This window comes from Haliotis asinina, chromosome 9 (genome assembly GCF_037392515.1).
Source record: "Haliotis asinina isolate JCU_RB_2024 chromosome 9, JCU_Hal_asi_v2, whole genome shotgun sequence".
Classification (NCBI taxonomy): domain Eukaryota; kingdom Metazoa; phylum Mollusca; class Gastropoda; order Lepetellida; family Haliotidae; genus Haliotis; species Haliotis asinina.
Genome location: NC_090288.1, coordinates 19,287,464 through 19,359,552, shown reverse-complemented (window position 1 = coordinate 19,359,552; position 72,089 = coordinate 19,287,464). Strand labels below are relative to the sequence as shown.

Sequence of the window (72,089 nt, the reverse complement as noted above, 5' to 3'; positions counted from 1 at the left end):
TGAGCTACTGTGAGACAAACTAGATAAATGCATAAAAACCATTCAAAAACACATCTTTATTGCTTGTCAGTCCCTGAGAAATATTCTTTGAGGTTTCCACTTTTTGTCTATCCTTCTTTCTTCAACAGGAAGACTGGTTTGTCAATCATTTTAATCCAACTCTATACAAAGAAACACTGATCTCAAAGATTCATATTCTGTTCTGGTTAGATGTCATGTTTTCATGCAACAAGGACAAAATAGACAAACCTACTGCCTTCCACTATGGCAGTCATGCACAGGCAAACAAAGAAACAGCTGTTAATTTTTTAACAAGTTTAGTTTCAGTGATATGAAAGAATATCTTAATTTCTGATTTGAACAACAATGTATGAAGAGGTCCATACTGGGCTTGTGTCACATAAATAGATACAATTGGAATATATTCTCTTAGGATCATCATATTTAGATGAACCACATTAGTTATGAAATTTTGAAATACGATAAATTTAATTTAGACACATACTCACACTTGCCTGTTGTTGTTATCCTGATGTTGACTATGTCTCCCTACAGACAGACTAGTACTGTTCTGATAACTTTGGTAGCTAGCACACCTCAATAATTGATGCATTGAAATGTAAACAAGCATTGTTGATTCACCTACTTCAAATCTCAAGAGATTTCACTTGAGAAGCCAGATATCGAGTTCTTTATGTATACTACTGTCAATATATAATCAATTATTCAATGTTTTAGGTCCAGAGTTTTCAGTGAAACTTAACTTATCATCATAGGTGGCTGGTGATCTGCATGTCCCTTGGACTGCTGCCAAAGAAGGAGTCAATGTCTTCCTCCTTCACACATTGAAAAACATAAAAACTGTGTAAACAAATTTCAGAAAAATATTTTCAAATTCACTCTAAAGTTTTAGATTCAGCATAAAGCATTAGTACTGTGAATGTAAAGTATTCACCTGTGTGTATTGGGCCTGTGGTTATCTAAACATTTGTGTATCATTTGAGGAAAGAGGAACATCAGACTGCAATATTGCAAAACATGTCTTCCATGAGTGGGTGTTTACCTACAACACCCACTGAGTAATAGCAGTGTGATGCCAGATGGCATGTTAGGAACATTGGCTCAACATCAGATGTTGGATCTGTAAAGGTGTGATAAGGGCAACTTCAGCTCAACATCAGATGTTGGATCTGTAAAGGTGTGATAAGGGCAACTTCAGCTCAACATCAGATGTTGGATCTGTAAAGGTGTGATAAGGGCAACTTCAGCTCAACATCAAGTGTTGGATCTGTAAAGGTGTGATAAGGGCAACTTCAGCTCAACATCAGGTGTTGGATCTGTAAAGGTGTGATAAGGGCAACTTCAGCTCAACATCAAGTGTTGGATCTGTAAAGGTGTGATAAGGGCAACTTCAGCTCAACATCAGGTGTTGGATCTGTAAAGGTGTGATAAGGGCAACTTCAGCTCAACATCAAGTGTTAGACATGTATTAACAAAGTAAGGCTGACAGACACCCACAGTCAGTTTGTTTGTCTTCATAAGGTGGACAGTACTTCAGGTGTTTTCATGGGTGACTGTATTGTGGTTGTCAGTTGCAGCACTGAGGACTGACACAACACACTCCCAGGAGCCTGGTAAAATACTGACTGAGACATGTGTAATCCGTGAACAAGTGTTCATACATGGTATCTGGACTGATCACTGCAACATTGTCTGGTGTAAGCAACACCAGATGTGGCTTCACATAAAGTTACATAACAGCAACAAATTCAGCTTGGATGAGAAATGCAGCTAAACACAGTATTACAAGATACTGTCCCTTGTCACTGGGTAAAATGATAACTGATGGCTTGGCGCCTTCTAATTTCTTCAAACTGTGTCTAGATCTGTTTTGACACAGTTCAATACCTCATTCTCAAATCAAGGAACATTATTAGTATCATTAAAACATATTATATTAAATATCTGCCATGTAGTCATGGACACCTACATACACATAGCATTGTTTGAAGTCAGTTCATGCAATAATAATATGACGGACTTTAAAATATGTGGATTCGAATGAAAGTTTACACAAAGTCTGCTCTATGTCAACAGAAAGACCCAGTTTGATTAACTTTGAGAAAAGGTTAAACATTTTATTTTCCACTGAATGTGTAGAATCCATAAATAAATGTAACAATAGGAGGTAGATTGATGAATGTCAGTTGTTACACTGGTGGGTAAATAAACCTGTAAGCCAGCTGACAACAGTTGCAACTTAGTGAATAAGTTCTGCTTCATTCCTAACTCAGTGACCCATGGTGACTTACCTACAATATAAGTTTTCCCCTATCACACAGTGGAGAAACACAAGACAAATGTTGTGTTGACAAAGTTCTTGTTGATCAATTTCCAGAAGTTCTGATTACACCTTACCCACAGAAGTCTGCGCATGCCACACTAAGGTAATCTGACTTTTGTAATGACTGAGGGTTATCCTCCAACTTGGATCAGTGAGGTAAGCTTCTAGAGGACAATAGGGCTCATTTGCCTGTCTCTCTCACTGGATTGTACCACTGGCAAACAATCAACATGTAATAATACAGCCACTGGTCTTGTTGGAAAGTGAAATGGACCAGTAACAGGACTGCCTATGGATGAAGTCAGATAATTAGGTGAGGAGTGTGTGGAATTCCTTACTTTGCAAACAAAGCAGTTTGGGTAGATTTGTTTTGTCAACAAAACACATTGATTGCATTCTGCATTCTGAAACCACCCGCTCCTATGTGCAAAGCTTCTTTGAGTCAGCCATTTCCAACACAGCCAGCTACAGAAAGAGGGGACAAGCATCTATAATGCATCACTATCCAGCTAGTGTTATATGGCACACTGATCTCAAGGGAACCTCAACAAATGAAACATACTGGCTTATATGTCGATCATTAAGTTCAGTGAGGCAGGTAGAGTTAACTAGCATGATGGAGATGATAATCCTACCTGACAGAGCCTCTCATTGCAAGATGGGGACGCAGTCAGCTTCTATTACCTGATAGATCATAAAGAACTTTCAGTAATCTCCTGTTTGTTATTTACACCATAACTGCAAAGCCTTTACAGTCACTCCTTTATGCATGATGCTGTCAGAAGTTTACATTCAGCATCTTACAATGACTAGCCATTACTGAGTCTATGATTCATTATCATTGCACATACTGGGTTACAGTCATCGATTGAATACTTACTATGTCCACATTCTGACCTGTTGTCTCAGCACTGATGTCAGAATCTACATAACACATCGGTGGTAAATGTACATTCTAACAAACAGACTCCAGAGGAACTTGGAAAGTTAATCGTAATTTGGAGGCATGCCAAAGCAATGTCTGATTATTTCCCCCATTCATCGGCTGTGATATTCAATGCTGGTGTGTAGGTGTGCATGCTGAATGTGACACCCCTGATCACATTCACTGTACACATTCCAAGTGTACAACTTCATTAACAAAAGTGGACTAACAGAGGTAAAGTTGTGTGAGGACATCATATGTCAGAATCTTGTTCTCCCCTCCCAATGGTACACAAGGACAGGGAGGATTACTACTACCACCCCCACACTGTACACAGGAAGGATTACTACTACCACCCCCACACTGTACACAGGGAGGATTACTACCACCACCCCTGCACTGTACACAGGGAGGATTACTACCACCACCCCTGCACTGTACACAGGGAGGATTACTACCACCACCCCTGCACTGTACACAGGGAGGACTACTACCACCACCCCTGCACTGTACACAGGGAGGATTACTACCACCACCCCTGCACTGTACACAGGGAGGACTACTACCACCACCCCTGCACTGTACACAGGGAGGATTACTACCACCACCCCTGCACTGTACACAGGGAGGATTACTACCACCACCCCCGCACTGTACACAGGGAGGATTACTACCACCACCCCTGCACTGTACACAGGGAGGATTACTACTACCACCACCCTCGCACTGTACTCAGGGAGGATTACTACCACCACCCCCGCACTGTACACAGGGAGAATTACTACCACCCCAGCACTGTACACAGGGAGGACTACCACCACCCCTGCACTGTACACAGGGAGGATTACTACTACCACCACCCCCGCACTGTACACAGGGAGAATTACTACCACCACCCCCGCACTGTACACAGGGAGAATTACTACCACCACCCCTGCACTGTACACAGGGAGGATTACTACCACCTCTCCCGCACTGTACACAGGGAGGACTACTACCATCACCCCTGCACTGTACACAAGGAGGATTACTACCACCACCCCTGCACTGTACACAGGGAGGACTACTACCACCACCCCTGCACTGTACACAGGGAGGACTACTACCACCACCCCTGCACTGTACACAGGATGGACTACTACCACCTCTCCCGCACTGTACACAGGGAGGATTACTACCACCCCAGCACTGTACACAGGGAGGATTACTACTACCCCAGCACTGTACACAGGGAGGATTACTACTACCACCACCCCCGCACTGTACACAGGGAGGATTACTACTACCACCCCCGCACTGTACACAGGGAGGATTACTACTACCACCACCCCCGCACTGTACACAGGGAGGATTACTACTACCACCCCCGCACTGTACACAGGGAGGATTACTACCACCACCCTCGCACTGTACACAGGGAGGATTACTACCACCACCCCCGCACTGTACACAGGGAGAATTACTACCACCCCAGCACTGTACACAGGGAGGACTACCACCACCCCTGCACTGTACACAGGGAGGATTACTACTACCACCACCCCCGCACTGTACACAGGGAGAATTACTACCACCACCCCCGCACTGTACACAGGGAGAATTACTACCACCACCCCTGCACTGTACACAGGGAGGATTACTACCACCTCTCCCGCACTGTACACAGGGAGGACTACTACCATCACCCCTGCACTGTACACAAGGAGGATTACTACCACCACCCCTGCACTGTACACAGGGAGGACTACTACCACCACCCCTGCACTGTACACAGGGAGGACTACTACCACCACCCCTGCACTGTACACAGGATGGACTACTACCACCTCTCCCGCACTGTACACAGGGAGGATTACTACCACCCCAGCACTGTACACAGGGAGGATTACTACTACCCCAGCACTGTACACAGGGAGGATTACTACTACCACCACCCCCGCACTGTACACAGGGAGGATTACTACTACCACCCCCGCACTGTACACAGGGAGGATTACTACTACCACCACCCCCGCACTGTACACAGGGAGGATTACTACTACCACCCCCGCACTGTACACAGGGAGGATTACTACCACCACCCTCGCACTGTACACAGGGAGGATTACTACCACCACCCCCACACTGTACACAGGGAGAATTACTACCACCCCAGCACTGTACACAGGGAGGATTACTACTACCCCAGCACTGTACACAGGGAGGATTACTACTACCACCACCCCCGCACTGTACACAGGGAGGATTACTACTACCACCCCCGCACTGTACACAGGGAGGATTACTACGACTACCCCCGCACTGTCACAGGGAGGATTACTATCCCTCACACCCCCACCTACATTACTACCACCACCCCCACTCCATACACAGGGAGGATTACTTTCCCTTCCCCCACCCCATACACAGGGAGGCTAAGACTTCAATTACCCCCACCATCCCTGCACTGTACACAGGATAACTTCCCCTACCGCCACACCGTACACAGGGAGGATTACTTTCCCCACTCTGTCATCATACACAGGGAGGATTACTTCCCCTGCTTCATCACAGTACACAGGGAGGATTACAGTATCCCTCACACCCCCACCTACATTACTACCACCACCCCCACTCCATACACAGGGAGGCTTACTTCAATTACCCCCACCCTGTACACAGGGAGGGATGCTTCCCATACCCCCTTACTGTACACAGGGAGGATTACTTCCACTACCCACATACCGTACACAGGGAGGATTGCTTCCTCCATCCATCCCACTGTTCATAGGGAGAATTATTTCCTCCACCTCCTCCCCTATCTTCCTACACTTCAACGGGTATTGTCTTCAAACAGGCCTTACCACCTCATCAGTCAAGATGATCCCTCCTGACACAGAGAGAGTATAATTAGGCTTCACTGAGGATTCCTTCAGCATTCATACCATTTCAGTGATGATCCTGATGCTGGAGTCCACACAATACCAACAACACTTGCTGGAATGATGCTCCACATGTTATTATCATACTATATAATTATAGACATTTCACGAGGTCAGCAGCTGTTTTTATGGGCATGAGAAGAGAATAATAACCAAGGACAGAGACTAAGACACACATATGTAATGTATAATTTCATGGACAAAAGAGTTAAACAAGGACATAAACATATATTCAAACTCCATTCAAGTATAAATGAGATGTTCATGTTCCTCTGTACGACCAAGGTCAGTGACTGAGTCCCTTGACCCAAAACGGTGACAACATACATATACACATTCAATCAACTGACAAAGTTGGTATCTTCATTGTATTATCTTGAGTGGATTTAACAATTAGCATCATATAACTTCAGATATACCATTGGAATCTGATAAATAAAACATGTAGTACTTTTTCATAGGCATTCTTGCAATAGCACGGTCTAATGTCTTACTAATATTCTGTGTACAGCTGTCCTGATATTTTAGTTTTGAATGCCCAAGGTGTAACTGATTTACATGTCAAAAGTCCACAAGAGTAATGATCACCTTTCTGAGTTCTCCCTCATTCAGAAATTTGCCAGTCTTCTGTTGACTTATCAGTTCTTTTCATTTCAGTTCAATCCCTTGATTGAAACAGGTTCCTTCTTACTGTTGTTCAACAAATAGAGGTATATGAAACAGTTATAGAATAGACAGATGAACGAAACAGTTCAGTAATCTTAACCAATCTTGATCAAGGGACATCTTAGTCTGGTGTTTTCAGATGTATTAAAAGAGATTTTGTTCCCAGTACAGACACGAGAAAAAACAAAAGTGTAAGATATTACCACACAACTAGATATATACATGCTCTCAAAGAAACATGTATGAGAACACATGAAAGGTTCCTTTATCTATTTCCAGAATTTCACCCACAGTGGAGAAACCTGGAAAAGAATAAAGGAACACTTATCCTTTTATGTTTTCCTTTATTTGTAACAATGACAACATATCTGCACTGATTAAATAGTACTGAAGAAAAGTCCTTCCATTTTTGGCCACCATTACACCTGTTGTTAAGCTGTGAAAATGTTCCCCGGTAACAGCAGTAGTCATACAGGTATAAACCTAAAACAGTAATGTCCAAGCAGTTAGAATATCTCCATCAGGCTCGCTGACTCTTTTGACACATGTCATTGGTTGTGATTGTTTGTGCACTCCTAAAGTGCCAGTCAGCATTAGTGTGTACTGCACATTCTCTATCACTGCACTGGGCGAACAGTCTTAATGGGATATTGCACTGATCATAATCAATAGCATATTCATCTGCAGCTATGCATTATTCAGTCCTTTTGTAGTTATTTTCACCTGATCATATTATTTTCATTTCCTTCCCCAGAAATGCCAACTATTATAATTAAGTCAAAAGACAAAACCAAACCTAAAACTGGCACTATTGTAATGTCATAGATAGGCTATGTAACACAAAGCAATCCCCCAGGAGTATAATACTCCAAGATAATATTGATGCTTGGGTAAAATGCATGTTTTTATTACTGGTGTATAATGAAGGTGTAAAATGGAGGTGTTCGCAGGTGTATCATCCTCGATATCTCCAGGGTATACGTTCCGATAAGTCTCCACTATACCCTGGACGCATCAACGGCTCTGCCCGATAAATTTATTAACTCCCTTTCCTGGCTCCGCCTTCTCACAGTAGCCAATCAGCTAGGCCGTCGTTACAACCGATAGCCAGTGTCAACAAAGGTAGCAGTCGCAACTGCGAAGGTTTAGATAATTCAAAAAACGAAAGTGAGTTGTGATTGGTTCGCTCAACTTCCCAGCATAGACACCTGATTGGATCAAAAGACAGTCAAGGGAGGTAATAAATTTATCGGGCAGAGCCGTAGATGCGTCCAGGGTATAGTGGAGACTTATCGGAACGTATATCCTGGAGATATTGAGGATGCAGGTGTATATCACAGGTGCATAAAGCATGTGTATAACAAGGGTACATTGTCCTTTCACATATTTTCATCAAAAACAGAGCTGTGGTTCATTATGATGATTACCAGATACAAAAATTGGGAGATCAATGTGGCCAGTAAAAAATTAAATGTTGTGTTTTTGCCTTTAATGAGCATGTACTATACTACTCCAAATACAAAGTAGTCCAACACACAGAAAGCTAGTCCCACAATGATTTTTCAGTAGGCACTGAGAGTTGGACTGTACTGATAGGGCACGACATGGGGGTTTGTAGCAGGAACCCCATCATGCATACTACTGTGTGTGTCAGACTAGTTTTTGCCTTTGTTGCAGCTGGCTGAGTGTTGCCGTATGATGATGTATTTTTCTGTGTATGGAGAATGGAGGACAAAGAGCAGTCCAATGCACAGAAACGTAGTCCACCATGATTATGTAGCAGGCACCTGGAGCTGAATTGGAACAAAAGGGCATGATGAGGGGGGTTTATCCGTACAGTGTTTGCAATACTATAATTTACCAGTTGACCATCAGGGCCTGCTGCTGCCTGCAGGCTATAAAATCTAACAACCCTGAATGAAATCTGCAGGCCCATTTTCTTTAAGTCAAACCAATTAAATCAAAACTGACTATACTGTTACACACTGTTTCCAAAAATCAGTTAGAGAAGTCTATGGCACAGAGAGTTTTTTATTCCTTGAAAACTGGTGTTGACATTCCTATGCGCATAATGCAGAAATGCAAGTGGAACTGTCAAAATATTTTAACATGATTCCTGAACAAGAATAAAGAAAGCAATCATCCGAAAGATTCCAGATGATACCCAAACTGACAGATAATTTACTGAAGGCCACAAGGGCCAGCAAATACACAAAACTGCTGGCCCGATTCAATATCTAGTGGGCCTCTGGGCTGATGATTATTTTGAACACTGAGTGAATACGTACTACTGTGTGTGTCAGACTACTTTTTGTCTTTTGTTGCCTTCAGCTGTCTGCTGCCATATGTTGTTGTATTTTTCTGGGTATGGAGAATGGAGGACAAAAAATACAGAAGTCGTTCAATACATGGAAAAGTAGTCAAGGGCTTCCACGGGGTTTTTTACCAACTGCTTTAACATTATCTTCAGTCAGTAGTCAGAAGCCAGCACCAGCACAATGTCCTCAGTCAGTCACCTGACTCACCAGCACGAGGACTGTCTTCAATCAGTAGCCAGACTCACCAGCATGAGGACTGTCTTCAGTCAGTAGCAAGACCCACTTGCACGAGGACTATCTTCAGTGCCAGACTCACCAGCACAAGGACTGTCTTCAGTCTTCAGCTAGACTCACCAGCACAAGGACTGTCTCTAGTGCCTGACTCATCAGCACAATGTCTTCAGTCAACAGCCAGACTAAACAGCACAAGGACTGTCTTCAATCAGTAGCCAGACTCACCAGCACAAGGACTGTCTTCATTTCCTGACTCACCAGCACAATGTCTTCAGTCAGCAGCCAGACTAACCAGAACAAGGACTGTCTTCATTCAGTAGCCAGACCCACCAGAACAAGGACTGTCTTCAGTGCCTGACTCACCAGCACAATGTCTTAAGTCAGCAGCCAGACTCACCAGCACGAGGACTGTCTTCAGTCAGTAGCCACTCACCAGCATGAGAACTGTCTTCAGTCAGTAGCCAGACTCACCAGAACAAGGACTGTCTTCAGTCAGCAGCCAGACTCACCAGAACAAGGACTGTCTTCAGTCAGTAGCCAGACTCACCAGAACAAAGACTGTCTTCAGTCAGCAGCCAGACTTCCCAGCACAATTATATTCTTATAATTTCTACTTTCAACATACTGATCACACACTGTGCATCTCCTCTCACACAACATCACCTACAATGCATGTCTTGTGTTAAAGTCCTAAATAGTTCTATGTATGAATTCAGTATGGGTATTTCCAGCATCAACATGAAAGCTGGCATGCATGCTTGGTAAATCCAACAACAATAATAACTTCACTGAAAACATGTGTAATTGTCAACACCCTAAGTCAATGCCCTAACACAAGATGTACAGACAGGCATGTACAAAATGTAATTATGGAAAATAAATGCAGGACAATTTCTAAGGCACAATTATTCTAATTGTTACCTTATGCAAATTTATGATTTGGGTAATGTTCATACAACACACTGAAATCTTCATTTGAAAATTTTTGCATTACCCAATGCATTCAAAGTGCAATAGGCAGAGACAGGTATGCATTTTGAGTATGAGTATGAGCTGTACAAGACAAATAAAATACAGTACAAAAATAATATGTCTGAGCAATAAATGATGATCTTTGCTGAACGAGAGCTACTCACAAAATTGTGTTTCCATCAAGTGTAACATACATGGTATGATTACCGTATACTCGCAAGTTATCAATGTGTTTTATAGCCTGTAAATGTCACAAATAGTCTTGGTTTGATATTGTTATGTTGAACTAGCGTACCATACCACATGATATTTGCAGCAATTATTGCATGCTTGTGAAAATATTCAAGTATTGTGATTTCAATCCAGTTTGTAATTATCTTACTTTGTCAAGGCTATTGTGACTGCATTTGGCATAACAATCGTGAAACCTACGCAACTGCTACTGCTGTGGGTTGATCTTATGACATCAGCGATAGATACACACCTTGCTCCTTGAAGACAGTAGCCCAACATTCCATGGTGGGTGAATGTGGTGACTGTAGATTTTATCCCTCATTATAAACCATCTGTCTGTGTTTAATCCATGTACTTCAGGCCAAGCCTATACTGACACATCAGTAGGGAATCTGTGTGTTCCATCCACACAGTTCCAGTATAACCAGATACAAGCATTTGGTAGTTAACCAACTTGTTGTCATAACAACTTGGAATAAAGGTGTTCCATATTTGAACTTCATTACAGTGTTGGCATGTGAGGATGGATACAGCACATAATGTAAACATGGCACGTCAGTCATTCTTACAGCACTTACTCACCCCCTTACTTACAAAAGAATAAACCCTGTTTTGTTGGAAAGAGCTGTCCGCTGACACACCTTCAATATCAGCAAATGCATTCACACTAGAAGTCTGCTCTCATCTGCCTAAATATATTTCAGTTTGATTAAGAAATGTTTTGTTTTTCTTTTGTGTTCACCTTGCTCACACTGCAATGAATTCACACATGCATACAACCAACCAAACACACATGCATACAAACAACCAAACACACATCCATACAACAAACTAAACACACATGCATACAGCAAACCAAACACACGTGTCAGTGTGTATGCTGTTGTGGCTGGGTTTTGTTTTGACCTGTGTCATCACTCTTCAAGAAAACTGTCCGCAATCAGATGATTGATGATACATTGTAAACCAAAAGTCACTGTGTTCTGTAATCCGATTGGTTGAAAAACATGATCAAATGGTATTAGATTCCCGGAAACTGCAAGACTTTTCACTGTGTATTGACACATAGAAACCACGCAAACAATTGTTTTGTTGTGTCATCAACAGTGGTGACATCATTCAAATCATACTGTGACGTAAAGTATGAATGACATCACAAATGAGCAACTCCAGATGCTGCCATGTTATCCAGCTGAAACAGCCAGCTGTTGACACTTCACTGCTGAACCTGTACTCGATGTGAACGAGTGCAGATAGTAAAACCCTTTGGCTTACTTTTGTGTTTACAATGTCGATAAACATCATGTGTTGGCCAATTTCCGGGAATATTTAATTTGACACCTCGGGCTGATGCAGTCAGTTCCAAATGCATTCCCGTGCTTCAAATACTCAATAACGCCTCAGCATCAAACTGAGTCAATATATATGTACATGATTTCTACAAATACAGGTAGCATGGGCATGTTGTTGACTGAAAAGTCAATGCTTATAGACACAATCATGTTCTCCCTTTCCGGTGTTTATCACATTACCCCTGCCTTCCTTCTGAATTCTCTGTCCTGAACACTGAATTATGAACAAACCATAAGTTTGTAAAATTGTTGATAATACACAATAGGCGGCACATCGTTCATTAAAACTGAAAATATTCAAGTCTGAAGGAAGTCACAGGAATAGGGATATAAGATTTATCTCCCCTTAAGATCCATGCAGGAAATGTCCTGTTTGCCACCCTGTCATAATGTGTTTCCGTAAGATGTACATCCATGTTCAGTCAAGCGACAATATTGACTAAACTGTACTTGTAAATATTTCCCATGAATCCAGCTCTTCGGAGTGTAACAGCACATGACCAGGAATCAATACAATATAGTGCAGGGTAATTGGTTCATCTTTAGAAATAGATTGTTTGAGTATGTTCGTACATCTTTTCCTAACTAAACAAATCAATGAATATTCTGGTAACATTCCATACAGTACAAAGTCTTCCCAAGTCACTGAAATAGTAACACAAAGAGACAAAAAGAAGCACCAAACAATCTATTACTCATTACCCTATTTCTGTGTGTAAAATACACTCATCCGGGCTGGGTTCCTTTGGAAGAGGGATGCTTTTTTTTTTTATGCAAATGAACATTTTTAAATAAAGGATGAATTTTCATTGGTTTTTAGTTACAGAATTTTAGTGTGTTTTTAAATGGGGCCCGAGCAGTGATTTACAAGACATTATTACAGCGTACCTCTCACTAATTTAGTATGCAGTTGTCACTTTAATTTGGTGACAGATCATGCAGCAATTTACAGGAAGCTGTCAAAGTATCAGGAACAGCAACCACATGTAATGACTTGTAGCTGGTTCAAGATCAAAGCTGATGGAATGTTTTGAGTATCTTCACAGAATGATGATGTCAGGAATGTAACTGCAACCACCACAGAGCTCACTTGGGACGTACACATCTTGAGTGAGGTGCTTGAAACAAGTCCACTGGTAGATGATCAGATAGTGGAAACATACATCCACAGACTTAAAAGACAAGTGTCAAAATGGGTGGTGTCCGACTGGGCAAGTGACTGAGTTCAACGTGCCTGTTTTAACCCAGCAAGCAGTAGACACCAAATATGGACTATGGATGTGAAAATGTTTAATGCTCTGTAGGCAGCTTGGGCTGTATACTCCCCGTCAAGTTGAGGATGATAAAACTGGAGTTCCCAGGTATCATGTTTCCTTTACACTTTTCAATATGCCAGCCTAATAGACATGTCCAATGATTTGAACTACCAACATTATTTTGAACAACTGCAACAAAAGCAAAAACACAGTGTGGGAGGTATTTCTGTCTAAGGTGTGAAATATAATATTGTGCCTTTAACTCAACAAAGAACCTAATCAAATACACTTGTATAAGACACCGAATGTAGATTGTACTGTAAATACACATACGTATATTGCAGTAAGGCTTGGAATATCAACCAACTGCCAGTGAACACAGACTGAGAGAGAAATTACACAACAAATCTTGTCAAATTTCTACTTTGATACATATATTTTCCTATTAGTGTAGTTAAAAAGACTCTTAATCTGCATAATTTGAATTTATTTTTAATACATGTTGAGCAGAAAAGGATGAAAAAGTACCTTTTCTTTTTTCTGGCGATGTTTCCTTATAAAGAGTCTCCAACCTGGCATCATGACAAGTGGAAGTATAGAGCGCTGTGTGGGGATCTGCAGCCATGCAGCTGTCGGATGCAGTCCACCCCACGCTGGTGACACCAACCATGTATTGATCCAGGAAAACACTGTAAAACAATGGCTATGATTGAAGCATAACACAGGAGTATACAGCTGATGTTTGGGTTACCATGGAAACATATTCAACACATCTTGAAGGAAGTCATATAAAATTCAGAAAGCTGCGGCAACTGTAAAGGGACACCAGTCTAGATAACATAAGTGTTCGGGCAACTCACATTACTTTCCTCAGGACACCAAGCTTCAGAGACAGTCAGTATATCATCAGTAATAGTAAACAGACAAATGTACTTGTTGTAGAGGAAATAGTTATCAGTTCTTAACAAGAGTCATCAAAAGATGACATATCCCCCCCACCTCCCCCCACATATTTGAATGCACAAATCATCTGACAGTCACTTGATATTTTTTTTTAGGCTAAGTTTGAATCATTTCCATGGAAATCATGAAAAATATAAATGCCATATATCTGTAAAGGCACCACTCCATGATCTGTCTCATATATATGCCATGATCTGTTGAAAGGTATGAAATGGCTTTTGAGTTGTGCTCCAGAAACGAAATGGCAAAAAGCTGTAAATAGCAAAAGGCACCACTTTATAGTCTACCTCACATATCTACCAAGTTTTGCTGAAAGATATTAAATAGTTTTCAAGTTGTGCTCCAGAAATGAAGCCCATCCCTCCATTTTGAGCTCAAGTCAGAATCGTTTCTGTAGAAACTGGGAAAATGATAACTTACAAAAATATGCAAATAGCCAAAGGCACCACTACAGGGTCTTCCTCACATATCTGGCATGTTTTGCTGAAAGATATTAAGAAGATTTTGAGTTGTGCTCCAGAAACAAAGCCCATCCCTCCCTATTTAGACTAGGTCAGAATTGCTTCCATGGAAAATGGCTGGGAAAATGATAAATTACAAACATCTGTAAATACCAAAAGGCACCACTTTAGGGTCTGTCGCACACATTTGTCAAGTTTTTAAGAAATACAATAAGAAGTTTTTGACTTCTGCTCCAGAAACAAAGCCCATCCCTCCATTTGAGACAGTCCAAATAGTTTCCATGGAACCCAGAAAATGATAAATCACAAAAACATGTAAATAGCAAAAAACACCACTCTGGGGTCTGCCACACATATCTACCAAGTTTTGCTTGCAGATATTTACAAGTTTTTTAGTTGTACTCCTGAAATGAAACCATAAATAGCGAAAGGCACCACCTTAGGTTCTGAATGGTTCATCTAACAAATTTTGCAGAAAAATATTGAACGTTTTTTTCAGTTCTGCTCCAGAAATGAGATCCATCCCACCAACATGTTCCACGGAAAAACAAAAAAGATAAAAATGCCGAAAATCTGTAAATAGCAAAAGGCATAACCGTTGGTTCAGATTATAATATGTTTCTATCCCTCACATTACATGCTGGGGGTATAATAATGGTCAGAGTAGAGCAGGAGAGCAGTTTGGGGATTTTACAATTACCTGTGTTGGGAGAGGAGTAGTGAGCAGTGAACAATGACTGTCAAATGATTGTACATACATCTGGATGTAAGGGCGCATCAGATAAATGGACACACAGTATTCGCAGAAATAACTGAGAAGGTTTTTCAGCAAATATCTAATACATGTGTATGTTAAAGTCAAACTGTAATGATCAGTTATTTGGCCCATAGACTAAAATTCCCAGTCATCTGAACAAATGACAAAAATTTTCGACCAGTCATTTGACTAAGTGACTAAATTATTTAAGCTAAAAAAAGAAACATAATAAAATGAAGTAAACATTTTATTTATTCAGTTCAACATAGAGTTTTGCATATCATGTACATTACTTGTTTTGACAAGTGAGATTTATTTTTAAAGTATTCTTGGTCCCATATCTCTTGCTACAAGCACATTTACACTATAAGAAACCCAGGCCTCCTGATGAAGACTTGGCTCCAACAGCAGTACAAACGGATACTGAAGTTTCAGTGATGACTTCTGATAAAGTTAAGAATATTCCTGAGCACAAATCCAACTGGTTCCTCAAGAACTTGTCTTGAAGGACATCAGCAGGGCAGGTGATTGTACACTGTCCACTGGCATGACAGTCCCTGAACCACATTAGTTTCCCTACTGCCAAACCCCAGAGATTTACAGGGTACAAATTCCTGCATCCTACACATGTAAACTGACAAGGGATGTTACCAAATGGATTAGCGCGCCCACAGGAATGCAGAAAAAGCCCAAATACTTTTGAAAAAATGTTGATCAAGTGACAATAAGTTATCACTGAGTCTGCTACCAGCCGGGTTATGATATCATTTGCAGTTTAATTACTGTGATGTTTGTGATACACAATACAATAACAGTAATTGAATTGCAACAATAGTATAACATGGTATAGTAGTCAGACACTGGGAGTTCTGGACCTTAAGGGCTTATTTAGGTGTATTTCAGTCCCATACCCCAGTACACTCATGGAGGGTCTGGCTCGAGCTATCCTTCGATGTGCCACCTACATTTTTTGGTACTCTAATCTATACTGACATCTACAAAGCAGTTTAATGTTAATCTTTTATGAGATCTTTGTTCTTGGCCTGGAAGGCTCAAGTGATCTGTTGTTGGGCTTGTTCTATGAGCTTTTTTTCTCATCTTTGTGGTGGACGAGTTGGCTAAAGCACCAGGCTAGCGATCCAGCGAGGTTGAGGTGTTGGGCCCACCTGTGACTGGGTGTAAAAACCTTGGAGTCAACATTGTGTCCAGACTCTTTCCATGTTATCACAATCACTAGTGTGCAGGACACAACTCTGTCCACTTAAAAGAACCCACAAATCCATTGTTTTATGACCAGATGGTGGGCACATGAATACGTGCAAACACCTAGTTGCGGGTACAGCAACGAGCAGTGAACTTGGACAAAGTACTGTGACTATGTGTCCCAGTCCACCCAGCTGTGAATGGGTACCTTGTTAGGATGAGAGAGCCTAAATGCAGTGCACCAAGTGGCAGCAAGAGTTGTATACTCCCCAGGGAGTTGAGATTGAAATATGATGTGCTGTTGCGATTGACATCCAGTGATCAAGGGAAAGATACCAGCGCCTTAAGCACGCACTAGTGCATGGATATGTGTGCTATATAAATATCCTATATCTATTTTAAATTTTATAAATCTTGGTTCAAGTCTCTTCCTTCATATCATTGAACTTAATGAGTTTGGCTAAAATCAGACAGAACTCTTATTCAGAGAGTTTACTGTCCATGAGTGGTGATGACATGTGATCGTGGATCGTGTTCAGTTTGGCTTCAGATGGCACTCAGATCTGGTTGTGGTTTAAGGCTTTACGCTGCAGCCAACGTGAAAAAAATTTAAGAGCGACTTCTGCCAGTCCTGATACCCTGGCAGCTATTTCTAACCTGAGGATGACAAGTGAGGCCACATTGGCTACTAACAAGCCGATGCCAGCTCCCCTGAGTCCCATGCTGGCGACCATGAGCAGTGTCTATCCCACTGATGGCATTGAAGTCCCAATGGTACTTTTTATGTAAGCTGAGTTCACTTCGCTTTCCGGTTGGTGTCAGATGTCACTGATCTGTCTCAAATGAAATCCATCCACAGTTTCGAGTTGATGAGCCATGTCATCCATGGCTGGATACAAACCCATCTTGCAATATATATATATATATATATATAGTTTAAGAAATAATATTTAATTGGTACGCCAACAATTATTGATGAATACATTTTAAACTGATGAAGTTCAATCGTCTGCTTAGATAAATACTTGAGAGTTTAAGTCTATTTTCCTTTGACACCATGACTCCTTTAAAGGCTTGTGGTGGGGACTGTTCCTGGTTGTACAACAATACAGCAATGTTGATTTTGATGGTGTTCATGCCAGCGCATTTTTAACCCAAAAAGAAGACATCTTCTCAGGATCATCTCTAAGAAAGACATCAATAGTAAGTGTAGAACCTTGTATCATACTGATCCACGAGGGTGGGAGTAGAAACAGTTTGAAGAGACAAACCTGAAAGACTGACTTCCAAGCGACTGACTAACATATTACCTGTTTGATCTGGTAATGGTGATACGCACACCATTTTTTTACCCCTTTGAGTGAAACTCGTCAGTAGAAGCCCACTGTATTTTAGTTCGATGATTTTACTATCCACATCCGTGACGGGATAGGTGTACATCAGGACCATATAAATAATCCAACGAAATTGAGATTTGATGATGCCTTCTCAGCATTGGTACTCTTGTTTATGCTTGTTTATTGGATACTGTTTATGCTGCATACGTTGAAAGGGTTCACTCGTGTGGGCACCGTACGGTTGAATGATTTGATTTGAATGTACGCTTGGCGTGCAGTCTCAAACATGTGGCATTGTGGGTCTAGGGATGGCTTATGACGTGTAGAACCAGTTTGTGTTGAATGTCCAGGATGCCAGACCGGTGGATTTACCAAGTGTCATCCAAAGATACCAGGATATTGTTGAGCCTGGTCCTGATGTTTTCCAGATCTTGGACAGTCTTGGGTGGAAGTTTGGGTCATGTACCACCGTAATCTTGCTCGTTGAGTTTGTCACGAAGGCGCTGAAAGCTGTGTTATCCAGCCAGAGTCGACAGAGTCAGAGGTTTTTTCATGTGTCTGTTCATCAGATTGACCTTCGGATCCGATGTTAATCGCAGTGCAAACTTCCTATCGATGAAAATTTCGGTGACTTGTTTTAAATCATCGTAATAATCGGTGATGGTCTGTTTTAAGTGTTGATCAGTCTTACAATCACTCGTGAATGAAGAGTCCTTGACATCATCATTGTCAAGCAAGGGGGTGTCGTCCATGGGAATTTTGTTGTGACCACCTTCCACCATGATCATCTATTTATTGAACACATATTATATATTTTTAACATAAAAAATGACGCCGCAATACGGACACAAACTAAACCCTTACTGACGACTGAGAAAACCCCTGGCGGTCAAAGCTGTGTCTCAACTGGTGACGCTCACCAACTATCCAAGCAAGATTAATGAGAACCAAATACTGGGAGCGGATGATGTCATCGTTCCATGGACAGCTTGTCTGTCCTTCCAGATCAGTTTGAATCCAAAGACGCTAAACGAGAAGTCATGGGAAACCTGGGTCACACTATCATGAAGAAAATGTGAACCTTGAGTGAATGGGAAAACAGGAAGTACCAGGGGATTTGTCCATCTGAGTTGCCATTGACTCAGTTGTGCATGGGGTATGGTTCCGAACAAGCCAAACTCACTTGATTAAAAAAAATACTGACAGGTCACATGCAACCAAAAAATCAAACATAATTAAAACACATTGATCACTCATTCATGACATATAATATATATTGCTACTTTTAAAAAACAAATAAACAAAATTATAAGCGTACAATCGCGATTCAAAAGTGCAATATTTTGTACTTCGGCTTACTTCCCCCGAAACGAAGCCCTCGGGAGACCGAGCTCAGTCGTAGCAGGTGGATCTGCACTCAAGTGTAACGACAGATTTCGATTGGCTGTTTCATTCAGTGGAGCCGCCTCGGGTGCAGATCTTGGTGGTAGTAGCATGAGGGTTCATTGAAAGATGATCTGTTAGATGGGCATTTTAGAAGTATGGCCAGTCACAAGAAAGTAAGATTCTTTATGGATAACAACTTCTTTTTGTGTACTTGATGCGTCGTTTCAGTATGGATTCATATACTGTTGTCAAACAAAAAATCATATACACTAAAAGAAGTTGTTATCCATGAAGAATGTATATAGAGATGTTAGGTTTTGAAAATACATGTTCTTTGAATTTGCGCTCGAACCAATCAAAAATCATGTCAGTAGAGATGGTAAACTACTGCTTGGCTGGAATCTGTCATTCGTCCAAGTACAAAGCAGGACTTGAAACTGACAAGAGTTTGCACCAGTTTCCGTCAGATCCACATTTCCCCCCAAAAAATGAATGTAGTTTGTTTGCAACCCACAGACATAAAAACATGTCATGTGTATCACACCTGCCTAATTACATAATGTGGCAGAGACGGGACTCAGGTGCACGAGTCATAAATCAATTTATTTTCTTTATGTCGTATAGTCTGATAGGTGTTAAGTTGAAATTGCACGCGGTCAATGATTGAAGCTGTGTACTGCATGTTGTCTTTAGCAGACAGGCAGGCAGTCATATAGGTTTCTCTGAGACAGAGACTGCTTACCACAATCAACAAGGTTTTTTTACATAACGAGTAGATTATTTACTTGTTTGTGTACACAGCCAAGATTAGACTACTGCTCACAACCCCAGACTCCGGGCATACTGTTTCAAACTCTGCGAACCTATTCACTGTGCATGCGTTAAGGATGCAGTGCAGCACAGCTGTTGAAACCAATTTTCCCCCCAACGCTGGGGGAAATTTAGTAAAACGTTTGAACTCTTTGGCCTTTTTTTCATCGCGTTTTTTTCAACTTTATAGGTTGAATTGGCATTTTTTATGATTTGTTTCGGTAAGTGCATACCGAAAGGTACCAGAATCTGCAAAGTTGTGTTTTGCGTTGCATGTGACCTTGAAGCATTTGTAAACCAATTTTTCATCCCGCTTGACTCTGAGTTGCTGTGTAGTCACATAACATTTTATCAAGCAGCGCTGGGCAACTGGCTGGAGTATGAACTCATGTTTAATGATTATAGCCAGGTGATTATGAATGGCAAGAGTAGCAGCTACAACATCGACAATATTTTGCTGGAGTTCAACAAGGTGATGAATCAGGTATTGGAATCCAACATATTCGCAACAAGTATTTGGGTATGTTAGCCACATGTACAATCACGTGCTGCATCACTGCAACATCATTGCAAACAAGAGAGAACATCAGTCTGAACGTCCACGTATGATCGATGAAGGGCATTTGGATCCTTGGAAGAATTTAAGCCGTTTCAAAGGGTCAGTGAAAAGTATTGAACCCCGAAATTGTCAATGTTGAGGTGACTGTCGAGGGCATGCTGAACCATCTATTTAGCCAAGGCATGCAATCCTTCCATCATTGGGATGAGATCCAAAAGTTACCGGCAATCAAGCACAAGCCTGAAATCAACACAATGGTCAAGGATGGATACACAGCTTAATATTGAAAATGGGCAATTCATGCAAGCCATCTATTGAAAGTTTGAATGTTCAACTACCCCTGGATCCAGGCTGCACCAGTGTGTGTGGCCAGACAGGCTGCAGTTAAATGGCTTTTGTGCTGGACCTGCTGGAAGGATGCGTTCAATCAGGATGCATTCGATCACATCGTCATTCTCCGCCCGACGTTGCAGATGAACAAGACATACATACAGAGAGCACTGGTGATGATGGACACGGTCACGGACATGCACACAGTGGATCCAGGAACACTTCTGCAGGACTGGCTGACCGCTTATCACGACAATTCAAAGGGGAATCAATGCAGTTTGTCCCAGATGACTGAAGCATCAAACTCCTATTGAAAACAGACCAACCTGTAATGTATAAAGTTCCCAAGCATAAAGCAAATTCAAGCAACATTTGGGCAACGTTCAAGCAAACTTAAGCAATATTCAAGCAAAAAGACATTAAACCACATTATAGCTCGCATGTTGGAAATTTTCATGGCATGTAACCTGACTTTTCTATCACTGTGCTTTGCGTGTGCAGGATATTATTTTGTTAGATTTTTAAAAAAAATTGTGCATTGTGCTTATGCATGATTCAAATACTACATATAAAAATGGATGCAATCACAATTATGGTCGGCGGGGCTATCATCAACACTCTGGTCTTTTCCAGCAGCCATTACCTCTTTTCCAAATTAAGATCTAACAATGATGCTGAGGTCGAAACAGAATGGGAACATCACATTTTGTCCATGGAGCTGATGCAGGCCACTCAAGGTGAGTATACGAAAAATGCATTCAGAGAATTGATTTCATCAATCCACAACTCATGCATGAAAACTACACCTTTTGAAGGTTCAAGGATGTTGACAACGTCATGCAATAATAACCCCTACTCACCACCAAACAGCTCAACCTCCTAGGCGATGAACCCACTTTCTCTCAGTATTACACCCCTTCCAAGGGTCAGCAAGATTGGGAGCTGAACTTTATTGCCCTCGACCATATTGACTGCCAAGAAATTAGACTGAAATATTTATTTATGTGTATAAAATATATTTACATGTGTACAGAGATGAGACAACACACACCTTTTTAGTGTCTTTAGTGCTTCTTGGAAAAATCAAAACCTGTGGCCGGAAATGCACCATGGACTATTGTGTCATCCACATGATGTCCATTCAATGAGGTTTCATCAACTTCATGTACAAAGTATGCGGAATTGGTGTGAAATGTCATTATCACCGTTGTAAAGCCCACAGAGCAGACATGGTCCTAGGTCATCTTATTGAGCCAGTTGAGTTGAGATTCATCCCGATGGACCACGTTGAATAATGGTGCAATACTGATAAACTCAAGCCCTTAATTGACAGTAAACTTCACAAAGAGTTGGACGATTTGAAAAGTATCAAAGACCCACTGACAATGAAAATGATGCTTGAAAAATTGCAGACTGACGGCAGTTCTGAGTCCACTATGCCTGATTGAGTTAGCAGGAAGTCCTAACTCAACCAAAATCAAGCATTTTCTGGATAAAAAGGCCATCATTAACCGCAAAAATATAGGTGATGATTATTTATCTGTAGAGATCATAGCTGGCTTGAATCTGGCGATTCTTCATCCCAGTCAACTTTCCAGCTATCCCTCGATCAAGAAATCCAGGCTCGATTTTACGGGGATAGACATGCCAACAAATAGTGGAAAAACAGAACCCCTTGGCTATTAACGTCTTCAGTCACATGGGGAAGAGGGTTATTGTACATAAGATAAGTCATGTCCTATATAAAACCATTCCTAGAATCAATTTATATCTGATCAAGACAGATGACCATTATCACTACGCTATGGTTAAAAAGTCTGACTCTGTAGTTTTATGATCAATCGATGCACAAAGAAAAGAAACATTTCTGTGAATGATAGTGGCATTCTGATTATTTGATTTGATTGATGATGACTGATAGGGAGAAAACAGTAATCAAGGAATCGATCATAATATCTGTGATCGAACATTATTGGTTATTATCTGTCTACACATCTGTATAATGCAACCAGGTTGTATTTATACTGTTTTCAAAGTGAATTTCACGCCTTTAACACTTATATCACGGTATGTGTATCCATCTCGGGTCATACAAGTTGATATCTTTTAATATAAGCAAGCGTATATGCATACAAAAAGGAGTTCCCTGATTGGCTTATGTGTCTGCATGTGACAGAGAATAGTCTTGCATCATATAGCCTGGACTAACCCTATGATCAATCATTAATTGATGATTGGTTGTTTTGATATCCAATCACTGATCGTGAAATTCAACCAATTCCCAACGCTAGAAAACGATGTGTGCATGGTTTCATGTGAGCCGACCTGCTAGAGTCACACACTCAGGATTGGTGTGATAGGGAAATGAAACTCCCGTCATCTATTGTGGCTAAAATGTTCCTCACATCCGCACAACACGAAGAGAGAAACCTCTGGGAAGTGCTGACAGATCCTGCTAACATGAGCGATAAACTCACTCACAATCATACTAAGCATTGCCATGCATAAGTCACCAACCCCTGAACGGGGATGTTGTTCAAGATCATTGTCAAGTCACCAGTCAATACCGAGGTGCCGCTCACAATGCATATAACTTGAAACTGAGAATCAGTCCACAAACCATCCCCATTCCTGAGGTATTTCACAATTTATGAGGGTATGATGCTTACTTGATCATGCAGGCCATTTTGATGGTCACTGGTGATATCAAATTCACCCCCAACACCATGGAAAAATACATCTCATCCTTGCTCAACGGTCTTAGATTCATTAAGAGTGCTCAGTATCTCCTGTTGTCACTCGATAGTTTGGTCAAGGACTTTTGCCATCAACAAGTGACTCTGTCTCTGCTGCTCAAAGAGGGCGAGTATACATACAACTACATGGACGATCAGTCTAAGTTTGACGAGACAAGAACTACTTTACATTAATTGCTTTACATTATCTTAACTGACTTCCCCATCTCCCTGGATGATTACGACCATGCTCAGAACATGTGGGAAAAACTGGGCTGTCACACCTTAGGCAGTTATCATGACCTGTACTTAAAAACGGACATGCTCCTCCTGGCCAATATGTCAGATTGAAACAGTACCAACTCGACACCATGTGGTACTACACCAGCCCCGGTCTCTCATGGGATGCTCTGCTTAAGAAAATGGGCATCAAACTGGAATTGTTCGCCGATTATGACATGCAGCTGTTTGTTGAGAAAGACATGCATGGTGGGATTTCCATAGTCTCCAAATGATACATGAAAACTAACAACAAATACGTGGAAGGCTACAATTCAAGCAAGCCAGTCAACCACCTCCTCTATCTCACCACCAACAACCTGTATGGCTGGGCAATGAGCCAATGTCTACCTATAGGTGGGTTCAAATGGCCAGATTCGAATAAAGGCTATATCATCGAAGTGGATTTGGAGTATCTCGCGGGACTCAATGCCATTCACAACAGTTAATTGCTGGCTCCTGAAAGTTGATGGTGAACCGAGACTGGATGTAGGATTATCAATACATGTTGCTCGGTAAAAATATGCTTGCCAACATGGAAAAACTTGTTCCACAGTTGATGCACAAGACCAAGTATGTCATGCATTATCACAACCTGCAGGTGTACTTGTCACTTGGCATCAAGCTGACTAAAATATGCCGGGTGCTGCAATTCGATCAAAGTCCCTGGATGGAACCTTACATTCGGTTGAACACAGATTTGACAAACGAGCCACCTGCAAAATAACCTTTACAAACTCATGAACAATTCCGTGTTTGGCAAAACCATGGAAAACTTGAGAAAAAGGGGACAACATCAAGGTCGGAGGATTCGACATGGATTTGGAGTATCCCAAGAAATACACGATTTGCACAACAGTTATCTGCTGGCTCCTGAACGGTTGACAGTGAACCGAGATTGGATATTGGAGTATCAGCAAATGTTACTTGAAAAAACAAAGCTGGCCAATGTGTAAAACTTGTCTCCAACTTGATGCATAATATTAAAGTGTCTGAGACCCCCAGTCAAGAAACCCTGGAAATTAAGAGGATGAGTCCCAGGGACCCTCAAATACAGGACTCAAGGTAAACCCCTGAAGTCCTCTCTGCATGGCAATAGCCTTAAGTGAAGCAAGTCTAGATTTCCTCAGGTTCAGCATCTGTGGTCTCTCTGGGGCTCCTTTTAGAATTCATATGGGTTAGTTTGCTACTATCAAAGTTATATATATTCAGAGACTAAGCATTAGTTTATATGACAGTTATCTTTCGAGATAAGCTCAAACAATAGAAAGCATGTGCACTGATCTATCAGCATGTGTTTGGTACACCTTTGTCTATACTTTCTTTGATTACTACAGAGTGTTTGTTTAAGAGCAACCATGTGCACCATGTATTTTCATTTAAAACCCCTTTGATAAGATAATATTCAAAACAAATACACTGCATTTGATGGATTGACTAAAACTGTTTAGACAATCAGTCTAAAGTAACTAGAACTGTTATTTTTCAGTCATGTACCTAAATGACGATGACGTCATAGCATTATCTGGACATTGTACAAAATCTACTGTCAAAACGATATCATAGTGTAACAAAATTTCAAATCTGATCTTGGCTTCAAGTACCGAGACAATAAATTTCTCTGCCATCGCAGTGATTCCAGCCAAGATACCAGCCTTATGCTGCATTTAATTAAGATGACCTACCTTTTGTGCAGTCAGCTTTCAAGCTACAGTATCAGGTATAACAGTAAATTAACGTCAAGTCATGTTTGCAGTCGCCATCTTGAATTCCCTGACGTCACGTTTGCGTGTAATGTGACCTTAAGTCACCTATAAAAAGAGCTGTCAAGGTTAAAGTCGGGGCGGCAAATTTGACTTCTCAAGCAAGGTAAGGTTCCAGGGTTACGTCACAGCTTAATTCTCATACGTTATTCAATGCAAGTTACAAGAGGGATTTAGCTTTATTCATGCACGTATCACACTTTGACAGCTGTTGGAGGTGTGGCCTCCTTGTCATTCATTCCGGATCGTGTGACTTCCGGAATACGTTGTTTACGTTATCTGGATCCAGTTCCGGTTGCTGTAAGTTCATTCGCTTTCCAGTTTCAAAGTTAATTTTACAGTTTAATTCATTTAACAGCCACGAGTCTCAGCCAAGACTGCCATACAGCAATGCAAGACTTCTACAACCACGAAGATACGGGTTGACAACAGGGGTCTGTGTCAAACCGTAACACGCGTTTAATTAAATAGATGCGTTAACAATATTCATAATGTTTGATAAACGAATAATTAACAAACATTGCAGTTGATAACAACATCCGATTGGTAGATAGTTTTAACACTTGCTGCTCATAACAACATACTCCAGAATCATGATTCCAGGTACCAGTGTGGGCTGAAAAATATTCTCTTGTGGTTTATACAGACGTGGTTTATGGTACTGATCTCTTCAGTATTGATATATAATATTTTGTCGTGACTTTTACATGCGACTTTAACTTGTTAAGTACAACTATCGGGACAAAATAACCCATTTTTTCAGAACCTTTAAAGCTTTATTCTGTCAGTATGAAGATTTTTCACATGACATCAAGCGTTCACTCGTCACGCCGAAGAGATTCGATTCCCCACATGGGTACAATGTGTGAGGCCCATTTTCTGGTGTCCCCCGCCATGATATTGCTGGAGTATTGCTAAAAGCGGAGTAAAACCAAACTCACTCACTCACTCACTCATGACATCACCAGTTACTGATTGTAAAGTTAACGAGCATAATCTATGAATACCAGCGTATTTGGAACTTGGAACAGGTTCTCCAGCTGGCTCAACACACTGCCACTTACATCAAGAATTTGCCTCAATGACCCTGCAAGTCTGCTTGGCACTTGCAGTGAATCGTACCATGCTAAAATGCACCAAATTATTAAAAAACAAGAATAATATGACTTGAAAAGAAACAAAACAAATTCAATCCCAAATCATTGTCAAGTTGGTTATTTCTTGACAGACTTGTTCTGTACCGCAAATTACGTTTTGGTGAAATGAAGACCAAAACGTTTTATGTATCTACTTTGAGCAAAGAACATCAAAGACAGAGTAGTAACGTCCCTTGACCCTTGAGTGAGTATATATTTTAAATAAAGGGAATCGAAACGACATCGCGGAACTTTATTTCAGCAGTAATTAACATTTTTCGGCGGTTGACAGTTTTTGAGGATCCCTATTTTCTGGTGATCCGGAACTGACTTAACCATGTGGTTCCATAAATTGCTCATTTCTCCAACAATATGTTAGATGTAGAGAAGATTTTTGTTGCTTTTTACAGGTGAAAAGTATATGCATGCAATGGGTTGGTAACATGAAGCAACTTGATTCTATTCTTATTTGAGACGGACCGTTCGGAATGAGTTACCTTTTCCTGACGTGCCAACGATAAATTACGCGATGATAGGTATCTTCGTTACAAGGCGCGCAAGTAAACTTCTGGTTCAGATCAAGCAAAACAAAATATACCACTTTAAAGAGCACTGTCTCGGCTTTAAAATGAGAGATTGAGTGAAGAAGTCCATCAAGATTTACAGTTTCTAGGGGTTAATGTATGCGGCAGTGATCCGGAATAGCCATGATCTGGAATAGCCTTACCCACTGTATTTTCAGTTTAGTGCTCATTAGATAAAATCGTTATTGGAACTTTATCTACTTGTGTGATCCTTCTGCATATCGCCAGTTTCTTCATTCTTTGTATGTTAGGTCCTTGTGATATATTTTCACTGATCTTCGTCTCTGAACTCTGGTATTTATTTTGTCACACCTTGTGACTGGTGGCAGCATCCATTATATTTGTGTAGTTTGTCTACTAGTATTTTGACTAGTCCTTAGCCCTTCCGTTACAATATCATATGATCTTACACATGCGATATATCCTGTGGAGCTCAGTTTTGGATGATAAAATAATATAAATACAAAGCCAATGAGGAAACAATGTAGTATAATGACCGAGTCAAGAGCGGGGATGGGGTGTCAGCAAGAATGTACAAAGATAATATAATTATGAGAATGTACAATTATGAAGCCAATGAGATTGGATTAAAGTACAAAGAAAACCAAGTGTTGGAATGACAAAGCCAAAAGCAGGGGTGGAGCATGTTGATGGACAAAAGAGAACAACATAATGGAAGTAAATTAGATAGGATTAATGTACAAAGAGGCCAACGTAATGCAAGAGAAAGCTGGCAATTATATGGCAATAGAGTATTGGGAAAGTAAACACATGCATGGTAAATGCCTCTATTCCAGTTCATGGTTGGCTTCTTTCTCTGGATCTCAATGCTCTCTTGAAGTTTTCTCTTTTTCCAGTGATTGATGTTGGTGTTTAGAATCTTTTTTTGTTGCCAGGTAAGATGGTGGTCAGGAGTTTTCATGAGGTGTTCTGAAAGAGCAGATTTCATGTCAGATTTTTTTGGTCTAGTGTTCTTTTGTTCCTATGTACTTGTCTCCACAGTTGCATGTTATCTCGTACAAACATCTTCATTGGCTTCATAATTATATTGTTATCTTTGCACAATCTCTTAATGATATTGTTATCTTTCTACATCAATGTATGTATGTATGTATGTATGTATGTATGTATGTATGTATGTATGTATGTATGTATGTATGTATGTATGTATGTATGTATGTATGTATGTATGTATGTATGTATCTATGTATGTATGTATGTGTGTATGGATGGATGGGTGCAATGGATGGGTGCAATGGATGGGTGCATGCATGCATGCATGTATGTCCACTCTTTGTACTGACTCAGCATTCCCCTGATGAAGGAGCATGGATGGGTGCATGCATGCATGCATGCATGTCCACTCTTTGTACTGACTCAGCATTCCCCTGATGAAGGAGCAAGAATATGTATTCATGTTCGTTCAACTTCTAAATGCCTTTCAAAAACTTTGTTAGTCTACTTTTTTTCTCGTTTTTTTTGTCATTAATCATCCTATTTCTGATGTGCTCACGATGCTTTTCAGTTTTACCCGGAAAGAGTTCTGTCGGTACCCACTCACCCCGATCTCCACCCCCACCCCACTTTTTGTATTAATGACCCATCAAAAGCTTAGACTTACTTAAAGTACTCACTATATGATATGTATCTATATATGGTTACATCGATAATGAATTTCTCCTCTAACTTGGGGGAACCAACTTATATATATATATACGACTACCATGTTCAGTATTTAGAAATGGCTGGCAAATTTAATGTTTGGCAAAAAGACATTTGCTAAAACCTTTTAGTCTATTGAGATGCATTTATATTTATATATTTAGAAGAGTTAAGTACACAATGAGGATAAGAAGGTCTGTGTAAGGGTACTTAATTCTTTTAACTAGACTATACAAAATGCTAGTTACTCCTCAAAAAGTGCAATTACTCATACATAAACAGACATGGGAGTAAATACCCAATTGCTTGAAAAATTATCTGGAGCCCTGTGTTGACTGAAGGAAGTGGCTACATTGACACAAGTGAGTATGCATTTTTTATGGTAAATTTGATCCAGGAGAGTCCTTCCATGGTGTAACATTCCACTATTGAGATACAATTGCATTGATTGTTGTTTATACCTGTTCTTTTTTATTGAATGTAACCTCATATTTAGGGTGAGGTATGCATGTCAGTTTTCAATTTTGGTTTATGAAGGGGATGGGGTGGGTGGGTGGGGGGTCACAGGCAGAACTCTTAGCTTTTTCCCAACTCACAATCTGACCAAGTCACCAGGGATCCGTAGCACTGAACGTCTTTGGCCTCTTTGCAGCCCTTTTCTTGTGCTCAGTCCAAAATGAATCCCTCAGTGCTGACTTAATATTCTTCAAAGTTCTGTATATTTTTGACAGAAGGATGCTATGTATACCAGGTAAATGGTCTAGAACGATGTTTTTTTCTCTTCTGTTGTCAAATGAGACATGTTAACAAAGGGAGCTACCTGCTACACCAGGGGAGATAACACTTGATGTACTAACGTTCATTTTAAGCCTACAAGAGTTACCTCCCATACTGAGTACTCAACTACCTAATGTAAGCCCTTTTATAAGTTTCAGTTACCACGAATTACAAAACAAAGATTTTCTCAATAATTTCATGGAATATGACAGGGCATACACCTGTGTCTGTGGGTGAGACAGATGACAGGACATACATCTGTGATGGAGAGACAGATTACAGGTCGTACACCTGTGTCTGGGTGAGTCAGATGACAGGTCATACACCTGTGTCTGTGGGTGAGTCAGATAACAGGACATATATCTGTGATGGAGAGACAGATGACAGGTCGTACACCTGTGATGGAGAGACAGGTGACAGGACATACATCTGTGATGGAGAGACAGATGACAGGTCGTACACCTGTGATGGAGAGACAGATGACAGGACATACATCTGTGATGGAGAGACAGATGACAGGACATACATCTGTGATGGAGAGACAGATGACAGGACATACATCGGTGATGGAGAGACAGATGACAGGACATACATCTGTGATGGAGAGACAGATGACAGGTCGTACACCTGTGTCTGGGTGAGTCAGATGACAGGTCATACACCTGTGTCTGTGGGTGAGACAGATGACAGGACATACATCTGTGATGGAGAGACAGATGACAGGTCGTACACCTGTGTCTGTGGGTGAGACAGATGACAGGACATACATCTGTGATGGAGAGACAGATGACAGGACATACACCTGTGTCTGTGGGTGAGACAGATGACAGGACATACATCTGTGATGGAGAGACAGATGACAGGACATACATCTGTGATGGAGAGTCTCCAGGGAGAGTCAGATGGCAGACATACACATTTAAGTGTAACAGACAGCCAGATGATTATGTTTTGTATATTCTTAACAGTGTGTGCCTGCATGTCTTTGTATTGTATGTGCCATTGTGTACTTAAAGTGTGTTTCTCGATCAAATTTTCTTCAAAGGCATTTAGAAGTTGGTGAGGCAATACAAGACACTATTATGGATGACAACTTCTTTAATTCTTTTAACACGACGTTTCAAGGTTAATTCTTGCCCCTTCGTCAGGTGGATCATTATCCATCATCCACCTGACGAAGGGGCAAGAATTAGCCTTGAAACGTTGTGTTAAAAGAATTAAAGAAGTTGTCATCCATAATAATGTCTTGTATTATGTTTCTGGATCCTTGTATATTCTACAGTATCTCTGGATCCTTGTTTACTCTACGCAGTGTGTGTCTCTAGATGCACCAGTCTAAGTAAACTTAGTCTCAGTGTATTTCGTTACACTCCACCACTGAGTCTAACAAAACCTAGTAGAAGGTCGCGTCAGGTAACCTTTGAGCGACTAATGACCGTCCAATCAAACCCGAGACGGTTAAATAGATTTAACCTACTGCTACTATGTAGGGATCAGAGGGACTTAATATTCAAGTCACTCACACCGATCTCTCCACAAACAAAAATCCGCATATAACAGTTATTTGACCTGCAGTATATACGTTTTGGGGTTTCTGTTGACATGGTTACCATTAGTTAATATTTCCGCAAGATGAGATCCTTCAATATTTTCAGCGACTGTTCACTCACCGTTGTCATGGTTGTACGTATACCATGTGCATCACTCAGAAGCGATGCTAAATAGCATTCGGAATCGTTCGGGCACAAACCTTTTCGAGATAAAAAGGTGTGTGCACTTTCGCGAGTTGGTAAGCTGTGTTCTGATTGGTCAGTCTCAAAGGTTACCTGACACGACCTCCCATAAGGTTTTGTTAGACTCAATAGTGGTGTGTAACGAAAAGTACTGAGGATAAGTTTACTTAGACTGCTAGATGCACATACATAGATATTTACTTGATCCTTGTTTACTCTATGCAGTGTGTGTCTCTAGATGCTGGTATATTCTACAGTGTGTGTCTCTAGATGCTGGTATATTCTACAGTGTGTGTCTCTAGATGCTGGTATATTCTACAGTGTGTGTCTCTAGATGCTGGTATATTCTACAATGTGTGTCTCTAGATGCTGGTATATTCTACAATGTGTGTCTCTAGATGCTGGTATATTCTACAATGTGTGTCTCTAGATGCTGGTATATTCTACAATGTGTGTCTCTAGATGCTGGTATATTCTACAGTGTGTGTCTCTAGATGCTGGTATATTCTACAGTGTGTGTCTCTAGATGCTGGTATATTCTACAGTGTGTGTCTCTAGATGCTGGTATATTCTACAATGTGTGTCTCTAGATGCTGGTATATTCTACAGTGTGTGTCTCTAGATGCTGGTATATTCTACAGTGTGTGTCTCTAGATGCTGGTATATTCTACAATGTGTGTCTCTAGATGCTGGTATATTCTACAGTGTGTGTCTCTAGATGCTGGTATATTCTACAGTGTGTGTCTCTAGATGCTGGTATATTCTACAGTGTGTGTCTCTAGATGCTGGTATATTCTACAGTGTGTGTCTCTAGATGCTGGTATATTCTACAGTGTGTGTCTCTAGATGCTGGTATATTCTACAGTGTGTGTCTCTAGATGCTGGTATATTCTACAGTGTGTGTCTCTAGATGCTGGTATATTCTACAGTGTGTGTCTCTAGATGCTGGTATATTCTACAGTGTGTGTCTCTAGATGCTGGTATATTCTACAGTGTGTGTCTCTAGATGCTGGTATATTCTACAGTGTGTGTCTCTAGATGCTGGTATATTCTACAGTGTGTGTCTCTAGATGCTGGTATATTCTACAGTGTGTGTCTCTAGATGCTGGTATATTCTACAGTGTGTGTCTCTAGATGCTGGTATATTCTACAGTGTGTGTCTCTAGATGCTGGTATATTCTACAGTGTGTGTCTCTAGATGCTGGTATATTCTACAGTGTGTGTCTCTAGATGCTGGTATATTCTACAGTGTGTGTCTCTAGATGCTGGTATATTCTACAATGTGTGTCTCTAGATGCTGGTATATTCTACAGTGTGTGTCTCTAGATGCTGGTATATTCTACAGTGTGTGTCTCTAGATGCTGGTATATTCTACAGTGTGTGTCTCTAGATGCTGGTATATTCTACAGTGTGTGTCTCTAGATGCTGGTATATTCTACAGTGTGTGTCTCTAGATGCTGGTATATTCTACAGTGTGTGTCTCTAGATGCTGGTATATTCTACAGTGTGTGTCTCTAGATGCTGGTATATTCTACAGTGTGTGTCTCTAGATGCTGGTATATTCTACAATGTGTGTCTCTAGATGCTGGTATATTCTACAGTGTGTGTCTCTAGATGCTGGTATATTCTACAGTGTGTGTCTCTAGATGCTGGTATATTCTACAGTGTGTGTCTCTAGATGCTGGTATATTCTACAGTGTGTGTCTCTAGATGCTGGTATATTCTACAGTGTGTGTCTCTAGATGCTGGTATATTCTACAATGTGTGTCTCTAGATGCTGGTATATTCTACAATGTGTGTCTCTAGATGCTGGTATATTCTACAATGTGTGTCTCTAGATGCTGGTATATTCTACAATGTGTGTCTCCAGATCCTTGTGTATTCTACAGGGTCTTGGTATCCTGGTATATTCTATAGTGTGTTTCTAGATCCTGATATATTCTATGGTGTGTCTCTCCAGATCCTTGTATATTCTACAGTGTGTGTCTCCAGGTCCTGGCATATTCTACAGTGTGTGTCTCTAGATCCTTGTATATTCTACAGTATCTCTGGATCCTTGTCTCCTATCACCCTTGAAGATGGTTGTCATAAGAGGCAACAAATGGAATAGGATGGTCAGGCTTGCTGACATGGTTGACATGTCCTCTTGTCCTTTTTGTATAGATCAATGCTCATGCTGTTGATCACTGGATTGTCAGGTCCAGATTTGATTGCTTACAGACTGCCGAGATATAGCTGGAATATTGGTGAGTGCGGCATAAACCCAACCTCAGTAACTCACTCTGTGGATCTGGATAAGACATGCAGGGAAGAACTCCATGGATATGCTTCAATTGCTGAAAATAATCTCGACTCCTTGTAATTACTTTATTCATGCATTGCAAATGATGAGGTCTGTTTCTTGGTCATAAACCTGACAATATTTACTGATGAAACCCATGGTCTCTGGGGATCAGAGAAATGGTTTAAATGGTTTAGATACAAAAATCAAGTATGAGACATCTGTTATTCAACACATCCAGTTTCAACCATTGGAATCAAAATGATGAAAATTGAAGGAAGGAGTCTCGTGGGACCAAACTGCGTGTTCAATATAACTGGGGATATGACACATTCAAGATGAAGACAACAAAGTTGTTTTCCATAAATTGTGACTAATCTGTCATGCATGACATGCCATTCACACAAGAATGGCCATTGTTGGTGAAAAATTCCCAGACATGTGTAATCATGTTTTATTCGCAAGTTCTTGCTCCTTGATATGGTGTATGTAAGCTCCTCCACCAGAAACAATAGCTACATAAACAAAACTAAATAAATAAATGTGTAAACAACTCACTGAATATGAGAAGCTATCCACTCAGTATAAACTCAACAAATATTATGCAAGTGGTTTGAGGGGTATGTATTTAACCACAATGGACAACACAAGTAAGCTTGGTATGCAAAAAAAATATCTCTTCTGTCTACTCTGAGGCACTCAGAGTTCTAACAGTAATGAAACACAGTCTTCCTTGGGCTAATCTCTCTGCAAATCACAGCCATCACACATTTTCTCTATGCAAGGGAATTAACTAACTACAAAAGTCCAAATTCTACCTTTGCCAAACAAAGCTGGAATTATCGATTTATAAAGTGGTTGGACTTGTCTGTACATTGTCCAGTCATCAAGACTGACATTCAGTTGATAAACTTGGGGAGTAATGTGCAGATTTCAGTCAGTTGCAGAATGTGCTACATGTATGAACCACCAACTAGATATCAACAGATATTTTCTAAATCTTTTCACTTTCAATCAAAGTTGCTCAAGTGACGTAATGAATCAGTGGTTAGACCTGTTGTGTAGTTCTAGAGATTTCCTGACATCTTCACTATTTTATTTGCATCAAATGGTAACGATATGAGACATGGAATCTAATTGGACAATAAGAAGGAAATATACAGTACATAAATTGTAATAGCCATTATGGTGCTAAAAGTCACAGACTTCCAGCCCTGTCTATCAATGGTGGAAACATTTACAGCTGTCTACCGTGGGGTTCACTCCCTCTGGACTTAGCAATGTACTGTTATATCCCTATCTATGTGCTGTTAAACATATTCGCTTACAACAAACTTCTCAAACCTCCATTACAGAATGTTTGGTTTTCTCTCAATCTCTCACATCAACTTCTCTCCACAAGAAAGTCGTTACCATGAGCAGGCATGATATAATCATGTAAAAGCCTAATAAGTGACTGCCTCAGTTTAGACAAATTATTATGACAAACAAACATTTGAAAAATGAATGTAAACAAAACAAATAAAACAAAAAATACAATAAAGAAATTGCACATCGCTGGTATCACAACCAATGGACTAAACAATAAATACTTATAGAGCTGCTAACTAGCTTTTGACAGAGATCTATCATATCTCACTGTGGCTGGAACACTCGCTCATGACTTCTCTATCCAAATATGCAAATATTTGCATCACAAAATGTAGATTCACAATGGCAGATATATTCAAATAGTGTCATAGCACTGTAGCTCCCTCAGATGTTTTGTACAAAATGTGGTCCAAAAAGTCAACCAAGTTATTATCTGCATAAATAATAATGAATAAATATGTAGGTATAGATATGAAATATGTAACTACATATGAACAAGAACATCTTAATCTAGAAACGAAACACATTTATCAATTTCATTAATAAATAAACATGATATTATACTTAAACATTCATATACTTCAGCTTCTCTCTAAACACAATGTTATGGCTTTTTGTGGAATTTGCTTTTTTTCACACAGTGCACTTCTTCTAAACGTTTTTTAGTAGCGACATTGGAAAGTATATGAGAACTTGTTCATCTAGTAAGCACTCACACTCCACCTTCACCACAGCAACGTGGTGAGCGGTGGAGTAACGACAAACAGCCCATGACATATGCACTGTAGATTTCCAAAATGGGAGCTGTAAACATACACAAACTGCAGGTGGTCAGATGTTTGGTCTATGTTTCCCTAAATACATGTGTAGATGAAGACTTGAGAACCTGTTATTGATCTGCATGAAATTAAGAAAGAATTGTAGTTTTTAGCTCAATTTCCTATTACAATTCTACAGAAGCCATGATGAAAAATTGTTTGGGAGTCATTATCTCCTACGTAGGACATACTATCTTCTAAGTAGTACTTTGTATCTCCTTCATAGGACTTCATATCTCCTACGTAGGACTTCATATCACCTACGTTGGAATTAGTATCCCCTACATAGGACATACTATCTGCCATGTATTACTTAACATACCCTTTTAAAGGTTCGGATTAAGAAGTGTGGTTATCACTTTGAGAAATGTTTGGTTATGCAGGACGTTAGCAGTGTGAAATGCACGTCAGTGCATATTAATGTCACAAACACAGTGTTATTGTGTGTGTGTGTGTGTGTGAGTGAGTGAGCAAGCGAGCGACAGAGTGAGAGAGAGAGAGTGTGTGTGTGTGTGTGTGTGTGTGTTACATTTGGGTGATGTGGACCTTGATCTAATTGCTGTCATGGGTATTCTCTCTTTCTCACACACATGCACTCATGCATGCATGCACACACACAGACGGATGGAGGGCAAGAAGTTTCTGATATGAAATTCTTGTTATGACATCCTCTGAAAGTTTTGCTTGTCTTCATATGAGGCTAGGTTGAATCAGATATAATGCTCATTTGCAGGGTTTTTTTTGTGATTGTTTATAACTTGACTTGACTTGGGTGGAAAAGTGTAAAGCAATACGGAAATAAAAAGATTGTCATTATAGTGGTTTGTATAAGTATGAGGGAACAAGTATGCACAAAATGCTGACAGTCCGACAAGTCTGTGCACACAGATTAATCTACAACGACCTCTGAAATATCCAGCGCATAATAGGAAAATGTAACAAAGTGCAACATGTAACAGTGAACTAACTGTAACGCGTAACAACAGAGCAAACTGAACACGAGGTCCAACACTTGAAAGTAATATTCAACAATCATACTACCCATCAAAAGTCTAGACTCACTTAAAACCCTCACTATGTTATATATGTATGCATGGTTACAATGAGGATGAACTTTGCAACTGCAAACCTCGTGCAGATTAATTGCATGAAGATGACTCACCAAATTGCTGACAAGTATGTGCAAATATCATGCATTTGAACTGCTGTGTTTTGGTGTAAAGTTTTGATAAGAATTTGCCATTTCTCACCGAGATTCTTCATTTACTGAACCTATGACAAAAATCTTGTCAACGTTACAAATTTGTTGTACTATACATCAGTTCATGTGTAAACAGTACCTTTAAACAGTATGGAATATTTTGCAAAATCTAGTATAGAACAGTTGACTGAAGTATGCAGCTACATTTACACTAGTGTGTCTAAAGTTTTGATGAGTAGTATAGTTGAATACATGAGTGTAATGGTGAAGGAAACACCAAGACTCTAAGAGTAAATGAAACACATGATAGTAGACTCTAATGCTAAATATACCGAGTCAAAAAAGAAACTTCACATTCTTTTTCTTCGGGGCACTATAAAAGAACAAGAGATGGTAATTGTTATTATTTCCTTGCTGAGATCTGTGTGATGTACTTGATACACTGACAGTGCCACAATCAGTTCCATTAGGCTACACCGCCGTACCAAAACATGGGTTTACAGAATGTCAAGTCACAATATGGACGTTTACAATGGAGACTGGCAGTCCGCAACCGATTTCGAATGGTCTGTTAGGACAGTCAACCTCTAAACATCTCAGCTCTGGTTCGTGTAGCCGGCAGAAATCTGTCACGTAGGTGACGTAGGACGATTTGACGGTCTTCTGCTCGTGACGTCACATGTGGATGACCTGACCTTGGGTGATCAGAAGTGGTGCCAGTTTGTTGTAAACGACCTCGCAAGTCATACACAGTATGACAGCTGCATCCCATTGATCAAAAAAAGAAAACTTTGATGCGAAGATCACGTGATCGACTGCACATGCAAAACCTGATTTGGCACTAACGTCTTTTGCACGATGAATGGATGGATTTGAGTGGATTTTGCTAACGTTTTTCCAGAGTCCAAAGATAGGGATTCATCAGAGAAAAATTATACATTATTTCTAAAAATTACATTTTGTGAAGTTTCTTTTTTGACTCAGTATATAACACATAACTGTAGACTCTAAACGTAAATGAAACACATGGTTGTAGACTCTAACAGTGACTGAAACAGTAATGAAAGGAAATGGTTTCCATGTCTGGGGGAATTAATTGACCATTTCAGATTCATGTATGTTAACATATATTAAGCATCTCTGACAGGAGATAGGAGATATTAAGTCCTACGTGGGTGATACCATGTCCTACGAGGACTTCATAACTCCTACGTAGGAGATAGTAAGTCCTACATAGGACTTAATAACTCCTATGTATGAGTTATTAAGTACTAAGTCCTACGTAGGAGATACTAAGTAGTAAGTCCTAGTCCTAGGAGATACTATGATCTATGGATCTATGTAAGTCCTACATAGGAGATATAAAGTTCTACGCAGGAGATAGTTTCTCCTGCATAGGAGATAATGAGACCATTTTTCACCATGGCCCTATAGGCTATGATTACATCTAATTAACATGTACACATTACAGCACTAAACATTTACATTCAATATATGTAGAAATGTACAAGACCTTTGGACTGTACACTGTTTGGATATCCGTTCAAATATACATGTTTAAATGCATTATGGCATCTGCTTTGTAAAACACAATTTGATCATGCTGAACAAGTAATGGCTGAAGTGATGAGAAATCAACAAATGCTTTGTTTCTACCATAAAATACTACAACATGAAATTAATACCTTGAAACTGAACACCTGGTGATTTTCAGCGATACATTACTATGTTGCACTTCATGCTGGGATCTGTTTTGATAATCGCCACTGATTATTCACCAGCACTGCCATTTTATATTCAAGAAACATGTCTTGGTTAGAAGAAACATGCTGTGTCTAAATCAGCCGTTAACTGAAAACATACCAGTTTCCAATATCGAAGACATGTAACCTGACTAGCACCTGGATATAGCTTCAGGTGAGGTAAATGGTATATACAATGACACTTAACCTCACACATGACATTCAGCAGTGGGACATGCTGTTCAACAACTTGCCCCTTTTGCAGCAAGCCATCCAACAGAGATACAAACTGGTATTGTATTTACAAAATATGCTAAAAAGGACTGAAGTTTATACATAAAGCTTAATCAGTTTGACACACATAGTATTCAATCATTTGTGATTTCTCCCATGTGACACAGCACAAGATGAAGTTGAGTTTTGGTAGTCTCCACAACACTACCTACATACAAAGCGTGTTCACAGTGATATGTTATCATGCATATGCTTATATCAGCTAAAATGATGATCAAAAACAAACCCTGCAGTAGCAAAAAAGCTTTGTACCCCGCCAAAGTGGAAAGTGTATTTATATAGGACCTACTGTTGCAGCAACTAAAGAAGGTATTGTGCTAACAGTATACAGTATATGTTTTTTGTCTATTTCAACAGAAATAATATAACATAAAACAAGGACAGCCATTTAAATAAGACATATTTGTATACTTTGCATGTATAAACAATGTTAATGAGGCTTTTTTGGCCAAAAAAACTGTCCAAATTCATTAATTACCTCAAACAATATGCTTATGTTGTGAGGTACTTAGGTCAAAACAAAACAAACATGTCAAGATCTCAAAAAGAGCAAAAAATGAGCTTGTGTTCTTTGGTCCCACAGACAGAGAATAGTGACAAGCGTATTTCACTTAATATCTGCTTCTGACGACACAGCGTGAAGTAAAACCTAGCTAGAGTAGATAATACAGCTACTTTGTTCCAAGGATACATTTGTAACAATTTAGCTTCAATGAACATGTGTCTTGTAGATATGTTCTTTCATCAGCCTTCTACTGAACCAGAACACAAAATCCTCACACTTCTCTGTCATGATACATAACAAAGAGAAAATATCAATGTGATAATGACATCCAGGTTTCCCATCTAATAGTATTGCCGGATAGAAAAACTCATAATCAGAAATATCATTGAGGGGGAGAATTATTGACATATCAAATTATATCATTGACAATTGCTTCTATATTTTGTTCATAATGCTATTTTTGCTTGTAATTCATGCATGAATGTGCTGCCATCACCTGCTTTTTTCACATTTCTTCAAAATTACCTCTCCAATATTTACTGGCTATCTAGCAATATTAAGTTAATGACTGTCTGTCTCAATCTCTATTATGAATCTTGCAAATTGTAATCTACTGTAGTGCAATGTATATATGAATAATTATAAAATCATGTCAAAAAGATATATGTGCCCAAAATTATTTGTTTCATATGTCCATTATGAAGAAAGATCATTTACAATCATATATCATATGTTTAAAGATTCAGTGATTTTGTGTCTAAAGATTCCAACCACCTGTCGAAGTCAAGTGCAAACAATCTAGATACCATGGTATCAAGTATTATAATAGACTGTGGCCAATGGCAGATAGCCACAAAAGGAATGAAAGATGAAATATATTTGAATGCCAATGTGCCTCATTCCCAGAGAAATCTTTTGCAGTGTGTATAATGTTTAGAATTGAATGTTCTGTATGTTGTACAGGCATCACAGCTTCACTTCCCCTCTGTGATGCAGATACTCCCTCCCACACAGTCAGGCATATTAGATAAACAGGCATCCCTACTGTCGATGTACTCTGTGAACTGAGAACTATGCTGCAGGATTAACTGTGAACTATGCTGCAGGATTAATGCCTTCATCAAAAACAGTTTTCCAAATAACTGTAGAATCTTGAAGAGATTCTCTTCTTCTGATATGTGCCTGTCATAGTATACAGCTGTATTCTTCTAACTGATCTGAATTAGGAGATGTGAGCATTAGCCACTTTGTCCAGTCTACATCTATTGGATTGTCTACACAATTTACAGTTTTCAATAATTATGTCATACTGCATCTAGAAGAACTACTCTCAATTTGAAAGAATTAATAACCACCTTTTTTCTTGTTTGCTATAGCTAGTTGTCAGGCTTGTCAGTGTTAAGGCCCAGAAACTATGCTGTCTGATTCATGACCGATGATCCACTGATGTATCATAATTAGAGTCATCATCAGTTCCTTCTTGTTCTCTCCCTCTCAAATCACTAGGATAAACTGTCTTCTTCAGTGAACATTACATCCAAACAATACTGCGTCTTCTTCAGTAAACATTACATCCAAACAATACTGCTGAGAGATAACATTTGAAACGGAGTCCTGCTATAGGTGTCATGGATATTGCACATATATGTGAACAGATACACAAGACATCTTCACTGTGTACAGCTGCGTTTCTTCAGCCTTGTGGTATTTCCTCAAACCATAGGCTGCTTGGTATCCAGGTCTACAGGGTACATGGCTTGTGTTCTGTATCCAGGCTGGCTGTACCCTGGGGCAAGGGTGCTGTACGGGGGAGGGGGTTCTGATGGATGGTACTGAGGGGGGATGGGGGGATACATGCCCTGGTTGGCGAAGTAATCTGTCTGTACTGGTGGTGCTGGTGGAGCTGCAATATAATAACACTGTGTTACAGGCAGTCAGTGGGACAGACACACAACATGGGGGTTACAGGCAAGTCAGTGGGACAGACACACAGCATGGGGTTACAGGCAGTCAGTGGGACAGACACACAGCATGAGTTTTACAAGCAGTCTGACATGCTGCTACAGGTACATATTGTGTGACATGCTGCTACATGTGAATGTAGTGTGACATGCTGCTACAGTGAATGTAGCGGGACATGCTGCTACAGGTACATATTGTGTGACATGCTGCTGCAGGTGAATGTAGCGGGACATGCTGCTACAGGTACATATTGTGTGACATGCTGCTGCAGGTGAATGTACCGTGACATGCTGCTACAGTGAATGTAGCGGGACATGCTGCTACAGGTACATATTGTGTGACATGCTGCTACAGGTGAATGTAGTGTGACATGCTGCTACAGGTAAATGTAGTGTGACATGCTGCTACAGGTAAATGTAGTGTGACATGCTGCTACAGTGAATGTAGCGGGACATGCTGCTACAGGTACATATTGTGTGACATGCTGCTACATGTAAATGTAGTGTGATATGCTGCTACAGTGAATGTAGCGGGACATGCTGCTACAGGTACATACTGTGTGACATGCTGCTACATGTAAATGTAGTGTGACATGCTGCTACAGGTAAATGTAGTGTGACATGCTGCTACAGGTAAATGTAGTGTGACATGCTGCTACAGTGAATGTAGCGGGACATGCTGCTACAGGTACATATTGTGTGACATGCTGCTACAGGTGAATGTAGTGTGACATGCTGCTACAGGTAAATGTAGTGTGACATGCTGCTACAGGTAAATGTAGTGTGACATGCTGCTACAGGTAAATGTAGTGTGACATGCTGCTACAGTGAATGTAGCGGGACATGCTGCTACAGGTACATATTGTGTGACATGCTGCTACATGTAAATGTAGTGTGACATGCTGCTACAGTGAATGTAGCGGGACATGCTGCTACAGGTACATATTGTGTGACATGCTGCTACATGTAAATGTAGTGTGACATGCTGCTACAGTGAATGTAGCGGGACATGCTGCTACAGGTACATATTGTGTGACATGCTGCTACATGTAAATGTAGTGTGACATGCTGCTACAGTGTAGCGGGACATGCTGCTACAGGTACATATTGTGTGACATGCTGCTACAGTGAATGTAGCGGGACATGCTGCTACAGGTACATATTGTGTGACATGCTGCTACAGGTGAATGTACTGTGACATGCTGCTACAAGTAGATATAGTGTGCCATGCTGCTACACGTGAATGTAAGTAGTGTGACATGCTGCTACAAGTAGATATAGAGTGACATGCTGCTACAGGTGTAGCGTAACATGGTGCTACTAGTATAGTGTGACATGCTGCTACAAGTAGACATAGTGTGACAGACCTGATGGCTGGACCTGTGGTGGAGGAGAGGTGGATGTTGCCTGATATTGGGGTCCTCTTTTCCGCTTCTTACGTTTACAACAGCAGCAGATGATGGCCACCGCAATGATGATGATGAGCACAATGACTCCGACAATGATTGCCACAACTATACCAATAGACACAAAAAATACATCCTCTCCAGTGAACGAGGAATCACCTGCAACAAAAATAGGCGCATATTTACACAGGTAATGCAGTTTGCATGTTTTGTGGTTGCCTGAATATGAACCAGGGGGCACTGGACGACTTGTGTTTATAAGGCAGCATAATGGGCACCATGTCAATCCTAATTCATAAATGTCACGCTTAATGGGTGATCTCTTTCAATTTACCTTCCTTAAACTAATCCATTAGATGTGGTGATCTGGACAGTTCAACCTTAAATTGACAGCTTGTTCTATGCAAGCTGTACATGTTACTGTTACTCTTTGAGACAGTTAACCAGTATGGCCTTCACCTTCACCAGTACCGTTCATGCTGGTGAATGCACAGTATATATTTTCTCTTGAATGATGATCTATCAACTACAATGTCCTGAAATATTTGCTCTGTAATTCCATGATACACTGGGGTTTAGACATGACTGCTTATATTGCAATAATGAATACTATAAATCATGAAATTACTGCAAGCACTTTTTTCATTAAGCACTAATTTCCATGACACTAATTGATATCCACTGAACTTATTCATCGGCATATTACTAGTATGTAACAATAGTGGAAGTGGTGATACTACACATTACACCAGTGTATGGCCACTTTCTCATTACTGATATCCAAGTCACATGTATTTATCACTGTTTACAATCTCTGGTCATTGTGTAAGGTCACTGAAGCACATAAGCTAGACTGGACATTCTCCAAACACGCAGGATCATTTCACAATCTTTGCTCACCTTTTGGATTACGTTTATAATGTAGTTATAAGAACACTTGGTGGAGAGACGATTCGGCTTTAAATGTCGACAAGATCAATTTATTATTCGTGTAAACTGATACCATAGTAGATGCAATGTCCCCCGAGCCTTACACTACCTCTTGTTCTGACGTAGGAAATGCTCTGACAATATACCAAATATTCATTCTCCCTCATTATCTCCTATCATTTCAATTTGTATTGCACTTGATGATTAAACAAACAATTCTGTCCTAAAAGATCACATATACTCTAGGGAGTACAAATACATAAATCATTTATTGACATTGTTATAAATGAAACATCGCCATTACAACTACTTATTTTGACATCTAATTACCTTAAAACGATCTTTTTGACAACAGTGCACAATTCTCTTCCCCGAACAAAATTTCAACCAATCCTAGGGGCATGCCTCCCTGACATAATATGGGGTATACCTGTGTTGGTTGCTGTGGTATTCAAATACATTTCCTGGGGTGGATTACCTTGCTTATAGGTTTGTCTAAACCTGCAATCGTGACAATTGTTTTAAAAAATGAAAGCTCTGTGTTTTCACAATCTACTGTCATTTAATTTTGTCACCTGTTTGCTATTTTCCGAGTTACAATTATTTTCATAGATGATTCTGTCAAAATCGCTTGTTGTCATAATGATTATAAATCGTTTTGTTACAAGTGGAGTCATGCAACATCATGTTGGGTAGGAAGTAGTTTTGATCTTTTAACTTGATGAAAACAAACCATAATGTAACTGAATCTCAACCTGACTTTAGACTGTGATGCCATGATTTAAAAAAAATGGCGCTGTCGGGAACATCTACCAGTGTGAGAATAAATGCTGTTTAGGATTGTTTTCACCAAGTTATGAAACCTAACCTACTTTCTCCTTGTAGTAAAATGTGTATTCGATTGCTAGACAATAGGATTTTGTACGACAATACTTACACTCTTGGAAGTGAAGTGGGTGTCAATGTAATACTACTTACAATATTATTGTCACTTCAACCAAAACCTTGATCCCTTCCAAAGAAATCCTTATGTTACATGTTGAGTCATGCAAAATCCTTTTTGGTAATCAATCACTTACTAGAAAGTAGTTTTGATTTTATAACTCGTTGAAAATCTTAATAGCACCTTCTGTCTTGAAAGCGTGGTAGGTGTCCAACCACCTGAGTTACACTCGACACCTGGGAGCATTTGAAGGCAACCTAATGATTCAGCATGTCTTTGTTGATGTCAAGAAGTCAGCAAGTTTATGAGCTTGTTACATATTTTATATACAACTAACTGAAAATCGTTCCTCCTAAGATGCCACCGCAGGACTCTGGCGACAGAGTTACATAACCTGTCTGTGGTTTTGTTGGAGGGTGCGAGTAAAGGAAGGAACTTTTTGGCAACTTTTAATCGCTCGATATTAATTAACCACATGTTTTTTTAAGAAAATAACTGGTGTTTTGATTTAGATTAACCACAAGTCTTTCATATGTCATGGTTAAAAGAGTACAAAAAATGTGAGCTTATTCGTTCTTAAACTAACAATCAACTCAAAATGTGTCAGTTACAGGTATTCCTGTGCAAACAATCTTTTTTCAATGAAGGTACATCAGGGTATGTGTAAGCTTGCCGCTGTCTTTACATGTAGCATATCATCACAGTGCATGGGAGCCAGACAGGGAGCAAGAAGTTGCTTTCATCATTTCAAAAGATGTGTTGTTGTTTGTTGTGCTTGATGACTTTCCTTAAGAGTGATGGGATTGTCAGGAACCAACCCAGACACACACAGTATAGTCAATCTGAATTATACAGCTGGCAAGATTTTCACACATTTCAATAATGGCACTAGTCATTTACCATTAACATGTCAAGAGTTCTAGAATAGTTATATGTGCATATTTTGCAGTGTTTGTTTCCAAATTCTGCTAGCCAGTCAAACTAGAGCTCTATGCTAGTCTATGCCTGAAAGATACTAGCCCACAACATAAGTCAGTTGCCTGAAATGTAAATGTAGAACTATGCAAAAGATTACAAACATAGATCAGAGCATGATAATATCAGTAACTGACACAGGTTTAAAAAAATCATTCAGTTGGTAATATTGGTGAACATTTTTATCAGGCAATAACCTTGTATGATTTAAAACAGAAGTATAATCTAACAAGTTAGAATGAGTGATAGAGTTACAAAATGACCACATGAACATTCACCAGCCAGCCATCCCAATGACTGTGGAGATTTACTGGCCCACCTAGATTACTAACTGCCATGGAATAGAACGCCAACGGCTATTTTGCTCTAATATTTGGCATCCAAATATTGAACTACTAATATAAACTATTACATGAAGTCATGACTAAACCTGAACTACTGTCAATGGCATGATAGACCCAGTAGGATAAGTTAAACTGGAGACAAACTCAAGGGCAGGAAGACTGCTAGATTGGTCTAGAAAAATATGAATTGTTCTGGGTTCCTTTAGAATTCTGTCTTATTCTTTATTTTTACATAAAAATTTTCAAAGAAGATAACTATATTTCTGAGACCAAATATCAATCTTAGCAGAAGGGTTTATTATGCCTATTAAGAGTTATCTCCCCATTGTTGAACACATGATCAAGCAAGGCTTGTTATTTCCTGGAGTATCCTATAAGGACATGAGAGTGTTCTGAGTCCTTGTTTCACCTGCTATATTTCAGAATTACTAAATTAAATACTGAGCTGGAAACACCATAATTTTTCAAGATATCCAAACACTGAAAATACTATGACTATTCATGAATGCTCTAATGTTAATTCCACGTTTTCTTGCTTTATTGTATTGTTCTGAAATATTGCATAAAATGAAATTCCAAAAATAAATACTTTACAATGTAAAGCTGTTTTGATTGAATACCCATACACATGGTAACCCTGACCTTTCAGTGTGTGTTGAGCTTAACAAACTAACAAGCAATCAACGGTGTAGAGGTAAGCTGAGTACATCCCTGTCATGTCGTCAGGGAGAATAACATCAAGTCAGGAGATCACAACGGTGTAGAGGTAAGCTGAGAACATCCCTGTCATGTCGTCAGGGAGAATAACATCAAGTCATTGCATAACAACAGTACTTTGACTAGTGATGTAGGAACCACCTAATAAATTAACAGTAACTTTGTGAAATACACAAGGGACAAGCAAAGATGGAATATTAAGAGTATGTCCATTATATGTTTCAGGTCAATATCTATTTGTGAGGTCTGTCTAGTATTCCTTATTTGAGCATCAATAGAAAGTTCTACAAAACAAAGCATGACAAGAGTTGCCTCCCCTAGACCAGATCATTTCCTCTGGTTGCTTTCTGGATGAGGCTGTACACTCTCCATATGATGTTCAGTGCAAATTGTTATAGTTCTTTCTTGATCACACAACCCTGTCATGTCATCAGGGAGAATAGCATCAAGCCAGGAGATCACAACGGTGTAGAGGTAAGCTGAGTACATCCCTGTCATGTCGTCAGGGAGAATAACATCAAGTCAGGAGATCACAACGGTGTAGAGGTAAGCTGAGTACATCCTTGTCATGTCGTCAGGGAGAATAACATCAAGTCAGGAGATCACAACGGTGTAGAGGTAAGCTGAGTACATCCCTGTCATGTTGTCAGGGAGAATAACATCAAGTCATTGCAAAACAACAGTACTTTGACTAGTGATGTAGGAACCACCTAATAAATTAACAGTAACTTTGTGAAATACACAAGCGACAAGCAGCACATGAAATATGGACTGAAAACAATCAAGTACACAGCATGCAAAATTTTAACACTTCACAGATGGTATACTCACTCTCTTGTATATGAATTTGGAAATTGTAATTTTTATTCTTATTGAGTTTCTCCTTCGTCAAGTCAACAGTAACATATCTGGCACCAGTGCACATCTGCTTTGGACTGTCGTCCCCACACGTTAATGTCCGCTGTAAGTAAACACATAACAATTTATGCATCTCACATTAAGCTAGTAACATATAATTATTAATATGTAAAGATGTTATTAAGATGGTAAAGTCAGTCAGTGAAATGAAATTTCTTTGGCAAATCAGATGGGAAACTTTCAAACGAAAGACTTCAGCTTCATACATAGATGAAAGGAGTAAATACATATGGTGCCCTGATGCTTTGTCATGAAATCAGTTCCTTCAACAAACTCAGCTGGAAAGTGATTTTGGCTTCAAGTGCCAGTTCATGCATATGACACCAACATACCCAGGACCTTCCTGATGATTCCTCCTTGTCAAATATTTTCAATTTCACTGTACAGTCATTGATATGAAACTTGTCAAATGTAATACAGATCCCATGGCCTGAACGGGCTCGGAATGTCAAATCACAAATGAGAGTTTCATGCCGAAAGTTTCCTCCTTTGGCATTCACAGTGTACTTTTCCCCATCCAAGTTGAACTTCTTTTCGATACAGTGAGCATATTCATTCATGTACACTGAAAGTAAAACAAAGCAGAATATAAACAATTCTGAGGGCAAATTTGAGGACATGACATCTTCATAACAATCTTGATAATTATCAACTAAATGGATCAAGGCTCTTGATCAGTAATTTGAATATCATATCGCTATGGTTTTTTTTGTTTTTTTGTTTTTTTATAAACATAATTTTATTCATGAAAAATATAAACAACATGAATATGGATTGGCACAACAAGCCAAAGGCTTATGTAAGTGCCTCTCCATTAACTATAATATCATACAAACAAAAATGTATACAGTTCCGAGGCAATGAATTATTTCAGAAAAACGCAAAGAGAACAGTTATTTCCCCAAAGGCATGAGATCATTCATATTCTGGAAAATAGGTCTACACAAGTTGCATTAAAAAGATTCATAGCAATTGTAGTCTAGAAAAATTTGAATCTATCTGAAAGCAGTATGTATGTATGAACAGTCAAGAATGAGTGGATTAATTCTGTTCCTTGAAGTTCGATTACCTTGAAGAACTGTATTTAAGTCAAAGCCATTAGTGTAGAAAAATTGATCTGATCTTACTAAGTCATAATAAAGGCAAGAAAAGAAGTAGTGGAGAAAGATACCCACATGCACAATTTGGATTATCTGAAATATGTCTATCAAAGCGATGAGTGTTCAAGTCACTACACCCCAATCTGAGATGAGCATGAATTATTTGACAAAATCTCGACCCAAAGTTTTTGTCAAAGAAAACATGTCTTTCTTTGGTCTGCAGTCGTTTATTGAATGAATTTACTGATTCTGAGTTAATTGTTTCAGGTGGTAAATTGTTCCATAAGAGTATGGTGTTTGGTAAAAAGGACCGAGCATATCACTCTGTATGGCAATGAATTGTGCAAATACTATCAGTATTTCTCAGATTGTAAGAACTTAAAGCTGAAACATGTTCTGGAATTAAATCAGATAAGTAGTTTGGAGTAAGATTATTATTCATTTTGTAGAATAAAGTAAGTTTCTTGATTTCTCTACGCTTGACTAATGGTACGAAGTTCGTTTCATTGTAGATTTTTTCATGACTAGTTCCTCTCATAGCTCCACAATTCGTTCTATGAGCGTATAATTGTAAATTTTCTAAAATAACAGATTGTTCTGTCGTACAGTTGTCCCATATGTGGCAACAATAATAAAAGTTTGGAAGTATATAATAAGTATACATACATTCTAATGTATGTCTAGTTAATCTATATTTAAAGCTTCTTAAACAGTATACCATAGGAGTTACAACTTTTACTATCTCTTCAATTTGTTATTTCCAATAACAATCTTTTTGAAGATAAACACCTAAATGTTTATGGGAATATACTTCATTTACTTGAGTTCTTTTCATTTCGATGGCTGCACATACACAGGGATTTACTTTGCGAGAGAATAAAATTGTTTCAGTTTTTGTTGGATTAAAATTTACTTGCCACATATCGGCCCCATCAGAAATACGATTTAAGTCATTATTCAAAATCCTTAGTGCTTTGTCTGGATCCTCTACAATTACATATACTGATGTGTCATCAGCAAATAGTTGAATATTGCTGTTGATGCCATCTACAATATTATTTATATACACTAAGAACAATAGCTGCCCTAAGACTGATCCCTGGGGGACTCCGGCCGATATTTGTTTTAGATCTGATGATGGGCCATCTATAAGTACTCTTTGTACTCTATTACTAAGATAAATGTGACACCATTCATTTAAACTGCCACATTTTCCATCAGCCTCTAATTTAAATAGTACACCCTTATGCCATACTTTATCAAAAGCTTCACTAATGTCACAGAAAACGGCTACTACTTCTTTTCCATGATCTAAGGCATATCGCTATGTCAAATGATTCCTGGTGAGTGCAACCTTGAACAACTAACTACAAACTAACAATGTTTGAATATTTATTACAAGTACCAGCACATACCTGTAACAGCTTGAGCACCAATGAGTAAATTGACACAGATGAGTCCAATGTTGATGTTGATGTAGTCTGGCAAGGTCATGGTCGTTTGGGGGAAGATGTTGGTCTGATTATGTTGTTGAATCTCAAGAGATCAATTCTGTCATGGCGAGCAAGCTTGTTCAGGTTTGTGTTCTCCAATCTGAAACTGAATGGTCAAACCTCATTTACTAAAGCTAGCCTCAGAATGTCTTAAACACCATTGACTACTAAGTTACTGCAATATGAGAATGTGTGTCATCAGACCTCAAATATTACACACAGTACAACTTCATATTGAAACGGTAATAACTTCCACCAACTGGCCACCAGTGATAATGAGGTAATGGGGAACCGATAATGAGGAAGTCTTATTTGATAATGAAAGCATATGATAGGAACTCAGTTTGTGGTTCTTACATTGATATTTCTTTTAATATAACTACACAGAACATTAAACCATGTCGATTTCAGTATCACAGTAATCAGGATAGGCCATACTTCATCAATCAGCTTCTCAGAGCGTTCCACTGCCATATTCATCAACAATCAAAACAATACTAACTTGACAATCTGCATGAATATTGTTTTTCTTGCTTTCTCTACATTTGCTGCCGGTTTCTTTGCAGCCTTCACCACACATGTGTACTTTCATATTTCAGACATGAAAATAGTCAAAATGTTTATGCTTCTGAATACAGGTGTAAGCATGAGACTACACATAGAAAATTATGCCGAAATCCATCTTACAAACAGTAAGGTGAGATGGCAGTGCTGTTGGGTCTGACTGTGTATCATCAACAGTCAGCCTCAACATGCTCGGTTTACTTCCATAAGCAGCTTGGTCGGCACACATGTTATAGGTTTTCCTCAGACATACTACAATTTATTACATCTCACTGTACACATATTTCCAGACCTTTCATTGGGCATATTCCCAGCATGCATCAGCATACTACTTGTCATGGATGCGTTGCTGTCAACAACATCTGCCAGTTCTGTCATGTTCAGTTGTAGATTGGTTTGGCTTGATACAACATATTCATATGATCATGTAGACATTTTTTTGCCAAGGGTGAAAATATTGTTGAGCATAATTTTCATACAATGCCCAAGGACAAAATATAACTTTGCCATGGTCACGTTACGTCATGAACTATGACATCACATTTTTCTGTCACGTCGCATTCTACATGCAGCAATGTAGCCAGCCTATGTTTGAAACTAGATTTGGGTTTATTTTCCTCCATATGACAAATTAGATAATAAACAGACTATGATATTTGTGCTTACACTACACCACACCATACCAACATTTAGGTATTCATGTAGGAAGCACAGTATGACATGGGAACCCACATAATCTCCTCTATAACAATGATGTTCCCACAAGAATGTCTGTAGATTACCAAGTATCACCTGCACAGCATTGCTGAATACTGTGGAAAAATACAGTATTCTGGCAAAATATTTAAACGAAAGTAGGGCCAGTCTGTCATACAGACCCTGAAGTATATACATCCAAGAAAGCCAACGCAAGTCTAGAAAATGTGGCAAGTCTAGATTTCCATAGCTTCTGAAAATGAAGAAAGTTTCAGGGCTCCATTTCATTATATTATTTTTTTCACTATGAATGTTTTTTCAGTAAAATATGTTCATTTTAGAGACTAGCTGTTAGTCTAAAGTAGGGCCTGCAACTTCAAATTCTTCACTGGATTCAAAACACCTGCTTCCAAGGTCATGCTTCATAAATATTTTGAAGATGATGGGGTGTTCCATGGCTGTTTGGACTCGGCTCTATGCTTCACTGATTACTTCACAAAGCACCCACATCGCATCTCAGCAGCTGCAGTTTCAATGTATTCAATGTCAACTAAATGTCTGTTCATCATAACAGTGTTCATGAAAAACAATATGTTAGTTTCAAACCATTTAAAATTATAAGCTACAGACTTGCCCCAGCACACCTAATTTTTACTTGGTGATCTTCCACTCTGCCAGTCACTCACTTCAGGCATCTTTAAGGATAATCTTTTGCATTGTTTCACCAAAATAACTCTTTCGAAAAGCTTCAAGTGTGAAACTTACAAGTCAGTGTAAGATTATTCTTACAAATGAAAGTTTACAAAGAGTAAATGAGAGGGAGCACTTAATACCTGAACCCAAATATGTATGTTTTTGTAACACTGGTCAACATGATCACTGACCTGTCTGTAGTGGACACATAAGTAACAGTGATCATAGTAATGTCATCTGATATATAAGTAATCAGTTTTTTCTGGCCTGTGTTTCAACAGATAATCAACTTTGAAAGGGTTCTCACAGATGCCTCAGTAATCTGAAAAAATGTCAAAATCTAGGGAATCGACACTGATAAAGTTAGCCTAGAAAATGGTAGAGTATTACAAATCACATACATATAGTGTTCCCATGATGAGCACAGCATGCAAATTGACCAACCAAACATGAGGTTCAGACTATAATGTTCTCTATAGGATTCAATGAGAAGAAATAACATATACAACAGTTTGTAACATAATGTCCAGCACTGACTTTCACAGAACACTGCTGACCAATCACCATGCTGGGGGTGGACTTGAGAACTATGAATGACGTGATGACCTAATGCCCCATTTCCCCTCAAACTGTATGCAGCTGAATACACGGATGTCAGTTTATTGATTTTTGTGGCCTTCCTTTGTTTCATGCCAAAAAAGGAAGAACATGTGAAAATGTCAGTGAAAATCCATACAAAGACAACAATCTTTTTCTAACAATTTCTGGAATGAAGATAATAAATGACATTACAATTATGAAGACACACCATCTAATGCCACTATGGACAGTGTGAACAACAATAAGCTTCGCAGAGTTGGCATAGGGCGGCACAGTTTGGTTGTTGTCCATTTAGTTTAAGAAGGTCAAGATATCATGACATTTATGCAACCAGAGACCATTAAATATTGTCTGGTGTTTGATTAAACATAAAATAATCTTAATTTATGTGGCAAGGCAACTGTCAGTTTAAATCGGGCAAAATACATTCTTACTCTGTTGTAAGCATGTTCAGTGAAAATCATTAATATTTTTTCACGTTTCTAGTAACATAAACATGCATCACTTCTGTTTTAAAGAGGATGTTGTCAGAAATGAACAGACAAAGAACGCTTGCAACTCTATCATACTGGTTTTGTGTTTAGTCTGGTATGTCCTTGTATAGCTATTCACAGACCGGATAACATCCACTTTCAAGAAATGCTTTATACTCATGATTTGCAATTTGCTGTCTGTTTACACTAGTGTGTTCTGGGAATAATTACTGTGTTAATCTGCTGCCGCATTCACACTGTGTGTGTACGAATGCATGGGGAATTACCATACTACACCAACATGGACCTTGGGGATACCTCGTCTTTGTTGGCATGTTCAAGCATATTGTTCATCTTCATGTTATTTGCACAAGTGAAAATATTATTTTGCTTCCAAGCATGAGAATAATCCCTGCTACTGACATAATGATACAATGGCCATAGAAAAACACAATACTCACCTTTAAGGAAATACATATTACTGAAAATAATAGAAAAACATAACTGTGAAATGGAACATAATCCATTATTTAACAGTCATATATATCTCGTGTTATAGTGTTATTCAAAATCTAAAAAAACTGAAAAATTACATGCATTTGTTTCAAATGATTTGAACATAACCGACATACTCTCACAAAAAACATTCATGTTTCCCTTTCTACGCTGAAGGAAGATCAGCATTCAAGCATGATTGCCAGAGATAAGAGTGGCTTGGGTACGCTAAAAAGCTAATACCCAGACACACCTAACACGTTCACTGGGACTGTGCCATTCCTTCATGCATGTGAGTCTTGACTGAGAAGTCATCAAATCAGCATGCAACATGTTTCCATAACACCTTTTTAACAACATGTACTTTGATTAACATGTGTGTATTAAATTAATGTTCACACATACTACCCTATATTTCCTTAAGTAAAATTATGTCATTTTTTCTAGTTCTCTAGAGTGACTAGATAATTAATAAAATCACCAAAACATGTATTGTACCATCATTAGAAAAATTGCTATATTCTGGCCTAAGATATTTTGAGTAAAGAAAACATGAGGGTCACAGATGGTCTTAAATATAGTTTCAGGGCCCATGAGTCTTTCCTCGTTCACATCTCCAGCTGTCTTGGGGAATTGATTCAGACAAAGTCATGTGACCAATCAGGGAGACATGACTCATGCTGTGACATGACAAATTTTGAACCCTTCATGTAACTGAAAATTCAGTCTTATTTTGTTCCATGTTCTGCTTCCAGTACAACATCCTGGTGACCAGGACCATCACTCCTAAGCAATATAGGGCCCATCATCCTGCCTGTCAAACACAACTGTTAAATACTTTTGGTCTTCATAAAAATAATTAATTTTAAAGAAACAACATTAACATGAATATTATCTCTCAAATATAATATAAGCTTCAGTAGAAGTAGATTTGTGAATGTGATGTCTGATATTATCATGAGGAACATTACTAACACATTCCTGTGTGTGACAAGTCCTGAAAGTTACCATGTCTTGTACTTCTACTATTCAAGGAAGGACAGTTTACACTGGAACATCATTTCTGTCTGAATCTGCTGAGTATACAGGTGTTATATACTTGATTTCACTAACAATTGATTTCACTCACTGTTAGTGTACAAACCAGCGTTGTGGCATTGTTCAGAGCAGTATAAGAATGATATGCCCAGATTAGTTTAACGATGTCATACAATGTACAGAGTGGTATGTGAATGACATGTCCACACTAGTTTAACGATGTCAAACAATGTACAGAGTGGAGTATGAATGACATGTCCAGACTAGTTTAACGATGTCATACAATGTGTAGAGTGGTGTATGAATAACATGTCCAGACTAGTTTAATGATGTCATATGATGTACAGAGTCGTGTATGAATGGCATGTACGTACCACACTAGTTTAACGATGTCAAACAATGTACAGAGTGGAGTATGAATGACATGTCCAGACTAGTTTAACGATGTCAAACAATGTACAGAGTGGAGTATGAATGACATGTCCAGACTAGTTTAATGATGTCATATGATGTACAGAGTCGTGTAAGAATGGCATGTACGTACCACATTAGTTTAATGATGTCATACAATGTACAGAGTTGATGTCAAACAATGTACAGAGTGGTGTATGAATGACATGTCCAGACTAGTTCAACAATGTCATACAATGTACAGAGTGGTATATGAATGACATGTACCAGACTAGTTTAATGATCTCATACAATGTACATAGTGATGTATGAATGACATGTTCAGACTACTTTAACGATGTCATACAATGTACAGAGTGGTATATGAATGACATGTCCAGACTAGTAGAGTGGTATATGAATGACATGCCCAGATTAGTTTAATGATGTCATACAATGTACAGAGGGGTATATGAACAACAAAACTGGATTACTTCAGTGCTTGTCATAAATGGAGATGTGTACAGCTGCACAGTATTTCTCCCTCATTTCAGGATCAATGAGGTGAATGTCATTACCTTCACAGACAGGATTCAGCATGAACCATATTCCCATGTATTGCCTATAGAAAAGTACTGAATTCGTAGCAATCCATGGACATCTTGTGTAGTCAGTGAAACATTGTTGTACAAGTCACAGAGAAATCTCTATGCCGACAGCCCCACGTAACCTGGTAGACACAGCAGCAACTGCTACATCACATCCACAGTCATCCTAGCCATCACCACAACCTGTCACCCTCAAACCCAGCAGTTGGGAGTGGGAATATTGATCAGCCTCAGGTGAGTAATAACCTCCAGTATTTGTAGTCATATATATTGTACTGGGGTTCTGCTACCATGTTATTGGTAATGCTATTAATTAAACATGCTGTAATATCCCAAACATAATCAAACCGTCACACTTGCCAGCAAGGTGGATCAGGAAGACCATAGGGTGATCACATGCATCTGTTGTCAGTTTGCATATATTTTCACTTTGTCAAGAGCAGAGCTTATTAGGAATGGATTTGTCCTCTATCAGATTCCTAACAGGAAAGTGCTGGGGCTTCTATTTCCCAGTACTACATTAAATTACTATGAATGAACAAGATCATATATTTCTCAGACAAAAGGAATGCATCATTCCTTTTTAACTCAAGTGTTTCACTCAATTTTGTGAAAACATAAGAGAAGTTGTTAAAATGTGCTCAGTTGAAAGCTTTATCAACAAATCAGTTGCACAATCTTTAGATATTGGTTTATTTTTGTTGACGAGGAGGTTAATCATATATATTTCAATACTACCTATTGATCTTAATCATGTATATTTCAGTATTACTTACTGAGCTATTAGTGTCGTTTCTGAAGACTTACTCAACATTGTTCGATTTCATATGGAAAAAATAACTAGATGATAGTTACTTTGTTTATGATAAGGTTAATTTTATAACCATGTATTTCAATTATATATTTTTCAATATTACCTACTGAGGTATCAGTGTGGCTTCTGATGACTTTCTTTGACATTGGTAAATGGTTTGTTTCATCAGGAAAAAATAACCCCTCAAACACAACTCAATGCTTAAATGAGAAAATCTGTGAACACTCATAGTGCTTTTGTTATGAAACACATCTAAAACAAAACCATGACTGTGTACCCATCATTTTCAACATGTTCCTGTGCCCATTTCTGAAACTGAAGACAGTGAACCATTGGAAAACCTTAAAGACTGATATTGCTGAATTGGTGAATGCAGTTTGTACAGCTGCAGTAAGCAAAAAGCACAAAATCTATGACAGTGGGTCAATGACTAAGATCACGGTTCAGTGCTAGTTATCGTCACACTTGGACATGAATAACTGATCTTAATGAGCACCATGGACACACTTTTCTCTAGCTATTCATTGCATCCACAATTTAATAAATATTCATTTATTATTCATCCCCTTCAGGGAGTAAAGTAAATGAGCTTCCATGATCCAATCAGGATTACATAAGACTGCCTGCTGGGAATTACCTAAGTCATGGTTCAGGCTGTAACAGTGATGCTGATTAGCCAGCTACAGGATCAACACTCAGTACTCAGGACAATTATAGAGGCTGTTATCTGTTGCATTATCTGTTGCATGGCTTCACTGTTGCACAAGATGTAGCAGTCACAAGGGCAAAGTGTATTACACGTCAGTGCAGTCACGATGAGGCAAGAACTGGTCTTCAGCAACCCATACTTGTCTTGAGAGGCACAAACTCAAAAACTTGGTTGATACATTATGCAAACTGATGCTCATGATGTTTGTCACTGGACTGTCTGGTTCCAACTTGATTATTTACAGAGTGTCATCAGATAGCTGGTATCTTACTGAGTGAGATAATAAACCTCAAAAAAGCAAATAATTAAGACCCATTCAGGGGTTAAAAAATCCCACTGTCTGATACCTGGGACAAGTCAGTTTTCATTTTGGGCAATCAAATAATGGCATCTTACTTGTCCGTAGTAAGTGGCTTTAAAAAAACCAAAATGAACCCCTGACCAATATGGCGACTTCATGCATACTGATCAAATTTATGTCCATGGGCATTGGTCCCAACATGAAGTAGCTGCAGCACAGACCTAATATCATGGCAAACACTTTCATTCTATAGCTGCTTAGAATACAGGATGTGACTTAATTATCCTGTTACATGGAAAGATTAACCACTGGTGAAGTGATACGAACAATAATCCTCACTCCTTGAGATGCATGTAGTGGAAGTACAGCAACTTGTGTAAATTCCTGTTTACCATTCTTTTTCTTCCACAAGGAGTGAGTGAGTTATACTTTTATGCATATTTCTTAAATATCACAGTGGACACATCAGAAATGGGCATCACACATTGTACCCATATGGGAATAAAACCTGGGTCTTTTGACGTGTCGAGGGAACACTTCAACCTTTCTAGAGCCCCACAACCAGCTTCCGCAAGGAAGAGAATGAAGTCCAGTTTTCACAATACCATTGTCAACCAAAGCATAAATTATACTGATACACTATAACAACTGAAATTTGCGCAAAAGACAAAATATAAGTCAAGGCCATATTTTTAAGCTCCCTTAGACAGTGTTAAAAATCAAGACCCAGACGTGCTACCTGAAGTGGAGTTGGACGTTTAATTAAATCTTTTTGTCTGGTTAATATATTTAAGGGCACTGAGAAACAACTAAATACTACCATTATGAGATAGGAACTCCCAGTGAACAATACTGACAAATCAGGGTCTAGGTTGATTTAACAATTATCTTTTAAGGTAGTAAACATGACATTTCTTGTAGTGTAACAGAGCAGATAGTGTACTAAGTAGAAACAAGTCTTTTCAAAGGAAGAACTACTCAGAAAATTAAGGTTGTCTGTTTAACTCCAAATTCCTTATACTGAACTGGGAATTGTGTGTTTCTGTAAGCATTTTATTATATATTCTAAAACCGCAAGTGAAAAATGGAGACACACATTTAGTTTATATACTGGGATTCAAGTACTGGACCATTCAATTATCGTAAAATTCTGTCATAATGCACATGCATATTTTACTGTCATTTTCTTATGTCATTTCATAGTGTAAAGAGTGTGTTACTGTGTGTTTTCAAATCCACTGTTATTGCTTGCATTAGATTAAAAGGTTAAAGATTGAGAAAAATATACCGGATGCTACAAACATGTTATACATACAACTTTCAACAGGTGTAAAATACATATTTTAATTTAAAAGATAATATGAACTTAGGAAAAATACTCTTAATGCACCACTGCGTAATGTGCTGTTGAATGTGCCAACTGACAATTTCTATTCTGTCAAAATTTGTTTTGAAAACTGAAATCAGTTGAGTTGTAGCAGAGGTAAGGTTCACTTCCAAATGAGGACAATACTGTATGTACAGCAGCTACACATCGGCCCAAGATCTTACACCAGATACTGGTGATCGAATTATATCCAGCTTACAAAGTTACATACTACAGCTCAGACTTCTATACATGCTACACTTAATGAAGTCATAACTTCAAACTACGATGAATCTACATCATGGCGAGCCAAATAAACCAGCGTTCTAAAACTGATCACATCGCTGAATCGGCTTTCCTGTACAACGTACAAATGTACCCTTGTATTTGGCCAGAACTACTGGCGAGGGGGCGGTTGCTCTGCCCCAGAACATCATAGCTGGCCAAGCAGACACTGAGAGATAACATTCATACCCCTTCCTCACGTCTTCCACTGACGATAACATCATGTCATGTATACATGGCGGTGTGTCTGGAACCATCATGGCGTGATTTCATGGCACAAGTCCATTTATACGACTGAGTCATGCCAACAAGATCCCGTTTACCATGGCATCACCATCTCAAAGTATTTAACTAACAAAAATGTAAACAAAACAAGCTCATAATCATTATACCTGCCTGGAGAACCTTCTATTGACGAGTGAGATTCTTTTTACGGTTTTACATGGTCACAACTACAAACATGCACCAATAAACAAAATATGAAGGAATATGTGTAAGTACTATTGTTCACGTATTCTGCCGACATCTGTGCATCTGACAGCCATAGCTAGTCTTAACAGGGACCGGGCAACCGCCGTGTTTATTGATCGTCAAGTAATTCACCATCGATTCCACAAGAAAACCTCCCTCTGCCTAGTAACAAAGAGACGCTAAAATGACTAATTTTCAAACATCTATCGTAACGAATATCAATAAACTTAGGCATCTGTTACGTAAGTAACCCCCTCCCTCCTAAAAAACTGAGTTATTCCATCTCCGACTTACCTTTCCTTTGCTCACAGATGCTAACGGTATCCAGTCCTCATCTCGAGAACGTTGAAGATAGCTCCTCTACAGAGCTAGTCACGTGGACGTGTGGCTGCGCTAAATATGGAAGTCGCTCTCTGGGACGCGTGCCGCGGCGGCCTTCCCGCTAGATCAAATTTCTCAGATAGGTATATATGAATTGATACAAATATTATGGTTAAACATGTCTTCTGAGGGGAAGTGATAGCTAGCTACGTGGTAGTTTTTCCCGATCGTGTAATCAACACTATGAAACGGAAAAGTGTTTGTCGTTTCTCTATGGCAACGCGTTACAGGTGCATCAACGCTCTGATAAACACGCGCGCGCGTAATTGATACGATGTTAACACAGTAAGTTACCTGTGGCTGTGTTATATCATAGTACAATGAGAACATCATTCAAATAGCAACGATAAACTACATCCCCGTAGAAAGGAAAAAAGGGAAAAAAAACAACTTTACCCTTAGAAAATTTACACTAGCAAATCTAACTCCATCAGTCAAATATAGGAAGCATAATTACATGACTTTCTGATTGTGTTTCTTTGAACATATGTTATTCAGTACTGAAGTTGGGCAGAAGTTATTTCACGGTATTAGCCCACCCGCTCCCGACAACATGGAAATGCACATATAATGGGCAAAGAACAGAGACAAGACATGTTGCACATAAACTGAAACTCTTACATTTATAGTTTGTGACCGAGGAAGGCTGTTGTTTAAATATCTAAACCAACGTTAAGGATTTCAAAGCCCTGTATCAAATCAAACCGGAATCTGACATACTGTGGCCATTGGCCCAGGTCTTGTCCAAGTACACAGACTCGAACCCTTTCTCGCGCTTCTTATTTATTACCATGAGAAAATTATTTCTCAAGCGAACGATATCAGGGCGTTCAGAGAGTACTGACCTATTCTCCCCCGAAATAACGATACCCAAAAGAGTTTAAGAGTCGCCAGAGTGTGTACTTGATAATCTGAGACTGTGTTCAGCGACATGTATTTGTTTTCAGAATAGAGCTTGTTGACTGTCTTACAAGGTTCTTATGAAAGTTGTCCAAATGTTTTAATTTGTGTGATTTTGACACGACCCCCACCTGCTTCGCATCACCCTCACAATGTTTGTGTTCCAGAACGTTTGTCAGTACCCATGCTGATTCTCCTAAAGCTTTTGATGCCCGCTTACATAATTTGTAAATGACATAAAACGATTTGCCCCTTTTCGGCTTCAGCACAGAAATAATCGTACACTTTAATCATCAACTGTTTCATGTCAGCATTCAACTTCATTTTTCATCAGGCATGTGTATCCCGTGCACAACGAGGTTGTGGCTGTTCCGTTTCTGCGGTTTCACCCCGCCGCGACAGATGACATCTTTTGCGTTTTGAATGATGATAGTTTCTTAAACAGCCTTTTTGGTGGAGTCCGGAAATTTTTCAAATATCAGACAGCAGTTTGGCTATTAGTAAATGATAAACATGTGTACTATTTATATTTATGTGGCAAGTTTGTACGATGATAATAGTTGCAATTCATTGGTACGTTTCTGACTCAAATGGACTGTAGATTACAACATACATACATCGTGCACACAGGAATGTTTTCATTAGTACAATGGGTTTTTTTTCTCAACAGCTTAACTTTAGACAAATGCAGGGCAATACGTAATTTACAGAATGCACGTATCAAGATGGTATCAGTGCTGTAAGTTTTTTTTCAGGCTGTAATAATGATTGAAAGTCGAGTAATTCTTTAAAATTGTGGATGTACAAAGAGAGTCATGCCAAATCTGGGAATATATATCACAAATTCTTTATGCAAAAGTGCTGTTAAAGATTTGTATTCATCTTCCATCTTGCGCTATCAAAACATATGAAATACCAGTTGTGAAACATAAGTGACGGACATCTGAAACCCATTTATGTTTACCATTTTCATCACATTTTCGGAATAAGTAACACTGGTGAGGAAGGAGGTGCGATTCCATTCTTAATATGTATTTTTATCCAAAATGTTTTACATGCAACTGTGAAAGAAATATGCCTACTATTACAAAATAATCTATACATGGAGCAAATTACTTTACTAGCTTTGAGTGAGATAGGTTGACATGCTTTTGACCACTTCAATGATGATGACAACAGAACACAAAGGTAGCTATAATTACTTACAATTTTAACATCTTGACCACTAGATGTCAACATCGGAAAACTCAGTAACACAGACTGGTAAGTTCGTCAGATAGAGTTTATTTCCTAAGGGTCTATGATACAGGTACCATAGCACAGATATTTGTTGAGTACAGAGAGCTTGAAATGGTGGCTAACAAATGTAGTTATACAAGAATAAACGATTTTACAAGATAAGTGCAGTCGAAATGTTTAAGAGGGACATTTTTTAGAACATTTGTCTTTTCGTAAGTTCGTCTAATAAACAACTGTCGAATAAAAGGTTTTATCGGTTCAGTTATTGTTAAGGTGCCAAATCGTGATATATAAACTTTATACATGAAGTACTAATTGCTGTCTATGAGCAGGTTTTTTTTCATCCTAACTTTTTACGCTGTCGGCACTTTTTAATATCCTATAATTCATACAATAGTTACCATTTATTCTTAGGTTCATCGGAATTCGTTTCGTTGTACCAAATCGTCTTGTTGAATACACGGCTCATAAGGTGTTTGTTTAAAATAACATTCGAAGCAATAAGCGCGTTTTGTGTTTGATGGGTAAAGTTGATTGATTCATATTGCGATGAAGAAGAAAATTGTTTATTACAGTGTGTCACACCTTGGGAAAGAGTGCGGTCTCTTTATGCCTATGAGACACAATAACACAAGGTTAAAAACCATGATGATATTAAAATGGCACACCTGTAGTCACCACACATAGTGTAACAACCATCATACAGTGGCACAAACAACCGTCATGCACACGCAGTTACTGACTATCTTAAAGGTCATATGCAACCAAAAAATCAAACATAATTAAAACAGAATTATCACTTATTCGTGACATATAACATACATTGTCGCTTGTTAAAAAACCCCCCAAATAAACAAAACTGTAAGCGTACAATCGCGATTCAAAAGTGCAATATTTTGCACTTGGGCTTACTGCCCTCGGAAGACCGAACCCAGTCATAGCGGGTGGATGTGCACTCAAGTGTAACGGCAGCTTCCGATTGGCTGGTTCATTTGCTGATACACTGAGGGCTCATTGTGTGTACAGAAAGATGATCTGTTTGATGGACATTTTAGAAGTATGACGAGTCACAAGAAAGTAAGATTCTTTATGGGCAACAACTTCTTTTATTGTACTTGATGCGTCTTTTCGGTATGGATTCATATACCGTTGTCAAACAAAATCATATACACTGGAAGAAGTTAGAGATGTTGGGTCTTGTAAATACAAGTTCTATGAATTTGCGTTCGATCCAATCAAAAATCATCTCAGCAGAGATGGTGAACTACTGGAAACTGTCATTCGTCCAAGTACAAAGCAGGACTTTAAACTGACAAGAGTTTGCACCAGTTTCCGTTAGAACCAGTCATCCGAGAATAATGGATGTACACGCAACCCACAGACATAAAAACATGTCATGTGTACAAGTATCACACCTGCCTAATTATATAACGTCACGAACCTACAGAGGGCTTACCTCACTCATGAATTTCTACACACCATACACCATACATATTAGAAAGTTTGTAATACAATGGTTATCTCCAATGTTTGATCGGCATTTAAAAGTTGGTGCGTAATACGATATTATTTACGCACCTGTTTCTGGGTTGCTATTAGCCCAGTATTAGCCCAGAAACGTCTTGTGTGTCAATGATAAAGAACTTGCACATCTACATTGATTATCTCCCTTTAGCCAGTTTGCCAGCGTTTCTTTCACCGGAACTATTCCAGTACCCTCTAAATCCCACTGTAGGTTTAAAGACACAGTAAACATGATCACTTTTCCATATTCAAAACCGCGAACCTGGCAAGCATTCTTTGAATGTCAGTTCCCATCATATGTCTTTTACAAATTCCATCTCTAAGGCGAATTAAGATTGATGTTAACTCTGCAAGTGGCGCAGAGCAGATGGATTTACGGTCATGTCGAACACCTCTGTAACAAATGAGTGTCTGTAGTCTTAGCAAATCGTGCCATGAATGTAATTATACACTGGAAGAGATGCCGAATTGTCCCGTCTCACGTCAGGCATATTACAACTGTATATTTATCATATGGGTAAAGACATTCTCAAAACCACATTCCTTTGTCAAGTCACACTAAACACGTAAAAACGAATTCGTATTCCACCTAATACGCTGGCCTCACGGTTGACGACATGAGAGTATAAGGTCACGGATTTGTCAGCGGAATATGCTTAATGGTCGGGTATGAGATAGCAGAAATCTTTTCACAATTAAAATACAAATAATAATAAAACATTTGCTTTTAAAACGGGTACGTTTCTGATGACATTATATTTAACCTAATCAGTTATTGAGCAGTTCTCTAGTATTCTCCTTTAAACCATACATTGAGATAATGAGCCCAGACGTAGGCAGCCTTTAGTGACGTTTGATGTTCCGCACTCTTTCATCCCTCTCTGCTTCATACCATCTTTCCTCTGTAATTCTATATCACCTCACATATATTTACATACCCTGTTATCTTTTATGCTAGTAATTTACCCATCTATATCGATAGTTATATTATTGGATTAGTATTGGCCACACTTTATGGCAGACATATATATTGCTTCACAATACATGTATTAAGATTGATGTAGATCAGTATATATGTGTACTAAATTTACGTGCATCTCAGTCTCTGTTCATGACTGCGGCGTTTTCGTGGGTTATATGGCGAATGTCTAGTGCCAGTATGTGAGTCACTGTGACCAAGCTATTTCTTAATATGCTATAATTTTCAGTATCCACCTCGAAGTTGGTCATCAGAAACTGTAAGGACAAGTGATGGACTGTAGAAGGATGTGAAGCAAAGTGATGTTATTGTGACCACGCTACACTGCCTTTGACATCAGTTCGTGTGTATAGGTATAGGGGTCACACCTGGGTGCAATTTTGTCCTAGTGTGGCTGTTTGACAAGCACACTGTTGCCCTCTGTGAGTGAAGAAGGTTTTCTGTGTCTCTTCCTGTCAGCATAATCTTTCATGGTTCTTTTCCTCTCTCCGTCACTGCATCTGATGCGGTGATCTCATTGCTGGTGAACTATTATACGAGGATTTATCGTCTCAGGGAGTTGAGTGTTCTTTTCCCAACTGGAAAGAGCTTCGAACAGACTAACAGCGGTTTGATCAGGTTTGCTGAAAACTGTTGAACTATTCATTCAGATATAAGGTGTTCAGTGGTAGGCATGATGTGTTTCTCACGTCTGTGCGGTCGTATGGCACAGTTAGTTTCGCGCATGTCAGTACAGATTCGAAAGCCAGACGGAGTTGGACCATCAGCTTTCTCAATAACATCTGATTCTTCTAAACGTTTAAGTTCATTTTCAACATCCTTTCGCACATGAAATGGAATGTGTCTGCGTGGTTGTCTGCTAGGTTGAATGTTTTCATCAACAAGCTGTCTTACTCGTCCATTCTTGATTTTGCCAATTCCGCCACTGAACAGTTCTGGGAATATGTTTGTCATATCCAGTCTGTTAATGTTTCTCACTATCTTCAGAATTCCTAGATTTTCAGCTGATTTGAGACTGAGTAGATTTCACGACATGTATCAACTCGAGAAGCATTCACAGTCATATCTTCGCTGTGAGAAGAACGACAGGTCCCGTCATTATAATTTGAAGCGTATGTAAAATCTGTCGCTATTCTCTCAATGCTTTCCGATTCATGTTGTTTTGCCATACGAAAGGATTGAAGTTGAAACACAGTGTTTACGTTAGATGTGAAGTACTCAGAAAGCTTTTCTTTAGCAATATTGTAATCATCCTCGTTACCCGTGTCTTCAAAAGTGTCATCTACACCAGGCCCTGCATAGTGTAGAAGTAAGGCACATTTACGTGTAGAGTCTGAAATATCTAGTGCTAGCATCAAATATTCAAACCTGGCAAGATATTTTGTCCACTGTGTTCCTGCATTTGAGTCACTGTGCATGTTGAATTCAGAAATCATGGTAGATTTGTAGCCATCTTGCTCGTAGGTTCTTTCACTTAGAAAAGCTCATCGCCCCCCAAAAAATGATCTAATTCTCTCCCAAACACCTGCCCCAAAACGTGAAATGCTGTGTATTGACGCACCTGAATTGGGTCACTTTGTACAGTAGATCTTCAATGCATCCTTTAACATAATACTATATACTCCATATAGATAAACTTGCAAACCAGAGCGGTTACACCTTCCGCGACAGCCGAGAAATCAATGATCTTGACCAAGCTCAAACCAATCAACACCAAATCACCCTGTACTTGAGCAGCTATCAATATTAATATGAACCCTGTAAAACACGAGAATTCACGTGTGCTTCCTAGGTGCTGTCCTCTGCAAAACTCTGCCTGTCCAAGCCTCTTGCTCCTTTAGGGAACGAAGGTGAATCCTTCATCAGAAATGTGTAACAGGGGAAAAAATCAAGCATTTGTACATTTGTTTATTTGCATCAGTCGGATTTTATTATTGTATATAGGTGTACAGGATTGTTCAACAGACTACCACTTGTTTGCAACAAGTGTTATAATTAGTTGTCTGCCCAGATTCATCTCTGGTCTAATGCTCTCATAACCCAATCAGGTTATAGGGTCAGTTCATTCTTGTTTTAAGGGTAGTCAGGTTATTCCATTTTACAATTATTGTTTTATTGTCTTGAGCAAAGGACTGAAGCCTCATTCTCATTGTCGTGATCGGTGATTTTCAATATTTGTGTCACCAGCCATTTTAGCACCTCTGCACCTCTTCGACAGATTAGTCCACTGGTTAATTTAATGGATGAATGTGTTAGATTTCAATGTAATGGTTGTGTTCTATTTTGAACCTGATGCATATTGTAAGCCTTATCCACATGATTATTATGCAATGTCTAATAATCAGGAAGTTGTAAACATGGAAGTAATGTTGGATGTAATTGAATAGATGTAATATGGTGTTTAGATAATGTTTATGTTGCCTGCATTGTGTATTACTATCAACAATGCTCTACTATTCATATTATTTGGGCTACATCTATTGAGTAATATCGCTGTTGCTAAGCATCAGCAATACTGGGCAAGGGCTACACTTTTGTGTAACCCACAGGGTATGTGTTTTCATGATTCCTTATTTTGATTTGAAAGACGCTGATGCCATATTGCCTTTATTTATAGTCAAGCTCTATATATGTATGTTATAATTTTATCTGTGACTGTCAACTAATATTTATGAGCTCATGTGTATAAGCTTCTTATGCAATTGTAATGCGGGTTATCATGTGTATGCAGCGACTAGATGATATCTTGATTGGTCTTTGCAATATGTAATTTACTCGTGCGTATGTATGAAATATATTCACGTTCATGTGTTTGGAAATATCTATTGTACATGTGTATTGTTTTGTTATTACAGAGTGTTCGTTCTAAACTAGTGTCCAAAAGAAACGATACCACTTTTTGCAACGACATAAAATGAAAACAGAACAATAGACACGGTTAAGATTGGTGTTATTCTTTTGATAAATCATTTCTCAATATCTGTAAAAGAATTCATTGCAGTCACATTTGAACACTGAATTTGACAAGACTTTAAAGATGAGTGGGGTCGAAAAATCAACATTTCCTTAGAGCACTAATCAGAGAAAAATTATGAAATGTCAACTGAAACGTCTCAAAGTCAAGTCAATAGCGAGGCCACCGTCAGCCTCAATACACGCCAGAACACGCCTGCGGACTGATGACGTCAAACGTCTGATGACGTTGGGAGTGATGCGTTGCCATTCCTCGAGAAGATATCGTTCCAAGTCTTGAACGTTGACTGGAGGCACAGATCAACGTTGGATTTGCCGATCGAGGTGGTCCCATAAGTGTTCGATGGGATTCATGTCCCGTGAACATGCGGGCCATGGCAAAACCTGTATGTTGGCGTTGTTAAGGAAGTAATGTGTCAATCTTGCTGTGTGTGGCCTTGCATTGTCCTGTTGGAAAATGATTCTACGATTTTGTTGCTGAAGAAAGGGCACCACAACAGGTCGTAAGATGTCATCACGATAACGTTGCGCATTCAGATTTCCACAAATTACGACAAGCCTTGTCTTGACGTCACCACATATGCCACCCCAAACCATTAACCCTCCACCTCCAAACGGCCGGACTTGATGAACACAGTTAGGCGCCAAACGTTCACCAACTCTGCGGTAAACAATCTGCTTTCATCCGAGAACAGAACACGTGCACAGTCACGACGTTGCCAGCGTCGGACTCGCCTGGCCAACATCAATCTGTCGTGCCGATGTCGAGGCGTAAGGAGCGGTCCGCAGTAGGGATGACGGGGCCGGCTAGCATACTGCCGTTGTCTCCTGTAGACAGTCTATCGACTGATCCGGTGCCCAGTGCTGTAGCCGCCGTGGACGTCGCTGTTGCGATGCGGTTCCTCAGGTGAATTACCCGGATGTAACGATCTTCACCGAGTGTGGTTACTTGTGGTCTTCCACTCCTGGGCCTTTTTGGCGTGTGAGATGCCTGTCGTAGCCGCTGCATCAATCTGGTGATGGTGATGCGTGCGCAGCCCAACCTTCTGGCGACGTCGGCGTGTGTCGCTCTCTCTCTCTCTCTCTCTCTCTCTCTCTCTCTCTCTTTTGTGTTCTTTTTGTTGCTGTGATATCAACGTGTAGATATTGTGTTGTAGAGTTTTTATGCACGTGCAGAACATGCTAGAGCGAGAAACGTCACTTTCACGAAATTTACGTTTTCCCCGGAAGTGGTAAAGTGTTCCCGGTATCTTCCATCAAAAGCGCCTTGTTTGGGATCTGCAATACAGATTGGCACGTTTTTTTACAAAAAAATTTCTCTTAGTAATAACCTATTTTGAAAAAAAAGTTAGCCACAAGAATAAAGCTATCTCCTTCTTACGACCCGCCGCCTTGGTCATCACGTTGTTGCAACAAATGCACTGTACATCTTTGGGGAAAAAAGAAATCATACACGGTCCTTTACTGTTCAAGGCAAAATAATCAAGACCTTATGTGTCCGTTCACCAACGTCCAATAAGAAGGCCTAGTACATCTATGCATCAAAAGCACACCCCCAACTTCGACACTTATAACATACATGCATACATATATATTATAAGTTATTCAACTAACTGTAACCTACAGAAGTTGTAACTTACCGAATACCTCAATGTTAATTTTGAACTGTTTGAGGCTTGGGTATCGGATCGTACACTTGAACAACCAACCTCTGTGAATCAAACGATTCGAATATTGCATCTTGCTGTTTTTCCCCGTAGATATTGTCTTAGTTAAAGTAATTCCCCTTCTTACTTTTCACAGGAATTACATTTGAACGTTTTGTCTGATGACAGAGTCAAATGTTTCGTAGCCATCGCTTGATTTTGCGGACGGCACAAGAAACGCAGATTTAGAGTTACATGCATATTTTAGGGACTACTTTCAGTGTCAACAAGGGGGTCTACGGTACTGTCAGTGCTATGATCCATGCTCCACTTTGTACAAATTGACGGACTGTACACCGGTCGAAATCATCAAGTTTGTAACTGCAAGTTTTGGGTTTGCGCAACTTGGTGGGACTGATAAATGTAGGTCCACCTTCTGCCTTAATGCGCTTTAAAGTTGCCGTTGAGAGTCCAGTAGCAAGGTTACTTTGTAAAAGAGAATCTGCTTTGGTTGCACAATTTTTGTCCATATACGTGATAACATTGTTATGCTATCTCCCATGTCTGAGAATGAACTACTTGCCCATGTTTTCCTAACTTGGACATTTTTTACTACAACTGAAATCTGTTTAACAGTATTGAGACAGGTGTAAAACAGTAGCGAGACTGGTGTTACACAGTAGCGAGACAGGTGTTAATCAGCAGCGGTGTTGATTTCATGTCATGGTTAGCATGTATTGCACGTGCATGATCGTCAAGCTACGTGTAGCAGCCAAGTGTACTCGCCCAATTCGTTGTACCGCCTCTCTTGTCACAAATTCGTTTAGTGCGCAGGATCATCTAACATGTGTCTAGCAGTAGATATGCGGGCACATCCCACAAAGTATAGTTTCATATGATCTGTGGCAAATGAAAGCGCATTTTGTAAAAAATCATAAAGTAAAGTGACATTGTATGATAAATAGGGTATCATACTCGGAACCTAAAGGGAATGTATTTAGCTCACCAAGGCTCACTAAATACAATGTTTATTCTAATGGAGGATATTAACCATCCCAAAACACACACGCGTGGTAACCTGTGTTTACTTTTATATATATGTAAGGGTCATTTCCAATATTGGTAGGGATTTCATTTCTTTATTGCAGTGAAATCAGACTCATCAGATTTGATTTAATTTCTATTCAGATAAAATCTCAAACACTTAATTATTCAAAAATACAAGCGTGCAGGATTAAATGTACTAACTGACCTTTTACTTGGCACACCAGTAATTAATAGGGTGGGGGAAGTGTTGACCCTTACGTCTTAATCAGAATAAGGATTGGGAAATATAATTCATAAACAACCCCTTTTGCATATGGCAGATACTGTTATCGTGAACATTGAAAGGGTTATTTTGAGTCTTCCATTTTTACCACAACATAACAGCATTCTTTTCTAAAACATTATTGTGTTTACAGCTTTCAACAGGTGAAGATGGCTAAAATAAACTTGTGCTAGTAAGCTCAGAACATCTTATGAAGACACCAGTATAAAGAGGATAGGAATGGTAACGGGTTGGACTTAAACCTTAAACAATTTAATTTAACCTAGAAATAGGTAAAATGAAAGGAAAAAATGATTTCATTTACTTCAACTGCTAACCCTGTTTTGGACAGTCAGTGAAATGTGTATTGTAAATTGTAACATGTAACACGCTTGGCATGTTTTCTTCCATGCTGTGGTAACGGTTTCTACATTTGTGATATCAGTATATAAACTTGTGAATGAATTTAAGCTTTTGAATATAAACAAATTATAGCCTCTAAAGAATAGAAAAAAACACCTGTCTAGAGACTCAAAATGACTTATAATCTAAAGAAGGGTGCAACTGGATAACAAAAATTGAATAAATAGTAAGGGTTGTGACATTATAGGTAATAGAGACAGGACAATAGAGTAACAAACAAATGCTATCCCTCTCAAACTTGCCAAAGTTTACATTCTGAAAGGTACTGCAGCACCTAAGATACTGTAATGACACGGTGGACCAGGTCATACTACACAGGCAACTACATAGATATCATTTTGTTGTGCATATTATGGTGCAATATTAGTCTCCATGAAATATGATCCTTTCATTCACATGGATACATTTGTGTTTTCGTTGATAGTGAGATAGTAACACATATTCATCAAATACAATTTTGGCCAATATATTACCACCCAGCGATATTTTAAGTAAATGGTATTCTTACCAGGGCAG

The 72,089-nt window shown here is 39.2% G+C and overlaps 3 protein-coding genes across 4 annotated transcripts; 2 read left to right on the top strand and 1 right to left on the bottom strand.

Moving 5' to 3' along the window:
* The first annotated feature begins 3,553 nt into the window (after positions 1-3,553).
* On the top strand, positions 3,554-6,142 carry LOC137297159 (uncharacterized). The gene has a single exon (XM_067829175.1). It carries the CDS (start codon positions 3,554-3,556, stop codon positions 6,140-6,142), a length of 2,589 nt encoding a protein of 862 aa, XP_067685276.1.
* A 24,027-nt stretch (positions 6,143-30,169) lies between these two features.
* LOC137297158 (uncharacterized) lies at positions 30,170-30,712 on the top strand. The gene has a single exon (XM_067829174.1). It carries the CDS (start codon positions 30,170-30,172, stop codon positions 30,710-30,712), a length of 543 nt encoding a protein of 180 aa, XP_067685275.1.
* A 7,623-nt stretch (positions 30,713-38,335) lies between these two features.
* LOC137295556 (uncharacterized) lies at positions 38,336-60,575 on the bottom strand. 2 transcript variants are annotated; one of them, XM_067826949.1, is made up of 6 exons: positions 60,494-60,575; positions 50,619-50,802; positions 48,436-48,668; positions 48,017-48,146; positions 43,238-43,435; positions 38,336-41,812 (listed from the first exon to the last, which is right to left on the bottom strand). In XM_067826949.1, exons 2-6 carry the CDS (start codon positions 50,695-50,697, stop codon positions 41,622-41,624), a joined length of 831 nt encoding a protein of 276 aa, XP_067683050.1. In that variant the 5' UTR covers positions 50,698-50,802; positions 60,494-60,575; the 3' UTR covers positions 38,336-41,621. The 2 variants fall into 2 exon arrangements, with proteins under 2 accessions (XP_067683050.1, XP_067683051.1); XM_067826950.1 differs by lacking the exon at positions 60,494-60,575 and adding an exon at positions 56,224-56,443 and having other exon boundaries at positions 40,362-41,812; positions 50,619-50,824.
* Between the last annotated feature and the right edge of the window lie 11,514 nt (positions 60,576-72,089).

Coding starts and splice junctions, on each gene's coding strand:
- LOC137297158 (XM_067829174.1), top strand. CDS start 30,170: ATGACAGGGCATACACCTGTGTCTGTGGGTGAGACAGATGACAGGACA.
- LOC137297159 (XM_067829175.1), top strand. CDS start 3,554: ATGGTACACAAGGACAGGGAGGATTACTACTACCACCCCCACACTGTA.
- LOC137295556 (XM_067826949.1), bottom strand. CDS start 50,697: ATGACCTTGCCAGACTACATCAACATCAACATTGGACTCATCTGTGTC. Junction 48,669..50,618: donor TGGTGCTCAAGCTGTTACAG/GTATGTGCTGGT, acceptor TTTTACTTTCAG/TGTACATGAATGAATATGCT. Junction 41,813..43,237: donor ACCACAGGTCCAGCCATCAG/GTCTGTCACACT, acceptor ATTATATTGCAG/CTCCACCAGCACCACCAGTA.